The sequence below is a fragment of the Canis lupus genome, chromosome 29 (genome assembly GCF_003254725.2).
Source record: "Canis lupus dingo isolate Sandy chromosome 29, ASM325472v2, whole genome shotgun sequence".
In the NCBI taxonomy this organism is placed as follows: Eukaryota; Metazoa; Chordata; class Mammalia; order Carnivora; family Canidae; genus Canis; species Canis lupus.
The window spans coordinates 1,129,962-1,202,050 of NC_064271.1; the positions used below are offsets into that span (position 1 = coordinate 1,129,962).

A 72,089-nucleotide genomic window follows, 5' to 3' on the forward strand; every position below is an offset into this window, starting at 1 on the left:
TTCTGGAGCAGCCTATGTGTGTCATCCAAGCCGCCAGAGCTGGAGACTCCACCAAACCACTCCCTGCCTCCCGTCCCCTCCCACAGCAAACCATAATCTTGCAGGCAGACAATGAAGATAGGACAGCTATTCAGAAAAACGCGTGGCTTTGGAGGCTCAGGACATGTCCCAACTGCACCTGCAGGTTTTCCTTTCCTGGGGCCGACGGGCACTGGCTGTGCTGCACCTGCCGCGGGCCAGCTCCCTGCCTCTCAGTCACATACCTCGTGCTGGGCGTGCAGGCCCTGGCCTGTTCCACATCCTGCTTTGCCCTGATGATAGCTCCTCCACGCCACTGACTTCTCAACACACTCTGCAAGGGAGGTTGTCTCTCTTCTCTCTGACTCTTGATTTTCTGTAATAACATGGCTATTAAAGGAGAGACCAGCACCACCCTCTTGGTCCCACTCCCAGCCACAGTCCATGGTGGGCCCTCACTTACCTTCATCCATCCTGCTGCTCATCAGCTCCCATCTTTAATAGTTTTCCAAGGATCAAAACAATGTGACATACATGGGTTTCAGTTGTGTATGTATACACCAGTGGGTGATCTTGGAAGAGAGATAAAAACAATCAGGAAAGCAAGAATTTGGTAGGATTGGAAGGCTCTTCTGAGGAAGGAGCTGGTTGTACTTTTCTGTCAGAACTCATACATCAGCTTTGTAAAATAAAATACTATTTGCTACTGTACCTTCCTTGGAAATTTCAATAATTTGTTTTGAGCTCTAAGAGATATCTCAGGAATGGGATTGTATAGAAAGACAAGGAGGGAGACATCAAGAAGCAGCAGTGTAAAACTCATAAGCAGTGTGCATGCATGAGGGAAGGGCAGTGAATTCCTCTGCTAACTCGCTCCCCTGAGATGGCCCCGCTCCCCTGAGATCTATTGACTACCTGACTCATTAGCGAGCATTTGACTGGATGGTTTTTAATAATATTGCTTCTGTGATTTGTTACTCAGTACTAGAACAATGTGAAGATTTTGCTATTAATGATTAAGCACATGCCATAACTTTTCTAGCCAAAACAGTGATTAAAGTATTCAAAATATTTTCCAATGATAGGAGTTTAAAGTCTTGTTTCCTGCTTTATTAGAATTTTTTACTTCGACACTTGTGTTTCCTTCAAACTCCATTTTGTGTAGGGCTAGAAGAACACTCTGTGCATGTGTGACTGGCAGGTGAGGACACCTCCTGAATGCTGGTGGCACAGAGTGGTAGATTATGAAGTGAGTTTCAGGCAAAAGGGGGAAAGGAGCCTAGTTTTTACCCGTTCATTCCAATGTCCTTTCTCCTGACAATCCCTAATGCAGGGAGCTCTGTGTGTGGGGCAGACCACATAATAGGGGCAGTGTAGGCTGAATAGGCAGGAGGAGATGAAAATAAACAAGCAGATGTGTGTTTTAGGAGAAGGAATATTTTTTGAGGGATTAAATCATGGTGTGAGTACACAGCAAGCCACAAATTACTAAGGATGAAGGCCACGCTGTTGAACCTACCAAAGGATGCTGGCGATTGTGTGAAGATATGACATACCAAGGGGATTTCTGGCATATCTTCAGCACCCCCCATGTTGGTCCTGACCTTTCCAGGAGAGTGCCCATGTATGTGGATGAAAGGCAAGTAAGGACACTGTGTCCATATGATGTACGCATTGAGGTAAAATCTCTTTTAGATACTAGATTGACTGGTAGCCTTTCATATCAGCTCCATTCCTTCCTCATTTATAAGCCCATGATCTTCTCAAGTATCTAGACTGCTGTCTTTAGGCTGGCTTCAAGCATTCCAAGGAGGGACAACATGCATGCTATTGTTGGACTGATGATCTATCGAGGCATTCTTCCTCATGTCTTACCAAATTATTTCTGGCTGCAAAAAAGGACTCTTTCTTTCTTTCTTTCTTTCTTTCTTTCTTTCTTTCTTTCTTTCTTTCTTTCTTTCTTTCTTTCTTTCTTTCTTCTTTCTTTCTTTTCTTTCTTTTTCTTTCTTTCTTTCTTTCTTTCTTTCTTTCTTCTTTCTTTCTTCTTTCTTTTTCTTCTTTCTTTCTTCTTTTTTAAAAATTTCTTTGGGCATGAGTAAAATTAGATTGGGATTTGGATTAAATAAACTCCCCATTTTTGTTGTTCTTTTAGGATTCAGTGCAATTAAATCAAACCTCAGTTTTCATTTCTGATTTATTTTGCAATGTATGATGTATTTGTAAAGTTTTTGCTAGTACTGAAGGTCATGCTTCAGTTGCTCTCCAGGACAACCAGAGCCAAGCTTCTTGTACATGCCTATGCATCACCACAGGATCTAAGGAAAGGAGGGATCCTACTCAGCAGGGCTAATGGGGCCCAAGACTCTGAATTCTAGCCAGCCCCCCATGAGCTGTTGCTGCTCCACAGGCAGTGGACAGCAGATGTTCTGTGGCCAAATGGGCCCTTAGTATGTTCAGACCTACCTTCCAGAGAGAAGGGAGCACCCTGGGATGAGTAAATACTTGCACTTGTGCTGAAGCATTGGCCTGATACAGGGTGTTCTATTATGAGGTTGAGGTGCTTACTTTGTGCCCTCCCATCCCTCTGCTCACCTCCACCATCCTATCACATTCCTGCTGTGACCAGGGGAAAGGATGACCCTAAACCAGTAGTCCATTCCTAAGAGCTCTTTGTCATCCTACCCGCCTCCGGTGTATCAAGCTGGGCCATGTGCCATGAGCATGGGGTGTGTAGGGACACCACTGTGAGGAAGGCCGCCTCTTCCTGCTCCCCACAGAGCCTGAAGTCTGGTTTGTTTATTATTCCTGGAGCCTGCGCTTAGCTATTTCCCCCTAATGTCCATCAGAAGTGGCTTTTCCTAGAGAAGGTAAAACACATCTTTGTTTTCCTATACCACACACCTGGCAATCCATAGATAAGGCTGAGGCTCATGCTGTTCTTTTTCTTCTCTTTTCTTTTCATTTACTTTTTTCCCTCTTGCCTCCCACCACTTCTCTTTGCCTATCTTCCTCCCTCTTCTCCTTGTGTGCATCTAGCTTGGCATTACTCATGTAAGAACAGATGTCTGTGCTTCGATGTGGACTCCTACAGTGATGCCTGTTGTAGTCACATGTTGGCACTCTTGTTGACTGCTTGTATTTTTCAAGGTTATGGGTTTCTTCTAAAAAGAATGATTTAAGGAACCCACTCGCATAACCATGTAGTGTTTGTGCGGCTTGACTCAGGTTTTCCTTCCCCATCCACTCAGCCCTGGGCACTAGCCAGACAGCTCACTCCCTGCACCTGTTGCCATTGTAAATGGGAGGAGTGCTGCTTTTGCAGATCGGCCTTAAGGAGATAGTATCCAGGACCAGCCTTTGGTCTGAAAGTTGTAGTCAAAGTCCAGTGACCCCAAGACTGTGTCCAGCTCACCTTTATTTTCTGAGTCCAATGTGGAGGCTATTTTCCCATCACCTTCCATGAAATAACCAGAAATGTTCAAGGGTAGAGATCATCTATTTCAGGCAAATAAAAAAAGCACATGATAATCTGGAGGCTTCCAGATAATGGGAAGACACATAAATTAGTGCAAAAACAAGTGGAGCTGGGTAATGAAGATCTGAGAGATATGGAAAGGAGAAAGTCTCACTGCATGGACAGGTGAGTTCAGGTGTGTGAACATGAGCAATGTGAGGGCATACACACACACCAAACACAACCGTAGCTAAAATCAGGACCAGATACCAAAGCACACTGAAACTTACACAGTAGTGGATTGTGATTTGGTGGCTAATAATAGATGTGAGGAAGGACACCTTAGAAGTAGCCAGTGTGCTTCTAGGATATGATATTTGTAAGGAGAAATATCTTGGCATTCTTGTTGACTGCTTATATTTTTCAAGGTTATGGGTTTCTTCTAAAAAGAATGATTTAAGGAACCCACTTGCATAACCATGTAGTGTTTGTGCGGCTTGACTCAGGTTTTGGGGGACACCTGGGTGGCTCAGCGGTTGAGCGTCTGCCTTCAGCTCAGGGCGTGATCCTGGAGTCCCGGGATCGAGTCCCACATCAGGTTCCCTGCATGGAGTCTGCTTCTCCCTCTGCCTGGGTCTCTGCCTCTCTCTCTCTCTCTCTTTTTCTCTCTCATGAATAAATAAATAAAATCTTTAAAAAAAAGTGGAGAAATCCCTTGGATGTTCAGCCAATAGAGATTCTGATTGTGGCCAAGGGTTAGCATTCCATGAAAGTAAGCCATTTCATTCTTAGCTGAGAACTTTTGCAGGGAAATATTTTTGCTTCATAGACCGAGGACTCCTAGTTACCTCTTCACATCTGCAGAACTGTACCTGCCTTTGCTCCTTTCCAAGCATGCCCATGTAGGATGCCAGCCCATAGTGGAATTCCAGTTCTGCTCATGAACTGCAGCAGGCCAGCAGCCAGTGGTGCTTACTAAGTGCTATGTGAATGCTGTAAGGGGTAATCAAAGGAGCAACCAAAGGAGCAACCAGTATTACAGTTATTCTTGAAAACATGACACTGAATAATAAAACAGGTCCCAGATTCCTGAAATATAGCCAAAGCACACAATCTTTATATAATAAGTCATCTATAGCTAATAATTATAAAAGCTTACATTTATTGAGCATCTATTATGTGGCAGACACCATTCTAAGAGCTTTTAATCTATTCATGTACTTAAACCTTCACAATCCTATGTGGCAGATTGTATAAAGTAAGGCACAGAGTGGTCAAGGCATCTGTCCTGGGCCATATGAGTAGATGGTGAGAGCAGTGCTCACTCCTGCATGGCTGCAGAGCCCACCCCTAATCCTGCTTGTGTGATCTCTCCAGGTATATGCAAAGGCTGCTCACGGTGTGTGGGGGGATGCTGTGTGTGCATGAGCTCTGAAGGAGGGTACCCCATTTCCTGGCATGGTGCTCTGCTCAGTAGCCCTATCAGAAGGTATGTCTGCTCAAGTTCTGGGGGTGCCATACTGAGTGTTGGAATTGGACAAGGCACAAGTCCCAGGACCCCTCCAGCTCAGACAGGAGCATAGGCCTTGCTGAAGAAGGGTGCTGTGCTATACCCATTCCCCCAGGGCTGGGAGGCAAAGGAGTTCTACCACCTCTGGTTCTTTGAGCTCACCAACCAAAGAGACTCAATTTGACTCCCCCATCCCCCACCCCCCTCCATCCTGGGGTCTAGGCTTAAATTGTTCTATATTCTGATTTTGTACTTTAACTCTTCACACCCCTATAGCTCCCAAAGCAGGGCTCTCCCCTTTCAGCATTTGAAGGGAATTGATATTCCTGCATTCTTCCCCTGGAAGCAACAGGTCCTGACAGGGCATGTGGTTGGAGCAGCTGCCTGCATGCCCCAGGTGGACTGTGGCAGGCCAAGAATGAAAGGGGGAGGTGTGGGGCGGCCAGAATGCAGTCACCTGAGAAAGGAGGAATTCAACCTAGAGTAATCCCTCACCCTTTTCCACGGGTGCACCTCTCCCCACCCACCCAGATGTGGTCTTCCCGCCCGGAGCTCTACAAGCCAGCATGTGGGAGGAAGGGATCCAAGCAAATGTGTAGAGCCTCCCTAGCACATGGCTTTTCAGGACACCTGCCTGCGTCCCTAGTCCTGGTGGCCTCCTCTGTCCCCCTCCAGCAGTCTCTCCACACTCCTCACCCTTTCTTCCCCCTGACCTCTTTCCAGATGCAGTGCACTGTGCCATGGTTTGGATGACTCTTTAGGGTACTGTTTTGAAGGGACCAGATTATTCCTTGCTTTTTTCTCTAATTTTTGTTCTGGAGGCTTCTTCATACCTCAGCACTGCCTTTTATGGCTCACTATATCTTTTCCCTGGTTGCACATACAGTCATAGAACAATTTCTTACCCCACCATCCATTCCTCCTCATTTTTTTGGTCATAGGCATTGCTATAGCAACTACTAGACCTTTGAGTTAAGTTCCTAAAAATATAAAATGCTCTCATACTTAACACATCTTCCCCCATCTCTAATAGACCTTTTCTGAACCAGACGGGAGTTTCACCTTGACCAAGTGTTGGGAATTTCCAAAAGACACATGGCTCCATTTCTTTCTCCTGTTTCCAACTGAACATGGCAGTTTTTTTATTTGTACAACTGCCTCTGATTATAGGTCATGAGAGTTGCTGAGAGGTCCTTTAACAAAGGACAGTGAGTCCCAACAGTGGGTATGACACTGTGTTGGTTGGTTCCTGGGGAGGTGTAGAGAAAATCTGGGTGGCATTAGGAAGTTCTGGGGCTTTTGAGCACTGAGTTCTGGGGTGCTAAGGTAATCATTCAGCCCACGGATGGCTGAAGGAGAAAGAAGAAGATGCTCCCTGTGGAGGACAGGAGGGCAGTGCTGAGTGGAAGCCAGCAAACTCCATGTCCATCACAGCCTCTGGAGAAAGGAGAGCCCTCCTGGGGGGACCTGTGGCTGCATGGGGCTGGCGGGGCAAGACCCCACCATCAACATTCCCCTTGGCCAGTCTTGGCCTCTTCCAACTGCACCTCACTTCTGGAGCAGCCTATGTGTGTCATCCAAGCCGCCAGAGCTGGAGACTCCACCAAACCACTCCCTGCCTCCCGTCCCCTCCCACAGCAAACCATAATCTTGCAGGCAGACAATGAAGATAGGACAGCTATTCAGAAAAACGCGTGGCTTTGGAGGCTCAGGACATGTCTCAACTGCACCTGCAGGTTTTCCTTTCCTGGGGCCGACGGGCACTGGCTGTGCTGCACCTGCCGCGGGCCAGCTCCCTGCCTCTCAGTCACATACCTCGTGCTGGGTGTGCAGGCCCTGGCCTGTTCCACATCCTGCTTTGCCCTGATGATAGCTCCTCCACGCCACTGACTTCTCAACACACTCTGCAAGGGAGGTTGTCTCTCTTCTCTCTGACTCTTGATTTTCTGTAATAACATGGCTATTAAAGGAGAGACAAGCACAAACCCCCTTTACTCTCCTTCTTACCCGTTTTCTTTTATAAAGGTCATGCCATAAACACTATTTGCTCCTACTCAGTTCATTTTATTTTTCCATCTCCTCCTCCTCCTCCTCTCTCCTTTCTTTTTTCTCCTCTTTCTCCTCTTCTCCAAGACAACAGCAAGTCTGATTTCCTAGATGGTTTGCTACTTGCCTATAGAGACAATGTCCTTTTTCCCATATCCCTTTTGTTGCCTAGTATATAGTCTGCAGATTAGATGTAGTGCCATGTACACATGCATAAATCCAAACATGAGGATTTTCAGGGTCCATGGAAATAAGGAAGATTCACCCACTTTCTTAGTTAATAACTTGACTATAATTCGTACGGCTGTTGTATTATTTTCTGCATATGCATGAATCAAAATGCAGTACCAAGTAATTTTTAGAAATTCAAGCCCAGCAGTCTGTTTTGCCCTTAGTCAAATTTACACTATCCAATTTAAGAACATAGCAAGTAGACCAAGGTGTGAATTTGGCTGGTTGGAGCTCACATAACTTGGATGTAAGTTCATGTTTACACAGTGGATTTTCTGACTTCTATGCTTTCATACAAACCATGCACCTTATTAATTTCTCTTTAATATTTTAGCATCTTAGAGCCAGCATAACAAACACATCAAGTCTTGAATGTAGTTAATCAGGACTATAGTCATTAACAGTATGGTACCAATTACTTTAGAATTAGTGGTATCCAGACAGGATGATAGAGAAATTCAAGACACTCTAATGTGTCTGTTAAATGGAATAAACTACCATGTGTATTTCTGTGAGTTTGTTATGAGAGAGTCTCTGTGTGTGTGTTAATAGGAGACATGATTTCATTAACTGCAACCATCAAAATTCTAGTTTACACTGAAGTTTTATCCTAGTTTCATGAGATTCATTTCTGTAAATACATCACTAAAAATATTTTTTAAGATTTATTTATTTATTTATGATAGACATAGAGAGAGGCAGAGACACAGGAGGAGGGAGAAGCAGGCTCCATGCCGGGAGCCCGACGTGGGACTCGATCCGGGACTCCAGGATCATGCCCTGGGCCAAAGGCAGGTGCTAAACCACTGAGCCACCCAGGGATCCCCCTAAAAACGTTTTTAGATATGTCCTTCAGCTTTCTTTAACTGGTTAAGTAACTCAAGCAATGGCACACATTTAATCAATGTATGTCATTTCCAGGTTGTTGCTGTTCTTATTGAATCATTATATATGAGCTCCTGCTGAGAACACAAGCATGCTCCAAGACAGGGCACAGATTCCACTGTCTAGTGCATACCTGTATCAATCTATGTATTTGTCTCATACTTCACAGTTTACAAAATGATGCCAGACATTATCGTATTCAATTCTTACAAAAACCCTGTGTGATGGAGACACAGAGAATAGGTATTATTCCCATTTTACATCAAATGTGATTTTTAAAAATATTTTATTTATTTATGAGAGACACACAGAGAGAGGCAGAGACACAGACAGAGGGAGAAACAGGCTCCCCAAGGGAAACCCGATGCAGGTCTCGATCCCAGGACCCCGGGATCACGACCTGAGCCAAAGGCAGATGCTCAACTACTGAGCCACCTAGGTGCCCAGATCAAATATAATTTGAATAGGCTGTAGCCTATAAATGGGTGGCCATACATCTCACTTTACCTGGGATTACATTGTCCCAGTATAGTAGCATCTCCTTTCAGTATTTTCAGTTTGGATGACAGATACAATGTCCCCATCAAAATACACACCACTTTTCACTTATATCAGACTTTTAAAGTTTTGTGTGACCTGTGCAAGGCCATGTGATACCTTGTGACAATTAGAGGCAGTTGGAGCTAGAACAGGGTCTGGGAAGACTACAAATCCAGCTATGCCTTACCTAGCATCCTTGGGCCAGTTATTGGCACCAGGAAGGGCTACATCATAATTTCTGGTGTTCACCACTGGATCATGGCCTCTCATCATTGGCATCTTCTTCTTCAGAGAGACATCTTTCTTTGACATCACCCAAGATGACCTAAGAAACATTCTTTATTTGAGGAGTCCAGCCCTTTCTTCTCCTTCCTGAAGGATTTCTGTCCTTTCCCTCACAAATCAGCAATGGTATCAGCCTCTGCTTTCTCCTTCCATGGTTGGTGGACCCTCATCTCACTTCTAATCTTGTACTGACCACAGAGCCACAGAATCTGACAGCTTGGCCACTATTCATGAACCCCATTCACCATGTGTGGACTCTTGACAAGGCAAGGTCCCAGTCCAATGTCTAGATTCCTATTGGTTCCCAAAGTGGGCACCTTCACATCCAAATGGGAAATTTCAACTAAAGAAAGAAAACTCTAAGGTATTTCCAGATAAGAACAGTGCCTTGGAGAGAGTTGTCAACGGTCTCACTCACTAACATGCCAAGTACAGAGCACCACCAGGGAGCCTTGAAGGGGCAATTTGAAGATTCTTTAGGAAGCAGGGGTGCTCAGTAATTTCAAACCGCAGGAGTACATATGGCTAAAAGAGCACATATTGCTTTACAGGAAGGTCTTCAATGTTAGAACTGGACGAGGTCTAAATCTTGGCTTTATTCTTGACCAGGTTAGGATATTTAGGGAGTTTCTTGATTTTCTTAAACTCCAGTTTCCTCAAGTTTCCTGTAGGAGGAAGATAGTAAGTAATGTTTATGTTTACCTCTTAGGATAGTTGTGAGAAATGAGTAAGATGAATATAAAGTACTTAGCATAATGCCCAGAACAAAAGTGCTCATTGGATTTTTGTATAATGTATTAATGAGATTGTGGGGATAGTTTTATCTCACTTTCTGACTCTATTGTATCTCTGAAGGGATCATTAAGGAGGACTTTACCAAGTGGTTTTAATTACTCTTCTGGACTGCCCTGGGCTTTGGCGCTAATCTCTCCTACCAGGAGGTAGTGACACAAGCTCTAACTGTCTCTTGCAGGGAGAACTTGTAAATTCCTCTGCTTCCTTCCATGCAACTCTCCATCTTCAGGCTCACTTTGCCCAGCTCTGGGCTGACTTTGTTGTTGGGGACAGGAGACAGGAAGGTGCACCGCAGGTTAAGGGGAGGACAGCCTGTATTTCACCCAATTTATTAACCTTTAAGTTGACAAGCTTCTCACCCAGGGCACTCTCTGTGAGTCTGGCTGGGGCCACATAATAGGGGTAGTGTAGAGCTTAACAGGCAGGAGGGAGGTGAAAATAAACAAGAGGATGTGTGTCTTAGGGGGAGGAATATTTTCTTGACGGATTAGGTAGGAGGCAGGAGGTACACAGAAAACCACAAATTACCAACGATGGAACTGTAAGCAGTTAACTACTGCTCAGGCTAATGGCACTCTGATAAAGCCATTCAAATGTGGAAGCATGCTTTGTTTCACACAGGATAGTTCACTATTAGGCTGCCTTCCTTTTTCACTCCCCTTCGAAACTGAGAGTTTCCTTGAGAGACATCACATGAGAAGGGGACTTTGATTTGCTCGGTATGTATAGTGGTTGGCTCCTTCTTCATTGGTAACTGAGACTGAAAACATTTGACGAGATCATCTGCTTCATTCTAACAGAGAATAGTCACTAAATCAAAAAAGATAAATGTATCACTTCTCCCTCTTTTTGAAATATTACCAGCCAATACTCAAGATTTGCCAAATTGTAGTTAACATATACATAGGTCAAGTTTCTATTTTATTATGGACCATTTATAATAATCTCTCTATGTCAAATGCAATTGCCATCCTTTCTTAGCCACACTAGGTGAGATTTACCATCAGTTCTGGGTAACTGTGGAAGAGCTGGGGGTGATTCTGTGAGGAAATAGACACAGATAAAATGCAGTCAGTGAAAATGCACAATCCAAGGAGTGGCTCAGAGCAGCCTTTCCTAGACACTGCTGTCTTCACAGTTTCAAAATATATTTGATTTTAATTCCCTTTTACAATCTCCTTTAATTAAACATGATATAACTTTTTGGGGGGAGGGGTGGAGAAGGACAGGAGAGGGACTGTAACTGTGCATCCAACTAGTAAAGGTGATGACACAGCTGTCACAGGGCATAGAATTCTCAACACAAGTGAGGTGAAAGCAGGGCAACTGACCTAGACTATATTCACTCTCATGGTTTGGCACCAAGTGGGAACTTGGTGAATGTTTTGGATGACTTTATGATGCAAGCAATTGCAGGCTTGGCTTCTTAACAAGTGCAATCTTGTACACAAAGATATTTGCAGGTTAAGAATGCAGGACTACCAGTTTTCAGTGGTAGTTTTTAAATCCCGTAGTTTAAAAAAATGTACTTGTTTCCCAGACAGATGTTCTCCATGCTGTGAGCAATGCAACGTATACCTTTTCCAGAGGGGCCTGGTTGGTTTTCTGCTGGTCCTCCCAGGGCACTGGGAGAGGGGGAAGCCAATGCTTTGAGGAGCCAATTGAGAGGAAGTCTATATTAGCCCTCCAAATTATAACTGCTCATCTGTAGTCCTAACCCAGCCACTCAAAGACAGGCAAAGATGGGGCTGAGCCAAGTTGGCTGTACCTGGGAGTTGGGAGTCAGGGCAAACTACCAGCAGGCAGGCAAGGCCTAGTGCAGGCCACAGAGCTCAAAGTGAGAGGGGAGATGCCTTTCCTCAAAGGTACTCTGTGTACTTGGATGATCCTGCTATTAAGTTGAGAGAATTCTCAATGTTAAAATCATTTATGAGTTGCTATGTTAGTAAAATTAAGAGAATCCGGAAATCCAGATACAGTTGCAGAAGGAAATGATTTGGGCAGATATGATGAGGAACAGCAGAAGGGATATATTCTATAATGTACGGGGAAGCTCTCAAACAGAGCTAATGAGTCTGCACCAACACTATCTTAAGTTTCACTAAAATTATTTAGACTTTTCTAAATAGGCTTTTTAGTTTTAAATCATGTCAAGTAATAAAATAGCGTTATTCATATAGAAGTCGATTTTTACATAGTCTACAATAAAAAGTTTAGTTATAGATGTATAAGATTAGTTCTTTAAATGATAAATTAAAACCATGGTCAATTATGGCCCACAACATCAGCAAAGAGGTTAAAAGAATGTGTACCACAAGGAAGGGGAATCAGCATTGCATGTATGGGGCACAGCAGGCCCCTGGAGGGTAGTCTGGCAACATGCTAGAAACCTCACACTCTGACCCAATATTCACTTTTAAAAACTTACTCTGAATAAGCAAGCAATCAATGATAAACATGAAAAGATTTATTCATAAGGACTTTACTTGGGAATTATTTGTAAAAGAAATGTGGGAACAACTGAAATGTCAATGATGGGAGTGCTTTAATAAGTGTAACGGAAGGCCAGGTGGCCATTGCAAGTCAGGCTTGACAACAAATATTAATTGATCTGAGAAAATGCCATGAGATAGTGGTCCATTAAAAAAGCAGCTTGCAAAAGCGCATTTTCAATATGATCATCTAAAAAATATAGATATACTCTGTGCAAAAATATAGGTATATTTTCAAAAGCCTTAAGAAACCTGAAAGGATCTATACCAGAATATTGATGAATATTTTAATTTTAATTTTTAATTTCCTAAACTTCTGAAATAGTCTTCAGTGAACTTCTATTACTTTGTAATCATAAAAATATAAACTTTAAAAATTAAAAGCACTATGTATTTCACTACTTCTACATACTCAAGACAGAAAGAAAAATTGTATCAAAGTCCATCTATATAAGAATCTAAAATTTTAAGAAAATAATTAGACAGTAAAATACTTTTTATTTCATGGAATAATTTATTCCATTTATTTGTAATAGTCCATTTTTTTTTTACACAAAGTACTCTTTTGCTTAAGCTTGACACATATGTAGTAACAAAAGGGATTTAACGTCCCAAGTAGCCTCTGAATATTTGTATATGGACAGAGGGGATATGTGCATAATACTTCTCTCAGCTGCTTGCATGCATTTAAGACAGGAGTAAACAGTAACTTTAGAAACCCAAGTCGGCCCCATCTTTCTCATGCTGCATCCAATGCCTATAGGCACCTGTTGGATGGAAGGAGGCAGAGAGGAAGCTGTTCTGTTTTCAGGAGTTCATTGTTGGTGGGACATGATGTGATGTTCTTCCTGTAAGGGTTACTTGAGGGGATCCCAAAAGGTGGCAGGATGACATCGAGGTGCACCCAGACAGGGAGATGGGGACAGGGATGAGGCTGAGGTGGAGAGGCAGGAGAAATTGGGGAGGCTAGGGGGCTTTGCTGCCATCTGCAATGGGGTGGGGAACATTGGAGCGACTCCAGAGATAGACAGAAAGTTGTGGCCACATCATCCATTATGTACAGAACCAGCTTTTTCTTTCCCCTTCGCTCACCGAGTGTTTGGATTTATCTTGTGTCTTCTTACTTTTCTATCCATGATGTTCATTGTGTGCTGAGGACTGTGCTAATTGCTGTGACAAACATAAAGATGGGTGCAGGTACCCATGCCCTCAGATGCTCACTCTCTGTGCAGGTTATTGTGGCAAAGCCTCAAATAATAATATGCATTATATTAAAGTAGGCTCCATGTTGTTTTCAGCTCTCTAAATGTCCTTCAATGCCTAGCAGAGAGGCATTTAAATGCTAAATGCCATTATTGTTATTCTTTTTTATTGCTGTCTTCATTATTTACTGCTCCAAAGGAAATTCGGTAGTTTCACTGATATTTATTTATTTATTTATTTATTTATTTATTTATTTATTTATTCATGAGAGACACAGAGAGAGAGAGAGGCAGAGACACAGGCAGAGGGAGAAGCAGGCTCCATGCCGGGAGCCCGACGCGGGACTCGATCCTGGGACTCCAGGTTTGCGCCCTGGGCGCCAAACTGCTGAGCCACTCAGGGATCTCCAGTTTCACTGAGTTTTAAATGTATACACAGCATCCTTCTGATATGAAGAATATGTGCCTCCATCATTCATGATTATATAATCTTCATTTTATAATATATTTTATGATAGTTATTTTTTATGATAGTCTTATGCTTTAACAGATAGTCTATATGATAAAATATCTGGCAATGCTAACTTGTCTTGCCAAACCCAACATTTAATAAGGGACTTCTTGTTGTCTATTTATTTTGCTTGCATCTTGCACCAGTTGAATGATACTTGTTGGTGAGCTCCATCCCCCACCCCAAACACACAATTCAACGTTATCTTTCTGAGCTAAGTAGAAAAAATAAACAATACACATGCACCTCCTTTTTTACTCACTCGAGACAACACAGACATTTAGGTATTCATATGTCATTGAATTCATTTGGATCTTTGAATACTTGGGCTTCAAATTCCATCTGACTCTGTAAAAAAACATGTTCAAATTAGTACAGACTTCCATAAAACGGTAAGAAAAACAAAATGTTCTGTATGTCTCCTTAATGTCTGAAGAGCCAGAAGATAACTGAAAAGGAGTGGGGACCAAGAACTTGTGACACTCATGCATTTTCCACTTGAAGATGGTGACTATGCTATGTTCCAATATGACACTTGGTCTGGGGCCACAAAGATGAACAAGAGCATATGACACAGCTAAGAACCTTCAACCTGGTGGCTGGATGGCCAGAAACTGAGCTTACTTCATTGTAGGGAGGATGTGATAGGGTCAGCAAACCAGGGCTCTGGAGTCCAAGAGGTCACATGATGTCACAGCCAGGCTATAGCTGGAGTAGAGGTGCTGCCTACAGCCCTGGAGCTGAGAAGCTACACTGAGAGCTGGGGTGGTGAAGGGATGTGGAACAGCAAGACAAGAAGCCAAGAGCCCTATGTTTGGGATTTATTAACAAGTAGGGAGTGGTGACCTCAGCAAGAACAGTTTCAGGAGTGTGCTGAAGATGCCATGGTAGTGTAGGTCACAAATATAGATAATTCTCTTACAGCATTTGACTATGAAAAAGAAAGCCATTGTACAGAAAATAGAAGTAGGTGTGGATTAAGGTAAGTTCTCTTCTTTCCTTCTTTCCTTCCTTCCTTCCTTCCTTCCTTCCTTCCTTCCTTCCTTCCTTCCTTCCTTCCTTCTTTCCTTCCTTCCTTCCTTCCTTCTCCTTTTTCTTTCTTTCCTTTCCCATCCATGTGTTGAGACAGACAATAAGCAAATCAGAAAATATATTCTATATAATGATAAGGACTATGAAGTAGAAAGACACAGTGGTGAGGAGTGGAAGGGGCATAGTAGTTAAGATGGTGATGGCATCTGCACAGAGAATGAATGGAGTGAGGGTCTGAGGCACGTGAAGGTCTGGGGACAGGATGCTTAGATGCAGGCTACCAGAAGTGCAAAGGCACCTAGGGAGAACAGTGAGGTAGCTGGAATGGCTCCAGGGCAGGAGCCCTCCATTGAAAATATAGTAGGAGACCACAGTTGGAGAGAGAAAAAGGGGCCATTGAATGGACTTCAGAATGCACTGGGGGTTTGGGGCAAGGGAGGGGCATGACAGAATTTGTGTTTACAAATATACTAGATGTTGTGGGGGAATAGTCAGTAGGGGTCAAGAGTAGAAGAAAGCTAATGATTGAGGCAGGATGACTGAGTGGCAGCTTGATTTAGGTTGGCAAACACAGATGTGTGGAGAAGAGGTTATACTCAAGGATATATTTTTAAGTAGTAGCTGATAGTGCTCTAAGAGGGAAATTAAGAGTGGTTTACATCTTTTGACTGAAACACTGTACAGGGGTGTCATTTGTTGAGGTAGGGAAGATGAGGGAGGAGTGATTTTTAGGAGAAAACCAAGCCTTTACTCAGATTATCTACCGGACATGCTGAGTAGACAACTAGAGATATAGACGAGAGATTGGGAAGGTGGGCATGTTAATATCCACCTGCTTAAAAATCTTCCAATGAATCCTCATGGCCTTCAAGACAAAATTTAAGCTCCAATCTCCACTGGACTTAGCTCCTCTAAGCACTTCCAGCTTCAACATCAGTCTCATACCACACTGAATGCTCTTCTAATAGTCTTTCTTTCTCTTTCCCCTCCCCACCCTCATGCATATGCCATTCCCTCATTTTTATTGCTCTTCTCCATTTTGACTTGACTGACGATTGTGGCCTAACAACTCAGATAAGCCTTCCTTGTCCTACCAGCCATTCACCAGTGATTCCATACAGCTGGATTGGATGCCATGGACTACTGCAACACTCTACTACACATATCTATGAACTTGGGCTCAAGGGCCTGCCTGCAGTACTCCATAATTGATGACTGAACTTGGACAACTTGTCCAAATTCTCTGAGACTCAGCTGCTTCATCTATAAAATGAGGATTAATAATCCTACATCCTTTATAGGATTGTTAGGGGGATTAAATGAAGTAATATGGGGCAGTACTTAAAATACTGCCTGGCATAGATGAAGCACTGAACAAGCCCTTACTATTACAGTAATACTTATCACACTGTTGTGTACTTATTTTCCCATTGGCTTTTCTCAGGAAAATATTAGCCCTTGAATGCAGACATGGAGCCTTTCATCTGTGTTTCTGGAATACATTATGCTTTAAGAATTGCTTTCTATATGAGTGGATGAGTTTGTGAATGGGAAAAAATAGCATTAGGCTATAGTACTACTATGAAATGAATCAGCAGGTTCTTCTTCAGTTGGTTTACTCAGAAGCTATTCTCTGTGGGTGAATGTAATTCATCTGATACTTCACTCACCAAACCAAGAAGTCCTGGGTTGCTTTTCCTATATTATATATGGGTCACTGTTCAATGAAAGTAATGTCATTACCTTTGGATCAGGTAGACATGGTCCAAAAGCTTCCAGTAGAAGAGTCTCTTCTCTCACAGCCTGTTCATAGTCTGTGAAAGACAGCTTCCCATCATGGTCATGGTCCTAGGAGTTGACCAGCCATGTATCAGTCAACATGTACAACACTTATCACAAACAAACCTGTCTTTTCATGGTCAAGTGTTGACAGAAGAAAGACGTTGGAAAAATGAGAAACTAATGAAATTGAAAAGAATTTTTAATCTTATAATTAAAAAACACAATATAAGTGTTTTATTTCACCAAACAAGTAACTGATAGTTACTACAAGTTGAATTCTTAATTCTATCCCATTCTGGCCTATGAATGTCAATATAAAACCCTACATTTCCCATATTTACCATTTTTTTAAGTGTTATTTCAACCAAATCTTTAATTCCTTCATCAGGGTCTTCTTCAGATGGCTGTTTGAGAAGGCTGTTCTTCAACATATGGAACATTTCCTCCTTTGAAATGAATCCATCACCATTCAAATCAAACACTTCAAAGCAATCTTTTAAAAAAATAACCAATTATGAATTTGATACTATGACTAAGGGAACATTTGCTCTGATAAAATTTTCAAGGCCAAAGTCTGTATTGTGGATGTCCGTGTCAACCCTGCAGGACTTAGTGCAATCTAATTTCCATGGCCAATGTTTAATGTCTATTTGTTGAATATAGTCAACAACCCTTAGAAAATGGCTCCTTACGCTCACTCAGCTATGAATAAGAAAGCCAAGGAACAATGATTTGACCATTTCATCTTAAAATTCTTAGAAAACTGACTGAAATATGATCCTTACACAGAGTTCATCAGAATGAATTAAGAATTAACTAAGAATCAGAGCACTTGAATCAGTATTCTCTACTTCCATGGTTAACAATGCAGGTAATGAAATATGTAAAATATTTAATACCTTAATACATAAATGCATATGTCATAGCATATATAGTTAATGCTTATGCAGTCTTGCTTCACATGAATTACTCCTCAGAATCTCTTGATTTTCCTTTGTATTTATTTCTTTCAATCTTTATAACTGACTTGAATTTGCTCCATAGAAGAGGCTAATGGGGATTCAAACCAACCAACCGAAAGACAAACCTATTTCAATGGCCACATTGGAAGACAATGGACATAAGTTCTTTAGATACATTAATCCTAATGTAAAAAGTTCAGGACAACCTGAAATCTTACATTTCATTTTTTCTTCCAAAGTTCCTCGAAGAAATACTGATAATCCATAAATCCACTCTGATACGTTTACATAACCATCGTTGTCCTCATCAAAACCTCGGAATACTAAGAAAGAAGCACAACATAATACTTGTGCTGAATTTTTGTTCTCAGTAATATATTTACACTGGTTCTATTCACTTTTAAAATTTGGACAAAACTCCAGGATAAGATGGTCCACCATTCTCTTTTGACAAAGGAGGAAAACTAAGACATTATAACATTGGAAAGCTCTTTTATTTAAACTCTCACACTTTCTCTTCATATTTTGTAGAAACAAAGTAAGTTCTGAGTAATCAATGATTACTAATATGTGGATATATTGTATATTAAATGTGTTGAGGGATCCCTGGTGGCGCAGCGGTTTGGCGCCTGCCTTTGGCCCAGGGCGTGATCCTGGAGACCCGGGATCGAATCCCACATCGGGCTCCTGGTGCATGGAGCCTGCTTCTCCCTCTGCCTGTGTCTCTGCCTCTCCCTCTCTCTCTCTGTAACTATCATAAATAAATAAAAATTAAAAAAAAAAAGAAAAAAAAATAAATGTGTTGATATGTTGACATAAAATATGTAATTTTATATTTTTCTTACTCAAGAAAATTAATGCTATTACATGATAAAGTTATAACTTAAATTTACTGAAATATTTTTGATGACATAAGGAAATCTATATGTCCTTTTAAAACCATTGTTTTCATTATTATATTTACGAAGTAGAAATAGAAATATTTTAGGTTTTTGGGTATAAAGTAAGGAAAATCTAATTATTCAAGCTGGACTTTGTCCTCTTCCTGAATACACAGAATAGAGTGGGTAGAGTCACCTTCACTATGACGCTTCCCTAACATACAAATTGATTTTTTATATTCAAGTGAAATTGGGAATTAAGAACATTAAGCTTCCTATCAAGAATATGTCTAAACTCCAAGATTTTTTTTCCCAGTTATGGCTGGATCTGGCCTATTTGAATATTGTATGTCTTCTTACCTCTGTCCATAATCATATCGTCTGTCATTCCAAATGTCATGTGCAGGATGTTTCGAAATGCATTGCGATCTAGTCCAATGGTGATACCTTGCCGCTCTGTTACTTCTCCCATCAAATTATAAAAAAGATCTATAAGACATTTCACTTCAAATTTATTAACTGTGAAGAAATAAGATATAACAAAAATGCATTTTAAACCTTTATTTCTAACTTAAATTTTGCATTATTGAGTTTATAGACAACATCAAGGACATCAAATATTAGTTTTCAACAGAAGACTATCCTGTTTTAAGATTCGTGACCCTTAAATTAATAAAATTAACTAAATTAATAAAGGATGGCCACTACAGAGGTTTCTCTTCTAAAATATTCTCTTTCTCTAGAGCATTTCCTCCAAAGAGGAGTTGAATATTAAATTCAGTCACATTTAGGAAGAAAAGAATAATAGCCAAGTTACCTGAATAACGATTATGAGGTCAGATGCTAAACTTTAAAGGCAGTAGAGGTGCAATCCAAAGTAAGCAAGGTAACGCTTAAGAATGGTAACTTTGCTTATAGGCGTTTATGATATTTACAACTACGCTTTTGCCTGGAGATAGATACCAGACTCCTGAACACTAGGCAACAATTTTAACTTCACATCAGCCTTAGTTAAATCAGTAAGCCAGATTTTGGACATCAGAAACCTATTTTCCAATAAAGAAGCATTTAACCATATTCCAGCACCCATTATGGTTCTTATTGCACCTGATGTGAATATTAACATGTAGGTATTTAGTATTTTGGAGGAAGGGAATTTTTATTGAAAATAAATATACGGACATATATTCTGGCCCATACACATAAATGCACAGAGTGTTTATAAACGCTGAGTTAAAAAAAAACAAAAACAAAAACAAAACAAAACAAAAAAACCGCTGAGTTAATTATTTGTGCTCCAATTCCCATTTGAGGTACATAGGTGGAAGTGTTATTGCCTGCCATAAAAGTGAGTTTAAATATGAAGTATAGGTGGACGATGAGAAATGTTTTATTTCAAAAGTACTTTAAAGCACAATGATGAAATCTGTGTGTATATAAAGGATGACAGCAGATAGGAATGGAGAAATCATACCTCGATCTACAAGTCAAGACAGGCTTGAGTGTGATTTCTGGTTTGGGATACCACAATTTAGAAGGAATATTGAAAAATTTGGGGAAATAAATGATTTAGTAAAAAAAAGTGGTTAAATAGTAGAAAACAATATAATGGTTATGATTTTAAAAAGAGCTGTTAGTTGATGTAGAAAATGACATGTCAGTTCTTAAAAAAAATTACACATAGAAGTACTGTGTAACCCAGTGATTCCACTTCTGGGTATATACTTAAAAGGATTGAAAGTAGGGACTCAGTTGTATATCAATGTTCATAGCAATATTATTCACAATAGCCTTAAAGCTGAAAGTAAGCTAAGTGTCCATCAGGAGATGAGTGGATAAGTAAAATGTAGTATATGCATGCAATTCAGCCTTGAAAAGGAAGGGGATTTTGACGCATGTTACAAGACAGATGAGGCCTGAAACATTCTGCTAAGTGAAATAAGTCAGATATAAAAGGACAAATATTGTATGATATCACTTATATAATGTATCAAGCATGGTACAATTCACAGATACCGAAAGTAGAATGGTGGTTGCCAGGGACTGGGGACAGGAGAAGTGAAGAGTTATAGTTTAATGGGCATAATTTCAGCTGGGAAAGATGAAATAGTTCTGGAGATGGATGTTGGTAATGGCTGCACAACAATGTGAATGTATTTAATGCCACAGAGCTGTACACTTAAAATGGTAAATTTTTGTTATATATATATATATATATATATATATATATATATATATATTTAACCACACACACACACACACACACACCTCCAAAAATAAAAGAGCTTGCTAGTAATTGGAGAAGAAAAGCCTGTATTTAAAATGATGCTCATGTATATGAAATTTTAGCAGAGAGGTTGTTTATTAGCCATATTTCCATCTTGGCTAAAATGAAAATTAAAGAATATTATCTTAATTTATTACCCAAAGGATCCAAGATTAGCCACAAGAAAGTTTTACTTGCTGAAATGTTTTTTAAATTCCAGAATAAAATACTAAATGAAATTAAGAGAAATTCAAGAATGGATTTTCATCTTTTTGGATTGGTCTAAGTGTGTTCTGCAGATCATTTCTGTAGAATGGTGGGCAATCACTTAAGGTATTTTTTTTCTCTGATTCTACAGAATTTATCCATTTCATCCTAGTGGGATTACAACTGGCAACTAAAAGGAAATTTGACTTTAGGGGAAAAGTTCTCCATTAAAAAAATTTTAATTAAAAAAAATTTTTAATTATAATGCCCATGACTTGTAACTATTTCTATAGAATTTAACTGGTAATCATCAAGGTTTTTAAGGCCCACTTTAAGAATTTTACGTAAGGACAAAAATCAAAGACTTGACTATTTTTTACTGCCAGGTTTTCACTTATCTTTTAATACATTCACCTTTTGATTGCTCACAGAATGACTGTTTGCAATTCATGGTGTACTTACTGAACCGGTACTAAATCAAACTGTGTATATCAGTTATTGCACTGCTTATTCAAAATGTTCTCTAGATGTTTAAGATTTGATCTTTTCCTTGAAATGGATTTGGAGAAAAACAACAACAGAACAAGACCACATTATAATAACCATAATAATACCTTAATATATAGGATGACTTTCTTCTAAGAAGTTTGAGGCATTTATACACACCATAATTTTATTTACAGTGCCACTTCACCAAGGGGGCGCGTCCCACCACTCATTACATTCGATACTAAATACGCCTAGAAGGCACCAGATCCTATAAGCTCTAGAACTACGTTACACCTGTTCCTCCTTTGCACAGTGGAGGTAGTCCTGGAATTATGGCTTCTCCTAATTTCTCAAGTGGCCATTAGTTTGTAATCAGCAACACAATTTATAAGCTTGCTTGTCAGACAGTATCTTTCTCATTTTAAACCGTATCTGGGTTTCCTTGACCAAGTACAGTTCTGTTTTTCAGTCTGGGTACAATTGTAAAGTCACCTATGAAATTCTAGGACTACGTCTTGGAATGCGTGATTGGAGCAGATATCTTTAATATGTGCTCATTTTGTCACCTACGAAGTCTCCTTTACCTCACAACCCCACCGGCAACTGAGCGGATTCTTTACTGCGTTTTAGCTTTGTGGAACTCTTTGGTCTCGAGACACATTCCCTTGCTCTGAGATGTGCCACTTCAACTCATCTTTCCTGAGGATGTTCAGCTACTGACAACCAATTTTCCCTTATGCACCTCCTGGTAAGTTTTCAAAACTTGGACCCTGCCGGTTTATTGGCACAACAAAGAGCTAAAAGGCAGGGACACGTTGGCGGTGCCAGTTTCCTTGGGGCCGGCGGGGTTCAGTACTATCCGCGGCTACAACCACACCTGCTGTGACAGTGCGTCAATGACGTTTCTATAATGGAAAAGGTGCTTGGAAATAGAAATGGAAAGGTCTACAAGGGGAAGGTAAGATAAGGAGAGGGTTTGAGAAGCGACCCGGAGCCTTGTGGGAGCATACGGGTGCCAGGCGCCTGCAGTACGGTCCTTAGGGCCACGGGCAAGCAGGGCTGCGCCGCCCTACGAGCCAGGAGCCTCTGCTCGTCCAGCACTCGATTCCTTACTTACAGTTCTTGCAATTTTTGGTCAAGGTGTCCGTCAGCTTCTGCAGCTTCTTGCGGTTCATGCCGGCTGGGCGCGGGCGGCGGCGGCGGCGGCGGCGGCGGCGGCGGCGGGGGCCCAGGGGCGCGCGGCCGAGCGGACCCTCGCCGGTCGGGACCCCACGCACGCGGGCGCGGTACCATGGCAACGCTGCGCCGGCCGCCCATTGGCTGGCGCGGGACGCCGCGGACACACGCACACGCACGCACGGCGTGGCCATGGCAACGGCGGTGCGGCCGCGGGTGGCTGCTGCCTGGCTCGCCGCCCCGCCCCGCGCGAGGGGCCTCCCCGGGTTCGCAGCCCCCGTGACGGGCCGCCCTGTGACGCAGGGCCTAGGAGCAGGGGGGACACGCGGATGGAGCGTCGCACCAAGCGAGACTGGAAACCGCCTGGGAGGGCCGGGGCAGCTGGAGGAGCGTCGAGAGTCCGCAGGCGGTGACCCCCCAGGAGGGCTTGGCGGGGTGTGGGGCTGAGGAGCTGCCCCTAAAGCCGAACCACTCCTGGGTGTCCGCTTCTGCTCTGCTGCCTGGACGTAGCCTGGACCGAGACGCCCTTAGGATTTTGGTGGTGGTGTGGGAGCCAAAGTGACTTGGAATAGTTCTTCCCCCTCCCTCCTTCCTTCTTAGAGGTGGAAGTGAGGCGGTCGGTGGAATCCGGGGAAGGCCGTGGGCAATGCTAAGCCAGTCAAACGGCGAAGTCCCCAAGAGCCATGTTGACAACTGCCACTTCTGTGTGGGGTTGCTTTTCGAAAACCTTCATTTTCTGAAAAATATCCTAGTAAATCTGGACCTTTACTTATTTGAAAGATGAGTCTGTGTCCTTTAATGTGGGAGGACTTTGTGCTCTTCTTAACCACAGATGGGACCCTCTTTGAATTAAGACAGCACTAAAATGGGATAGCTCAGCCGGTAGCACGAATCCTACAGTATTCTCCAGTGTGTCTACTTGTTTTATTTCAGATGGGAAAATGCTTTTGAAAACAAATTATTTCAGGGGTGCCTGGGTGGCTCAGTCGGTTAAGGGCTGACTCTTGGCTTTCGCTCAGGTCATGATCTCATGGTCCTGGGATCAAGCACTACAAAGGGTCCAGCTCAGCAGGGAGTCTGCTTGTTCTTCTCCCTCTGCCCATCCCCTCGACTAGTTTTCTGCCTTTCTCTCTCACAAATAAATAAGACGACAAATTATTTCATAGTATATGCAGTGTCATCGTTAGACTGAAAGAAAAATTCTGCCTTCCATGAGTAACAGTCCAGAATGAAATAGTTCCAGTATCGAGGTCTCTGAGTTTGTCTCCTTGTGCCATTTGTTTGTCAAATGAAGGTTTGGGCTGCTGTTGGAAACCTGAGTCAAGGATGCTCCGTGAAGGCAGGGACTGTGTTATCCTAAAGCAAATTCTCTGAGAACAGTTAACCAATAGGAAATGATAACGATTTTGAGTTTGCAACCATTCTCTGGTTACATAATACTCCTATAGGTCCTCTTGTCTAGCAGCTGTGACACTTCCAATCAGATTGTAGAGAAAAAAAAATGGAAAGGACCAAACATTCTAATTACACTCACCTGTGAAACCCTAGTGACCTTTGTTCAATGACAGTATTGTACAGTAAATATTTCATTTATAGAGATTACTACAGTACTCATTTTAAAAGGCAAGGACCCAGAAGAGTGGCTGTCAGTAGTAAATAAGAGAAGCCATGGGCCCCACCTGTCTTTGTGCTGGCAGGTCTGTTAAAAACCATGCATTAGGTGTTCTGATCAGATTCTGTGCTGGCATGTCTTAGAGAGCAGGTCTCCACCAGTGGGAAGCACACGGATGGGCATGTCCAGGTGTTTTCACAGACATCATACCCTGAAAGCTTGTTGGTGAGCATCTATGGCTGGGCTAATCAGCTCTTCACAAGCTTCAGGCTTGGGACCCAGCAGCCATCTTCCCTTAAAGTAGAAAAAAGGATGTAAGGAAAATACCACAGAAGACTGAGATTGAAAGCGTCAAATCTTTTCTGCCAGGCAAAAATCCTTTAATCTGCTAAGAACATTTTGTGGTACTCTTTTCCCGTTTCTCCCCTTCCTCAAGTTCTTTCTTCTTTTAGTGAAAAATTTCCAAATGCGTTGTTATGTGAAACTTACTTCTCTAAGAGAGTGGACAAAGTCACTCATCATACTGGAAAACTTCAGTGCGTTCATTACATTCTTGTGAAGTTTTGAACTTAATATTTTTAGACTTCAGAAACAAGCTATAGGCCTGATAGTGTTAGTTAATCTCATTTCAAAGCAAATTGAAATTCCTATTTGTAGTTTTCAGTTGCTTGTGTTGAGTAGACACAGGATCACTTCCTCCCTCATGGGCTTTTTCAGAGTAAGTAATTAAGCCTGAACAGTTACCTCATATCAAATCAATCAATAGTAGGATAATAAAAAACCCTATTTAATCTGTACTGTATGCAAATTTTACTCTGCATGATACAATCACAGAACTTTCCAAAATTCCACTTTGTAACGGATGTTTTTATAAATATAAAAGTACAGTAAAGTGACTATCAATGCTATAAATGTTTCCTTTAATTTTTCATGCAAAACTGTCTTCCCTTTGACTCACAATTAATTGGAGTTTTGCCATGATAAATAGCTTGAGTCTTGAATTGATTAAAGTCTTTTACTTCATGAGGACCTTTTATGATAAAGGTGTTTGGAAGCAGTTTAGGAAATGACATCATAGAATTGATTTTCAAGTCAATTACAAACCTTTAGTGTAAAGGTTAGTTATCTACATAACAAATTCAATTTTACCAATTTTATTGTGTAGAGAGAATGATGAGAAATTTGGAGGTGATTTTAGCCAACTGTTTGGGTGGTTGAATCTCTACTACTCTCTCTTGCCACTTGTCTTTGCTGCTACCCTGTGTGACAACCTGCCTTCAGTACCTCCAGCCACCCAGCTGTCTGCCCCAGAACTCTACATTCCTGACCCATCTCCAAAGGCAACTCTTGGGAGAGTTTTTTACTTCCCTGTGTAAAGTGAATCCTTCTCTACCCAACCGTCATTCTCTGCCTCAGGACCCCAATTCCTTCTAGCACTTGATACCATGATTACTTTCTTTCTCTGATCTCTTCTCCCCACTAGACTGTAAATTACATAATCTCTCTCTCTCTCTCTCTCTCCCTATATTCATGACTATTTTTGTTTCTGGATTTCTGTATCTATCATCCCTCTGTCTATATCTTTGAAGTTTGGTTAACACGGTCCATGTTCTATTATTTGTGCTAAGGGAGGGGGAGCATGAGAATTTGCCTCAGCAAGGATGAGTTCTCAGTTCCCTTGCAACAACCCCATTGTGGAGAACCCCTGTGAAGGCATAGTAAATAAAAAAATAAAATAAAATTTTGTATTCCCAAAATATACTGACATTTATTGGTGTTAACATATTTCTAGATAACATTTAAAAAATATGATCAAGTGACTGGTGGATAAATGTAAATACTTAAGGTTTACTAAGGATAATATTCTTACATCTTATGTAGTTGTGAATTAAGATGTGATACATGAGAAGTAATCATTGCAACAGCCATTATGTCAGCAGGTTGAATAAGAAAGCTGTTTCTCTGCTTCACAGGGCCAAACAAGAAATCCCATGGGTCCTGCCATGCTCCTTTTTACTGACTGCTGGGTCATGGGTACCCAGGGCTAGGTCATGGCAGTGGTGTTATTTGGTTATGAACGGGGCCAGGTAGTTCCAAGGGAACCAAGAGTGCCAGGTAGCTTTCTGGAGCAACCAGGCCTGGCACTACCTGGCTCTGTGAGCCGATGCTGACCAGAAAATGACCTGGACCAGTCCAAATATTTGAGACCAGGCCCTGGAACCACATTCTCAACCATTGTTCTTGATCACTCAGAGGAAAGGAAGCTCCTAGAATTGCCTATCTCCAAATGATTTTACCCCCATCAACTCTCTTTCTTAGCCTAGATTTCTCTGACCCCTTTGAACCATGCTTAACAAATACTTTTTCAATTGTGAACATTTACCTTACATGATCCATCATCTGTGCACACAGCCATCTCTTCCCATGTCTCCTTTGAAGCCTGCTTCTTCTGTACATATCCCACAGCACAGGTTGCCCATGTTTTCATACCCACTTGTTTGCAGCTGGAAGGAAATCAATCCTGTTGGCCTGCATCATCTCTTTCTTCCTTTCTTTATCAGCTTTCTCAGAAAGTGTGGGCTGTGCTCACTGCCTCAGTGCACACCTCCTGTCTCATCCATCTGTTCTCTCTCAATAAGCTCCTGCATTAGCCCACTGTTTTCCATCCTGAGCTTCTCCAAGCCATCCAGAGAGCTGCCAGAAGGATTTGTACAAATCCAACCATGTCTACCTTCTGCTCCATATTGAAATGCCTTCTCACTGCCTGTAAGACAATGTCTATGCCCATATAGTACAGTTTCTATAGTTCAAGGTCTCACCTCTGCCTGCTGTGTAAGCCTCTTCTCCAACCAGCCCCTGTGTATTTGATGTCTGGAGCTTAAACAGCCATCTTAGACTATGTGGATCACTGGGAACTTGGGGCTACTCAGAGTGGAGGGGCAAAGTAGAAGGGGCTGTGTCTCTTACACAATAGGCACTCCTGGACAGAAATGTAGCATGAGGTTCTCTCAGGGCCCCTGGGTGGCTCAGTCGGCCAAGCAGCTGACTAGGGCTCAGGCTGTGGTCCCAGGGTCCTGGGATCAGGCTACCTGCTCAGCAGGGAGTTTACTTATCCCTCTACCTCCACCTCCCCCACCCCCTTCTGCTTGTGTTCTCTCTTTCTCTATCTCAAATAAATAAATAAAATCTTAAAATAAAATAAGCTTCTATCTCATTTATCCTATTGATATTTCAGGGTTTTCAACTACTTTCATTCATGCCTAATCCTACAAACATAAGTTTTAAAATAAGAAAGTTGGACTTCATTTTCTTTAAGGATCCTTCTGGCTTTGTGATTCTTGAAAACAAAAATAAAATTTGATTTTCATCTATTCTCACAGCCTCTTCACTAGGCTGAACCTTATAAAAATTTTAGCAATTGATCTTTTTTGACCTACAAAAAACTGTGATCTCTCATCAGTCTAAAGTGTCATGATATCTTTTTATGTTAGCTTAATATTTCAAATTAACTAAGCAAAGCCAAGAGTCCATCTGCAAATTCAAAGTGGCTACATTATCCTTTAGCCATTCAAATTCCCTGTGATTCTCATTCCAGGTTTGTGCTTTGCTGTTGGGAGGAATTTGGGATATTTTTCTTTTAACTTGTCTCCCATATTGGTGGGTAATATACCAAATGGCTGACCTGGAACAGGCTGTACCTTGAACAGGCACTGATATATTTTCACTGTTAGGGGATGACAAAACCGTGGTGATGTATTTTCTGTATTTTATTTTATTTTATCTATTTTTTTAAAAGATTTTATTTATTTGAGAGAGACAGAGATAGTGACAGAGATAGTGACAGAGATAGTGAGAGAGCATGAGCAGGGAAGAGAGTGAGCAAGGCGGAGAGGGAGAAGCTGAGCAGGAAGCCTGACTCCAGGTTCCATTAGGACCCTAGGATTATGACCTGAGACAAAGGCAGATGCTTAATCGACTGAGCCACCCAGGAACCCATATAATTAATATTCCAATGGGTAATTAAGCCACTCATGACACACTTTGTTTAACATTTTGAGAATTACAGCCATGTTTAAAGAGAACCCTTCCTGCACTGATCTAATCTTTAACATGGGGTTACATTTAGGAACATCAAAAGGACATTGTCTTTGTAGTACTAGAAACACAAGCAAATCAAGAAAGACAATTTCACACTCAAAAATTCTAGAAATAATTTGGCCAGCATTATTATCCTTGTATTTGTGGATATTGCTTCATTCTATTTCAGGGAGAAAGACTTTTCTTTTATTAAAGATACAAATTTTAGAAAAGTCATTGAGATCTGTTTCAATGTGGCACACTTGTTGCATTTATTCATTCATTTAATCAATATTTTGGGTGCTCATATGTTTCAATCGTACCACATTAGGTACTCATGAATTCTGCCCAGTTCCTGCCTGTTGGGCACTGACCATCCTGCTGTAAAGTCACTGGATAAAGAGAGTTATGTGCTAGTCTGGGAAGACTAAGTTGTGCGGTTCCATAAATAAATTCATTCTCTAGATGTGCTAATCCAGGCAGTGTTTCCTAAAATACAGAGTTGCAGGGGCTCAATTTGTTCACTCATTCAAATATGATGAGATATGACCTATATTATTATAAAAGTATTAGTTGTCAACAGAAGTGAGTAGCACAGACTTAAAAAAAAAAAGGAGGGGGGTTTCTGGGTAGTTCAGTTGGTTAAGCATCTAGCTCTTGATTCAGCTCAGGTCATGATCTCAGGGTTCTGAGATTGAGCCCCGTGTCAGGCCTTGTGCTGGCTGTGAAGTCTGCTTAAGATTCTCTCTCCCGGGCAGCCCAGGTGGCTCAGCGGTTTAGCGCCACCTTCAGCCCAGGGTGTCATCCTAGACACCTGGGATCAAGGCCCACATGGGGTTCCCTGCATGAAGCCTGCTTCTCCCTCTGCCTGTGTCTCTGCCTCTCTCTCTGTGTCTCTCATGAATAAATAAATAAAATCTTTAAAAAAAAAAAAGATTCTCTCTCCCTTTGCTCTCTGCCTGACTCTCAATCTGGCTCTCAACCTGACTGTTGCTCGCTCTTTCAAAAAAAAAAAGGAAAAGAAAAGTGAGTAGCACAGAGAGATAGGAGATCCTAGCAATTCTTTCCAGAGATCACTGGTGGGATATCACAATTCATCTGTCAGGGAGCAGGTTGGGCTACAAGTGCATGGTTTTGATTATTCATACTCCCATTCTTCTCTCTCATCATCTTAAAGGCAAGGAGTAATGGCCAGTATTTGGAGAAGATGACGAGAGAGGGTTGTGTGCTTACATGTTATTCACTTGCTCAGTTGGTCAGCAGCCACATATCGAGCCCTTACCATGAACCAACATCGGTTGGGATGTGGAAATATAACATGAAGGCATTGGTCCCTTAGTGAAAAGACAGATGTTGGATAAATACTTGAAAGTGTAGGTAACTACAAGCTGTGCAACATGTTGTGAAGGGAAAGTGCAAGCAATTCTGGTTGAGAGCTGGTGAGAGGACATAGCTACTTTGTATTAAAGTAACATTCGCTGGCAAGAATGAGTACCAGTGACCAAAATGCAACCACCATCAGCCTAGTGCTCTGGGACTCAGATACATCTGAATCTAAGGTCTGCCCTGTCATTAACTAGTGAGTGATCCTGGCACTTTTCAAACCTTCCCATGCCCATTTGCCACATTGGACAATGACCAAATAAATAGTGCCCATCTTGTATGGTAGCTGGGAAGACAAAGTGGAGGGATGACTCTGGAGCAATTAGCCTGTTGTCTGGCACACAGTAGATTGCACTCAGTGCTCCTCCATTTGCAGCTCACATAATCAGTGGTAGTCTGTGTGTGTGGGGGGGTGTTATGGTCCCCAGATTCACATCTCTATCCCAGGATGAAGAATAGATGGCAAAGGGTGCATTGCAGATGTCATTAAGGTTACTAATCTGCTGACTTTTTAAGTAGGGATGTTATCTTTGATTATCAGATAATATAATGACATGAGCCCTTAAAAGCAGAAAAGGAAATTGAAGGGGGGGGGGCAGGGAGGTTCAACGCAAAAAGCTGCACGAGCCACTGTTGGCTTGAAGATGCAGGGGGTTACATGTCAGGGAAATGAGAAGCCAAGTCCTACACCATGAGGAAATGAATGCTGCCAACAAGCTGAATGAGCCTAGAAGTAGATTTCTCCACAGAGCCTCCAGATGGCTGACAACTTTCATTCTGATCTGTGAGACCCAGAATTGAGAACCCAGTTGAGCCTGCCAGAACTTTGTGTTTTTGTTTTAAGCTACAAAATTATAATGTATAATTATAATGTAAACTTATAATTTAAGCTACTAATTTATAACACAGCAATAGAAAATAAATGCACCAACATTCTCAAGTATTTTAAAAAGTTCAACATGCATTGTAATAATAATAAACATCCAAATTCCAAGGAACTATTAAAAAGCTTAATGGAGATATAATTTACACAAAATAAAGATCAGCAATTTTAAGTATATAATTCGATGAATTTTAAAACGGATATATTCATAGGACCGCCTAAAATTACCATGCTATAGCAACCCATGGGTCCTTTCTGCCCCTTTGTGGTGAACTACCTCCCTTCCACCCTGGCAGACACTGATTTGCATATTGTCTCTTTGTTTGCCCTGGAGTGCCATATAAATGGCATCATACAGTTTTGTATCTGGCTCCGTTCACTTAGCATAAATGCTTTTGAAATTCATCCATGCTGTTGCATATATCGTTTGTGTTTTTTATTGCTGAGTATTGTTCCATTATATGGATGTACCACATCCCTTCACCAGTCAGTGGACACGTACACCTTGTTTTTGGCTATTGCCGATAAAGCTACTATGGACATCAAACACAAGTCTGTGAGCTCATATGTACCTATTTCTCTTGGGTAAATGCCTGAGAAAGGGATTGCTGCTGGGTCATCTGATAAATATAGGTTTACCTATATAATGAGCTATGAAACTGTTTTCCATAGCGGCCATACCACTTTGCATTCAACCCAGCAATGTGTACGAGTTCCATTTGTTCCCAATCCTCACCAGCATTTAATATTTCCAGGTTCCTTAATTTTAGTAATTCTATTGGGTGTATGGTATTACCTTAATGTTGTCTTAATTTGCATTTCCCTATTAGCTAGTGGATTGTAGTTTTATTTAATATTGGGTTGTAAGGGTTCTTTTTTTTAATTTGAGTGTTCTTTATACATTATGGATGGAATACCATTCATTTTCTTTTATTGTCTTACTGTTGGCTTTTGAGAAGTAAAATTTTAAAATTCTGATGAAATTCAATTCATCAATTTTAATTTTATAGTTTATGCTTTCTGTGTCCTATCTAAAAAGTTTTTGCCTACCATAAAGCCACAAAAATTTTTTTCCTGTATTTTTTACATTGGTTTATAGTTTGTTTATTACACTTAGAGCTCTGGTCACGTTAGTTAATTTTTGCATATGTGTGAGCTATGGGTTAATGATCATTATTTTTCATATGAATATCCAATTTATATAAAATAATTTTTCTATTGAATTACCTTGGCATTTTTTTTTTCAAATGGTTGTATGTGTGGGCTTACTTTTGAACTGTCTATTCTGTTCCATTGATCACTATCTCTATCCTTATGCCAATATCATACTGTGTTGATTTCTATAGTTTTATAATGAGCCTTAAAATAAGGTAGGGAAAATTTTTTAATGTTGTTATTTTAAAAAATTGTTTTGATCAATTAACATCATTTCATTTCATATTAATTTTAGAATCAGCTTGTCAATTTCCCAAAAAACCCTCAAACAACCCTGCTGAGATTTTGACTGATATTATATCATATCTGTAGAGAGATTTGGGTAAAATTGACATCTTAATAATATTGACTTTTCTGATCCATGAATATGGTATACCTCTCCATTTATTGAGGTTTTCATTCATTTCTCTCAGCATTATTTTGCGGTTTTAAGTGTATACATCTGAGCATTTATGTTATATGTGTTCATAAGTGTTTTTGATGTTAATATAAATTCAATGTTTAATGTTTATAGTGTTTAATATATTTATAATACTAAACTTACATATTAGTTCTATGAGATCTTTTTTGTAGATTTTAAGATTTTCTACATTGATGATGTTGCCTACCAATAAAGATAGTTTCACTTCTTTTTTTCTAATCTCAATGACTGTTTTTTCTCTGTGTTTTTATGGTGAAATATTAGGCATATTCTCTCCAAAGCAAAAAACACAGCAAGGATTTCTACTTTTACCACTTCTAATGTCATGTTGAAGTGGTAGAAGTAGAAATCTTTGCTTTGTTCCTTGTGTTAGAGGGAATGTGCACAATAGTTCACCATTAAATATGATGTTAGCTGTAGATTTTTACAAATGCCCTATATCAGATTAGGGCATTTGTCTTCCAGTCCAAATTTCCTAAGGGTTTTTATCATCAGTGGGTTGTTGAATTTTTTATTGCTCAGCCACCACTGCTGGAAGTGGCACAAATGTCTATTAGGTGAGAGCTGCATATCACAGAAGACATCAAAAATCTTGAATGCTTGTCTTTTAGTAAAATAAATGATTCATAACTCATTCAGAAAGTTGACGGTTTTTATAAACATTGTCATACTCTGATCAGTAAATTAGTACAGCAGAAAGGGTTTGTAACTACTCCCTTTCTCATTGTGAATTATTGTCAGCATTTCATAATATTTTAAAGCTCTATTTTTAAATAGAATTAACTACTGATTTTGTTTACTTTGAATTTGACTTCCTGACTGAAGTACTTTGCCTATGAATTATGCGATAGTTTCATTTTATGTCTGCTGCCATCTCTATAACCTTACTTGGTTGTTTTTGTTTTGTGTTAGTTTTTCATTCTGGTCAAAGATTCACAGTTTTTCAATAGAGTATATTTTTTATTTACTACTTTATTTTGCATTAGAATTCTTTGGCATTTTGTTTCTTAGAGGCTCACTAAATTTCCTTCTGGAAGCAGAATTGGCCAAATATATAATCTTAGACATTTTAGGTTTATATCATGACAGTTTGAAAAACATCTTTAGCATACCTACTAGTCACATGGGTAAACTACTTAGCTCCTTTGCTTCAAGGTGGAACAATATAGCTGGGTCCTAGTCAATGGAACATAGAATTGAGAGAAGCTGCATTCAGGCCTGACCTTACAATATCTCTCTTGATCTGATTGGTTCCTGTTCTGCGCAGCTGGAAGCAAAAAGCACTGTACGGTGGGGGGCACATGTTGTTAGCAGTCTGGGTCTCCTTGGATGACAGACAGAGTGTCCTGTCAGGAAGACCTTCAGTGGACATGGAATGAATAAAAAATCCCCATTGCTCCACAATATTGGGATTTGAGGGCTTTATGCTACAGATCACCAATCCTGACTAATAAAAAATCTATATAGCAAAATGGTATAGCAAATCTTCCAACTCTGTAAAAGGAGTCACTCTCTCTTAATGCTTTAAATAAACACTTTTATAAGCATCCTCTAGTAGTTTTGCTGAAGATTTCTATATCATTGACCTGTTTTTTCCCACATATTACTTCAATGTATTTTAGAGCAGAAGGAGGAATAAGGGCTTCCCTAAGATATTTGGCTTTTTTTTTTCTTTCACTGTTAAATAAGAGACCAAGCAAGACTTACAAAAATTTCTCACTAAGTTCATTAAAAATTTGTAAAGTACTGGGGCACCTGAGTGGCTCAGCTAGTTCAGCATCTACCTTTGGCTCATGATCTCTAGGTTCAGGGATTCAGTTCTATGCTGGGTCCCCAGCACACTAGGGAGTCTGCTTCTCCCTCTCCCTTTGCCTCTTCTCCTGCTTGTGGTCCCTCTCTCTCTTCTTCTTCTCAAATGAATACATAGAAAAATAAAAAAAAATTGTAAAGTACTATGTTAACTATTCACAGCTATAAATATCTTTTTAAAATTATAAACATTTTTCCACATTCTACATATTTATTTCTAATTATCTTACTCATGATGCTATCATTAGTTTATATATATATATTTTTTAATTTTTATTTATTTATGATAGTCACAGAGAGAGAGAGAGAGGCAGAGACACAGGCAGAGGGAGAAGCAGGCTCCATGCACCGGGAGCCCGATGTGGGATTCGATCCCGGGTCTCCAGGATCGCGCGCTGGGCCAAAGGCAGGTGACAAACCGCTGCGCCACCCAGGGATCCCATTAGTTTATATTTTAAGTCACAGTGCACACTAAATTCAAGTTTTCTCTCCAATGATTTACTTGTAATCTCATAATCCAAATAGCTTTCTAATTAACAGTTTTTTTTTGTTTTGTTTTTTTGTTTTGTTTTGTTTTGTTTTTTTGCAGGGTGCGGGGAGCTTCTTGCAAATCTGACTGGACCACTGCAGACTGTACTTCACAATATTGTTGACTAGGAAAGGTTAGGAGCAGCTCTGTCTCTCTCTTGTTGTGGGTGAGCCTTCCTCATTATTCTATACTCATCAACAGAAGATTTCCATGAAGGAATGATTTTAACCTAACTTGTCCTTTTTTAAAAGGCTAGTTTAGTAAAACCAAATAATTTAATCGACAAATTTGCTTAACTAGGTATATGTGAACTGCAATACCCATGACATTGTGAAAGCCAAAAAGTAAATGAAGGGGCCACCATCACCTCCCCTACATTCTCAGAATATCTGTTTTAGGATAACTCAATGACTATTCCACTATCAAGAGAACACATTATTTGAGAGCCTTCCTTAAGATATACTTAACAACAACAACAAAACCAATTCTAATTTAATAACTCATCCTGGGGAATTTTTCTTGGCAATTTGTGAACTCTGTTGCTGCATTTCTTTGTTCATGTTACTGTAGGTACCACACCCCTGTGCATGTATCCTTGTTTCCTACTTCAAACAGAGAATTGAGAGCATCCTATGAGAAGCTTCTAAGTTGTTACCTCTTTTCCTCCTACCCTGAGAAATTCCATCTATCCTTCTTTCCTGTTTTAGGGAAGAAGTGTTTTCTCCCTCACAAGAAGAGTAATCTTAATAATGTTCCCCAAAATCACATTAAATTCCCTTTAGCTTTTTAGTTTATATTCAAGCATACTTTTTTCTTTTTAAGATTTTATTTATTTATTCATAGAGATGCAGAGAGAGAGAGAGAGAGAGAGAGAGAGAGAGAGGCAGAGACACAGGCAGAGGGAGAAGCAGGCTCCATGCAGAGAGCCTGAGGTGGGACTCGATCCCGGGACTCTAGGATCATGCCCTGGGCTGCAGGCGGCGCTAAACCGCTGCGCCACCGGGGCTGCCCTCAAGCATACTTTTTAATGATGTTCTTGAAACTTTGTAAATTAGTTTTCTATTTTTTCTTCATTTCTATTGTCTTTGAGCATCTGTCTACCTTGAACTGTATTGTATTCTGTTAGGTGATATCATGTCCTGTGTTAAGGAGATAGCATGTTAAACAATAAAACGTTCCAAAGAGAGCTTTAGTTATAATGACATCATTTGACATGTCAAAGTTTGGTTTGAATTTGTAGATGATTAGTTTCCTACAATTTTATGGCTGTTCATCATCTATTCCTTAGGCCTCGGTGGTAAGTTGGCCTTAAGATCAACTAGACCTTCACTTTCTTTTTTTCACTCCACACTGAGTTCTATGATGCAGAGGAATATCATTGCTGTTCTTCTGCTTTCTATTAGCTATAAATACAGTTTACCCACACTTCAAGAGTTAGACCCAAGAGATTCTTTAACAAAATATCAGTTTTACACATTTGACCTTACTTTCTTTAGGAAGGGTTTAGGAGGAATCAAGTATATTTTTCTTCTTTATGCATCCCTGGTGAAATAAACTCCTGATTGATGTCAAATTTTTTTTTGGTAAATCTAAGAGTCTCTTATTCAAGCTTTGATTGTATACATACATGACCGTTCAAGAGTCTTAGTAGGCAAGAGGTCAAGGTACAAAGGCTGAGGTTGTTTTGCTGTTTTCCCCAAAGCATCCAGCATGTGGAAAACTATATCAACTGACTGTGTCAGTGAAACTTCAAAATTATGATGAGCTTCTTTTGGACTCCCCTGGAACAGAACCATTCAATTCAGACATGGGGATCAAAATAGCAAAGTGTGATTAACACCACTTTTAGAGGACATGGTTAACAAGACAACCACTTTGGATAATTTAGGAGAGAAAGCCAAATCATTGACTAAGCATTGTTTTGTAATCATTACAGTATTAACAGACAAGTTTTCTGCAGGTAGCAATAATGAATTTGAGAAGCTGCTGTTGTGGCTGGGAGTGTGGGTGTTTGTAGGCTTAAGTGAGTGTTATGGGACTGGCAGGTACTTGGGGAATTAGAGGAGACCAGTAGATCTCAGTGAGAGGACAGTGATTCAATTTAAGGTGTAAGAAAGTCTCTGAGATTGGCCTGTGCTGCTGTAAATTCATTGGAAATCCTATAATTTCAAATTCAATCTAAAACTTAAACATTGAAAAAAAAAAACTTAAACATTGTCAGTTTTTAATGGTCAGAGAACCTTGCATTTAAACAAAAAGTGGGCCAGTGTTTTAAAGCCCTTTTAAATAATAATTATTATTTTATTTTATTTTTTTTTATTTTTTATTTTTTATTTATGATAGGCACACAGTGAGAGAGAGAGAGGCAGAGACACAGGCAGAGGGAGAAGCAGGCTCCATGCACCGGGAGCCTGACGTGGGATTCGATCCCGGGTCTCCAGGATAGCGTCCTGGGCCAAAGGCAGACGCCAAACTGCTGCGCCACCCAGGGATCCCTAATTATTATTTTAAAAAATTATTTATATTTTATTTTATTTATTTATTCATGAGAGACACAGACAGAAGCAGAGACATAGGCAGAGGAAGAAGCAGGCTCCCTGTGGGGAGCCTCATGCGGAACTTGATCCCAGGACCCCAGGATCACGACCAGAGCCACAGGCAGATGCTCAACCACTGAGCCACCCAGGTGCCCTATTTTAGGTAGTTAACATACAGTATTGATTTCTCTGGAGTAGAATTCAGTGATTCATCACTTACATAGAATATCCATTGCTTATCAGAAGTAAAGCCTTTTTTTTGTAATTAAATTCTGAAGTTTCTCTTGTTCTGGATTTCAAGTTTTTAAATGCTTCTGTTTCAAAGTCTTTTGTTTGAATTGTTGATGTCTATTATACTTATACCAAAATTTACTTTATCATTGTGTGGGTATATACCAGTATAACCAGGAAATGGATAACCAAGTCATTCTTATTTGGGTAAAAAAAAATGGTTCATTTTAATGTTTCCCTTTAACTAACAAAGCTCTAGATAGTGAACAAATGAAACACAAAGAATAACTGATATATAAATGCTCTCTATGATGTCAGGAACAACAGTACACAGTTAAAAGTACTCCCATTCTGTCCTTTGGGCTTTGCATAAGATCTTCTGTAAGGCTTTCCTTTAAAAATGCCACCTCTAATAGAATTATGTTTCATATAAACAAAGTTATTTAGGATTGTTCTCATAACAGTTCCTGAAAAATAATAATTTAATGAGAACCTCAAAGGTCAATCTAACTTTCTCTGAAGGGAGGCTCCACTGTAGCTGGCTCTGGGAAGGCTTTCAACATTACTCTTTTATAACAGACATTGTAGACAATGGTTTGAGTATGGCTGGTATTTCCTCTTCCTGTGTCACCTCTGGTATATTAGACCATCTTTTGAACAAAACTGCTTGCATGTATTCCATGTTCCTTTTTCTGTTTTTTTTTTTTTTTTTTTCCTCTGAGGTTCACAGACCTCTAAGTATGCCTGGCCTGTGTGTGTGCATCAGATAAATGAAGTGTCTGTGTTTGCATTTGGAGTAGCATTAAAAAAAAATACTCTGTAAAGTAATGCAAATTTTACCTTTAAGGTAGTTATGAAATGCCCTGCATTTATGTTTCTCCTTACAACCAAGTAGTAAGAGGTATGCCTGTCATATCAGAAGAAAATTTGCTGATTCAGAGAAGTGCAGATTTCCAAAGGACCAAACTTGTCCCAGGCTGTATGCAGTTTCTACAATCCTCTAGTCTCTAGCCTGCTTTCATATTCATTATTTAATTTCATCCTCAACAGTACACTCTGAAAGCTCTTCCTGATTTTATAGGAGAAGAAGCCAATATCAGAGTGGTTAATTGATTAGTGCGCAGACCAGTCAATTAGAGGCCAAGTTGGATTTGAACCAGGAATGGTGTCTCCACATCCACTGCACACTCCTTGGCATCATAGCTTTCTCTGTCATTCTGCTTTCCTGCCTAATGTGAGATTGGATGCTTATTTTCTATCCGCTGACTTTTGGCTGGCTTTCAGTGTGTATGGCTGTGGATCCCACCAGCTAATCTATTAAGTCTCTCAGTTAAGCTTGAGGAGCCTCAAAAAAGTCGCACGTGCATGTGATTTATTTCTTCCTTTGAACTGTTCATTTCAACTTTAGTTATTTTAGTACAAGTTTCTTAAGAACAATTCCTAGGAAAACTGTCCACTTCTGATCAAGTGGTGGCCAAGCCTATTGCTGGTACTTAGTTCCTTCCTTACCTCCTCATGTTGTGGCCCCGGCTGGGCATAAGCCTGCACAGACAGACCCTGGCCTTAGCCTTTCATGTGGTAAGAATGACCTCGTAAGCAGATGAGATTTGTACCACCTTGAGGTCTGTTACTTAAGATACCCAAGCAGGTTCATATTTTGCTTCCCACGAGTTGGGATGGAGAGGAAGTCTGCCACCCAACCTGAACTACGCAGGGAATGTAGTAGAGCATTCAGGTGGAATGTAGTAGAGCATTCAAGTCCCTGAAGGGTTTTGTGGAACAGAGCCATCTGCCAGCCTGGAAAGTTCACCTTGTATCTGAGAGAAATAGTCACTTACCTGTTTTAAGCCACTAGATTGTTATTGGCTTTCTTTGTTACAGCTAGCAAGCTTGGCCAAGCTAACATAGTTCACCATGCTAGATAGTGTTTTAGGGCCAAAGCAGTGAAAACTGCCCTCATGGGGATCCCATTCTATTGCAGGAGACAGACGGCAAACAGCCCAAGGAGTTAGCTATGTGTTGCTGCATTAGACAGGGATAAGTGGCACAGGGTTCATGGGAGCCAAGAAGGAAAACAAAGGTGTTGGGGAAAATGACTGCAATTCTGGACAGGGGATCAGGAGAAGTCTCACTGGGAAAGACAGTTGAGGAGACCACTGAAGAACACCAGAGAGCTAACAATGCAGAAGACATGATGGGGGAAAGCACTCCAGAGGGAGGGAGCAGCCAGGGCAAAGACCCTGAGTTAGAACAAAACCTGACATGCCTGCAAATCTGCAAGGAGGCCATTGTGCCTGAAGAAGAGAGTTTTATCAGCTGTTTGTTTCTTTCTTTTTTTTTTTTTTTTCAGCTGTTTGTTTCTATGGAACAAGTCACCCTATAGTGAAAACCACAATTGATTATTAGATCTCAATTCTGTGGGTTGGCAACCTGGGCTCAAGTAAGCTGAACTGTCTTTCTACTGGTCTCATGGGAAGTGATGGCTCAACAGGAGTGGGATGGTCTGAAATGGTATTGGTGCTCTGGGACTGGTGCTAGCTGTTGGCTGGGTCTTTGTTGCCAGGTGGTCTCACACCTCTGAGGAAGCTAGCTCATACTTCACACAGACATCAGTAGCAGAAGGAGCTAGCATGGGTGTTGTTAGCACCCTGAGAGCATGCCTTCAAAGTCCCCCAGACTCTGTTTGCTACTTTGTATTTGTTCAAACAAGTCACAGGCCAACACAGACTCAAGGGGGGAGATGGAAGTTGTCCCTCTTATTGGGAGGTGCGGCCAAGTCACACCGCAAGGATCGTTTCAGTAAGGTGGGAGGAATCACTGTGGATTCACATCTTTACAGACTGTCCACTGTAAGAGTAAATGAGGATGACAAGGTAGAAGTACTGGGGCATAATCATGTAGATCTTGCAGATTCTAGTGACTTTGTTAAGATATACTTCTTCAGGTTTTGGCCAGCTATATTAGAACATCTTCAAAAATTATTGGAAATAGATTGCCTGGGTAAATATTATGTAACTAACTAGTAGCAAGGCAGAAAACTACTGCTAATTACTACTAAATATAAAACCTATATTTATGGCGTGCCGGCATGGGGTTGAGTTCGTTTATCACTTAATTTAGAGCAGCACTGCAGGGTGAGGACACCCGTACCCAGAGAGGTTAAGTGATTTTCCCAAGATGGCACAAGTGCCAGAACTGGGGCTTCTACCAATGCCTTTCACACTGAGCCTTTCCCTGTGACCTTCTGCGGCCACTGAGATCCTGGCCATGGCCCAGAGCTATCAGGAGATGTGAAGTCAGATATTTCATCCTGGGAATACTCCCTGCTTCCTCACTTTTGGTCGGGGAGAAAGGAACTACTTAAAATAACCAGAGAGAGATTTTAGAGGAAGAGCCAGAGAAGCTGCTCCCCAGTGTTTTTACTAATATGGACTTTCTTGGTCTTGAGGAAGTACTTTGTTTCAAAAATAGCTGGTGCTTTTCCAAGGGGAGACTTGGAGCCGTTAGCCATTCACCTCATGCCTAAGATGCGTTGCTCTGAAGGCGGGGAGGGTGGGCCACTATCCCAGAGCCTGGAGGAGGCAGGAGGTCCACTGGCCTCTGGAACTGCCAGGACAGGGTTTCCTCATTCCTGCTGGTGCCCAGATATTTATGCCTGGGGGGATAGAGGACAAACAGCCCAGCAGGAAGGGAGGGTTTTCCCCTCTTCTTTTCCTTAAATTGGAAATGTTAGTGTTGAGCAGGCATCTGAAAACACAGCCAGGGTGACTGCACAAGTTGGTTAAGGATAAAGATTTGTCCTAAGAACAGATTTTAAGCTTGATTTGTTGGAATTCACTAGCATTTATAATCAAAGACTCTTGTTTTAACAGGTAAAAAGTTGGAGGTAGAGGAGGGACACCAGAAAAACTCCAGTGAAAAATCTATACCTTGTTTTTTAGAATGAGTTAAAATTATTAAATACTTACTATATACTAAACATTGTTCTTAGCATTTTATGTATATTAAAGCATCTAACCTCATGGAACCTAATGGGTAGGCAATATTATTTTTTTCTGTTCTACATGGAGGAAACTGAGGCTCAGAGTGAAAAGTTGCTTATTTTGGAAGGCAAAGGGTGGAGTCCCACTTCAGAGGGGCTTCAGTTTCCTTTCCAAATGGACTGATTGTTTATGTGTTTCCTGTATGTGCATGTGTGTGTATGCTTGCCTATGCATATGTGTGTATGTGTGTGCACATGTGTGTGATGTTTTTGGCAGGCATGCATCCACCTGCATAACTCCTGTCAAAATTTAACTACTTTTCCCATCCTCGGGGGCCATTTGTCCTTTGACGCTAATGCTCCATTTATCACTTGCCATTTCTTATCAGCCCACAGTCCCTGGAAAGCTATTTCCCTTGGAAGATGGATGTGGATGCTGCTTTTTGGGTAAAGAGAATGTTCTGTTTCCATAGTCCTCTTTGCTGAGTTTTTTTCAGCAGACCTGGGTATGCTGTGATTTGAGCACCAGGCCCTGCTCTGAGTCTGCTTTGTAGAATGCCTTGACTTCTTGGCTCAGGGGCAGATTGTTTATATTATTATGCACATTATAAAGCAGACTTCTTTCTGCAAAGAAAAGTTAAAGGTGAAGAGTAGAATCTGTGTGTCTGAGAAATAAAGAGATATTTGTGCACTTGAGGACATGTGAGCATACTTACTTATTTCGTGTGCTTCATCACATTTTATATTATGGTTTAGACTTATCTTACTTGGTCGCCAAGAATCATCTTTTAAAAACAGATCCAAAAATCATCTGTGTTTATAGCAAAACCTCAGCAAGTCAGACTGCTCTATTCACATAGCTTGGCTACAATTTAAGTTTGTAATCACATAAAGAGTTATTTGCTTAAAATTAATACACAAGCAGAGTTTAGGATTTACATAGAGTATATTCATGACAACATTTCTGTGTCCTTCAGAATATATATACATATAATATGCAAGATCAACATGTCCCTTACAATGTAGACTTGATTATTCATTAACATCATCCAATCTTTTTTTTGTTTATTTTCTTTCTTTCTTTCTTTCTTTCTTTCTTTCTTTCTTTCTTTCTTTCTTTCTTTCTTCTTTCTTTCTTTCTTTCTTTCTTTCTTTCTTTCTTTCTTTCTTCCTTTTCTTTCTTTCTTTCTTTCTTTCTTTCTTTCTTTCTTTCTTTCCTTTCTTTTTCTTCTTCTTCTTCTTCCTTTCTTCTTCTTTTTTGAGGGAGAGACAGAGATAGGGAGTGCATGAGTGGAGTGGGGAGGGGGAGAGAGAAGAATCTTAATCAGGGTGCATGGCTCAGCTTGAAGCCCAACACGGAGTTCGATCTCACCACCCTGATATCATGACCTGAGCCCAAATCAAGAATCAGAGGCTTAACTGACTGAGCCACCCAGGTGCTCCTATTGTCCAACCTTTTAACAGCTCAAATTACTAGATGTGCAATTACTTCAAAGAACTGACACTAAGGTTATTTAAAATGCATTATAATCCAAAGTGTTTGCTATTTCAGATCTTATTCCTACCTGTTCCATGTCCCCATAGGTACCAGTTTCACTTCGAAATGCTTATCAGATTCTGTATAAATTATTTGTTCTTTATCTATCTTTCTCAATAAACCCCGAGATTACTTTCAGTTACTCAAAAAACCTAGCATAGTGCTTCCTGAAGCTTGAGACTCAGAAGGAGCCTGTGTCTTCTTGGCTCCTGGCACTTGTTCAGAATTTGCTATTCCTTCTGCCTGGGGGTAACTTCATCCTTCTATTTTCTAGAATAGATTTTATATAATTAATGTTAATTCTTCTTTCAAGTTTTGGTAGCATTCTCCATGGAAACAATCTGTGCCTAGAGATTATGTTTTTGGATTGCTTTTAGTTACAAATTAAATTTCCTGCATAGTTAAAAGGCTATTCAAATTACACACTTCATAATGGGTAAGTTTGGTACTTTGTGCTTTTCAAGGAATTGGTCCATTACATCTAAGTTGTCAAATTTATGCGTGCAGACTTGTCCATTTTACTCCTTCATTACCATTTCGATATCTGCAGGATCCATAGTAATAGCCTCTGTTTCATTCCTGGTATTGGAAATCTATGTCCTCTCCTCTCTTCTTTGAGGGGTGTGTGTGTGTGTGTGATTTGTCAGTTTTGTTGATCCTTTCAAAGAAAAAGCTTTGTATTTCATTGATTTCCTCTACTGTTTCCTCTTTTGTTGTGCTTTTCATTTCACTGTTCTTTTCTGTAACTTTCCTTCTGCTTGCTTTGTGTTTACTTTTCTAGGTTCTCGAGGCGGAAGCTTAGATCACTGACTTGAAGGTACCCCCTCTTCTAATATAAGTATTTAGTGAGGTCTGTTCCCTCTCAGAACTGCTGTGGCCATGTCCCACACCTTTTATAGGTGGTATGTTCATTTTCATTCAGGGCAATGTATGGTTTCTTTCTCCTGAGACTTCTTTGACCCACAGGGCGTTTAAAAGTGCATTGCTTGATTTCCAGGTGTTTGAGGCTATTTTTCTCCGTTTTTGATTTTTAGTTTGACTCCAATGTGGACAGCAAACACATTCCATATGACTTCAGTTTTTTTCAGGTTTGTTGCTTTTGTTTCCTGATCCAAGATACAGTCTCTCTTGATATGTCAACTCAATCCTGTTGGTGGATGGTGTTGCTGAGTTCTTCCATAGCTTTAGTGGCTTTCTGTCTAGTTGTTCGATCAAGCACATACAGAGAGGTGATGAAGTCCTCAACGACAACCACAGTGTTGCTATTTTTGTTTGCAGTGCTATCAGGTTTTGCTTCACATGTGATGCAGCCCTGTTGTTTGGTGCATACATATTTGGGATTGCTAAGTCTTCTTGGTGGCATAGCCTTTTTATCGTTCTGTACTGTTCCTCTCTGTCACCTGTCACAGCTAATTTTCTTTGCTCTGAAGTCTGGTTCATCTGATATTAATATAGCTTTTTTTTAAATTTTTATTTATTTATGATAGTCACAGAGATAGAGAGAGAGAAAGAAAGGCAGAGACATAGGCAGAGGGAGAAGCAGGCTCCATGCACCGGGAGCCCGACGTGGGATTCGATCCCGGGTCTCCAGGATCGCGCCCTGGGCCCAAGGCAGGCGCCAAACCGCTGCGCCACCCAGGGATCCCCTTAATATAGCTTTTGATAGCTGCTTTCTCTTTTTTTAACATGTTGACTATAGTTAATTTTCCTAATATCATTTCAATTTAGTATACTTAGGTACCATGAACCACTCTGAAAACGATAAACTTACAATTATTAATTTTTTTTCTGACCACATTCCAACATAAGGACATCTAATTCATCCTACTTAAAGCAAGGTCTTTGCCATGTCCTGGGTTAGAGAGAGATCCTGTAGCCATGCTGGCCCAGCTCACCACTGCTAGCCATCTGATCCTATCCACTATTCTCTTCCTTTCATGGTGGGGGCCAGTTTGGGGTTTTGGTTTTTGATTGTTTGGTTTAGTTTGTTGTTTTATAAACAGGGATTATGGTGTTTCTGAGAAGCAAAGACTTAATATTTTCTCAATTTTAGGGTGAATTCCCAGTTTTCAGAGTGAGGCAGAGTCATTAAGTAAGTTATTAATTCAACCATGCTATCCTAAATATATAGGTGTAGTTAGTAAATAATTCAGTCTAACTCCCCTGAACAAATATGACACATTAAATAATACATAAACAAAGAGATAACAAATAAGTCAAAAGCTTCAACTCAGCTGCCCTAAGTCTCAGGTCATGTGCTTAATGGATCAGTGCATATTGATTCAATATCAATACATATTAGTGAGTGTTACAGTTAATGTGCCCAGCACTGTGCCCTCTTGGCGCCTCTTTCATTTCTGTCTGGGAATTCAAGGGCTTGTATAAATGTATTTTATTTTTTACTATAATATGACCAGTAAATAGCTTTTATGATTATTGAAAGGGGGGGATAATTCATTAAATAGTAAGAAGTTCCCCTCTTCTTGCCACTGATATTCAGGTAAGAGAAACATACCAGCATAGTTAATACACATATTTCCCCAAAAAAGTCAATGGCCCCATCTTTTGTTTTAGATACTCAAGGTGTTAGGCTCTGCAGAGGAGAATTTTTTAAATTTAGTTAAGAATCAATGCATTCCTTGGGTTACCAGGATAAAGTTTCCATATAAGAATCTCTAGTCCCCTGTGCTGAGGGAAATGCAGGTGTCCCCTCAGACAGAAGACCCCCTCCCTTTTTTCCTTGTGGCTCCTCAGGTCCCCATACAGAAAGGGCAGCCCCTCAGCTACTTAGCCTTTACATCTATGATGCTACCAATAGTTTATCATAAATAGAAAGAGGCATGGAGCTTGGGCTGGATTCAGAAGGATTCCTCTTCTGGGTCTTTCCTGTCTCTTGTTTCTCAGAGCTGCTCAGGACACCAGAATTCATCAAAATAAATGGTTCCCAAATCTCTCTGGAGTCAGAATCACATCTGGAACTTTTAAGAAACGTATTTTCCCAGGTGACTTCCCAAACACATTTGTTAATCAGACTCTTCTAGGGAGACTTATGTTTCAAAAGGTCCCTGGATAATTCTGATGAGCTGAGGGAAGGTTGGGAGCAAGAGGTCTCACCTGAATTCTTTATCTTTCAGATACCTACAAACAAAACCTATAAGCAGAAACCAACTCCAGACTCCCAGGCTTGTGTTTCTTCTCCTGTGAAGCCAGCCCATAAGGGGTTAATGATCTCATCCAGAGATTTCTGCTCTGAAGAGGGGTTGGAAGTGTTTTATTTACAAGCCACAGATTAAAGATGTAAGCATGTCTTAGTTTCAAGGTCCACCACTTCATAAAGCCGTATTCTCTTTTGTGACAGAAGTAGGCAGCTCTGGAAACCATAGGTTTCCTGGGTGGCCTGGTATAAATCTGAAGCCAAGAAGTCCTCTTTAGACAGAGAGTTGGTCAGCTGCAGAGCTCAGGGTCACTCAAATAAGACCCCGGGGAGAGGAAAAGTGTGAAACATCCTGTAAGAACAGCCCTCACAGGGCTGTCGACATGAATTTTGAATTATGGCTTCCATAGCTAGCTCATTCTCAAGAGACACGAAGGCTGTTAGGTTGGTTTTTATCTCTGTCTACTACTTGGTAGAACGATCCAGGAGAAAGTTTGCTTTAAAAAGAACAAGCTGAGTTTCCCAGTCAGGGATGGAGTGAAAGCTTCTTTCTCTTTTTCTTGCTGGGCTCCGTGGAAGAGTCTCCAGAGCACAGATCCTTATCCAAGCAAGAAGAGGGTGTGTGCCATGGCCGCCCTAGCCGTTCTCAAGCGAGGCCTGTGGGCTGGGGCCAGGAGCAGGAATTCCCCACACAGACACAGAGTCTGCTGCCCGAGACAGGAGCCGCGGCTCCACAGAAAGCCACTCTGTTCCCTGCCACCAGGTAATGCTCACACAACACACACACACAGCAGTGGAAAAAGGAGTATTTGAAAGGAGTGTTTTTTTTCCCTAGAATACACAGTGCTCTTATTTCCTTAGGGGTGCAGTAAAAATTAGCAATGAATAAGTTGCCAAATGTAGCTAAGAGTCAGTAAGGATATTTATCTCCACAGGCTGGGGTTGCTGGACGGGTTGCTGGGACAAACTTTGAATCCTTCTATAAATCATAATGAAAGATTAAAATAAGAAAGCATTTGCTAAACATGCCTGCAAGGAGGCTTTTATACTGCTGTTTTTTTTTTTTTCCTTGCCAACTGCTGCTTTAGATATCACTGGGCTGTGAATCCAACAGAAAATGTGTATTTGTTTGAGGCGGGAAGCAATAAATAAATAAATAAATAAATAAATAAATAAATAAATATTTTTAAAAAGATGTACATGTGTGGAACCTTGGTTTACATAGGTTTTTGAGGTCAAAGAAAATTCAGTTGGTAAATCTAAGTGTATACATTATATTCAGTTTTAAAAAAAAGTTTAAAAAACCCAAGAGTATATCCGCAAGACAGGTGAATTCTTAACAAAGAGCATATTGAAATGTATCGTTTGTTTTCTATTTCATTCAGATATAAACATCAGTTTTATTTAAAATCTGTAAAAAAAAAAAAAAAGTCTTCAAGCCTTCAATCATTTAAAAAAAAACACTGACCTATCCTGTGAGCACTGTTGGGCAAGGATGTACTATGAAAAGCTGTAGCTATGAGAGTGCTTGGGAGGCACATCACCCAGCCTCAATTCCCCTTTCGTGAATGAGAATACCTCCTGGTTTAGAGCAGGAGGAAGTCATCCTTCCCTGAAGTTTGGCTAAACTTCTTCCAACATCCAGCACATGGCTACTACCTCTGTTAGGGAGCTTCTGTGTGCAGCCCCAGGCCTGGCCACCACCACTAAATCCAGGAACAGTTGAGCATGCCGGTCCTGTTGCTCTTCTCTCTGATGTCTCAGCCACTCACAGGACTGCAAGTTCACTGAGAGGGCAGTGGTCAGGCCTTAGGCTTCTGTTATAGGCCTACAAATTCATGTGTTAAATATGAACTAGCCCTGAGTACCTCAGATGTGACCTTATGGGGAGTTGAGGTTTTTAAGAAGGTATTTAAGGTAAAAAGAGGTCATTGGGTGGGCGTTAGCACAATATAAATGGTGTCCTTCTGAGAAGAGAAAATTAGGACACAGATGCACATGGAGGGAAGACCCTTGAGGACACAGGGAGAAGGGAACCATCCGCAAACCAAGGAGAGAGGCCTTAGCAAAAAAGAACACTGCCAACACCCTTATCTTGGACTTCTGATCTCCAGAACTATGAGAAAATAATTGTTTAAGGCACTCAATCTGCAGTGCTTTGTTATGGCAGCCCCGACAAACTAATGCTACTTCTTTTGATCCCTGACACACACATAGCTCTGAGCCTTAAACAAAAAAGGACCTCAAAAGTTGTTTGTTGGGCTATCAGTTTGATATCAAATATATAATAACATAAATATATTTAATAATACATATAATACCTTATATATAATACATATAGAATTATATAAATTAATACATCAATACATTGTGTAACTAATGTATAATATATAATATAGTATAATTATAATTAATACATTAGTATTTTTTAAGATATTATTTATTTATTCATGAAAGACACAGAAACAAAGGCAGAGACATAGGCAGAGGGAGAAGCAGGCTCCCCACAGGGAGCCCAATGTGGGATGGAGGACCCTGGAATCACGCCCTGAGCTGAAGGCAGATGTTCAACCACTGAGCCACCCAGGTGCCTCCAATATATATTGTAATTTACACAATTAACTATATTACATATTATGTGTACAGAATAATATATAATTTTACATGTATTATTATATATACAGAATAAATGTGTGATAAAACAGTTGTTATTTTATAAAAACTAGAAAAATTTAGTGAATTCTAAAATCTTGCTAAGTAAGAAGCTTATAAAATATTTAAAATAAAAAGCATAAAAATCTAGCCAGCTCCCACTAGATTAGACTAGACTTCTACTTCCAGAAAAATGTAACATATATATCTTTCCTTTTCCGCCTCCTATATACAAATAAAAAGCATACAGAATGTATATAATGCAATCATAAGAAGACTCTTAAAGGCAGAGAGAAGGCAGACAGATATGTGAGGCTCAAGGAAAAATGATGATGAATTCCTTAGCTTTTCTTCCCCTGCCTTATGCATCCCAGGCATGAAGCTGAAGACCCTGGCACTCCAGAAGTGTTAACTGGTACAAACCAAAGAAGTCTTTCTCTCTCTCTAGTTGCCTGTCTCTAGGCAAAAGACCAGAAAAGGGGCAGCCCAGCAATACAGAAAACTTTTAGGAAATAACTGCTGTACTCTAGTTGAATATCAAAAAAACCTGTAATCCTAGGCCAACCTCACCAGCCTCCTGGGCCTGCTCCCCAGTCTCTCTAAACTGTAATGAGATGCCACAAACACTGCCAGAATGTGTCACAAAAGGGCAAGTAATGAACTGGGGATTGCATCCTGAATTGGGATATTGAGTCCCCCCTACCTTCAGTGTCAGAGGACAGACATCCACCCTCACCCTAGGTTAATGAAGAACTCCTCCTACTCCCCACTTGGGTGGTATAAAGAGTCCTTGGGTAAAATCAAGATTTTCACTTCCCCCTGATGTAGTGTCAGCATAGAACATGTGGGGAGCAATAGCAAAACACCTTTTGCCATGCCGACCAGATAGAGGTATGTGGGACCAAGTGCAATGTCAGAGGAAGGCAGCTCATACACAGGGTTTAAATAAATCCAGACTCTCATAACTGAATACTCAAAGTGTCCAAATTTCAGTTGAAAATCACCCATTATACCAAGGATCAAGAAAATCACCCATTATACCAAGGATCAAGAAAATCACCCATTATACCAAGGATCAAGAAAATCCCATTATGAATAGAAAAAAGACAATCAACAATCACCAACACCAAGATACCAGAGATGTTAGAATTATCTGAGAAGGATTTTAAAGCAGCTGTCATAAACATGCTTCATGAGCAATGACAAACACACTTGAAACAAACAAACAAAAAAACCCCAGAAAGTCTAAGCAAATAAAAGATACCAATTAAAACAAAAAGGATATCTTAGAACAGAAAAATACAGCAACTGAAATTAAATTGGATTAAACAAAAACATGAAGAAGACAGAGGAAGAATCAGTGAACTGGATGATAAAACAATAGACATTAACCAATCAGAATAGTTCAAGAAAAAAGATAGAGGAAGATAAAGGAGGGCAGCCTGGGTGGCTCAGTGGTTTAGCACTGCCTTCAGCCCAGGGTGTGATCCAGGAGACCCTGGATCAAGTCCCACATTGGGCTCCCTGCATGGAGCCTGCTTCTTCCTCTGCCTGTGTCTCTGCCTCTCTCTCTCTGTGTTTCTCATGGATAAATAAATAAAATATTTTAAAAAAAAGAAAAAGGAAACATGAAGAAAATCTCAGGGACCTGTAGGTCTATTAAAATATAATAACATTCATAGCATCAGTCCCTCAAAGAAAGGAGAAAGAGCGTGAGTCAAAAAAATTATATCCAATGAAATAATGGCTGGAAAAAAATCTCCAAATTTGACAAAAGACATAATTCCACAGATTCAAGAAGCTGAACAGATCCCAAACCCAAAGAAATCCATATAGAGAAACATTATAACCACATTAGTAGTGTAAACACACGCAAAAAAAAAAATGTCTTACACAAGCAGAAAAGAATACCTTCTCTTTAGGGGAAACACAATTTGAATGGGAATAAAATTATCTACAAAAATTAGAGTACACATTATTCTTTAAGTAGTTAAAGAAAAGAGCTATCAACCCAGAATCCTATATTTGTAAATATCCTTCAATGATAAAGGTAATTCAATGCATCTGAGCTGAAAAAAAAAAAAAGGAAGAATTTCAACCATAAGAGATACCATAAAAAATGGCTAAATGAAGTTCTCTAAACAGAAAGAAATGCTAAGAGAAGGTAACTTGGTATAACAGGAAGTAAGAACAAATGGAAAGAGTAAAATGTATATATATATGTATATGTATGTGTATATATATATATATATATATATAATACATTTTCCTTCTCCTACTGAGTTTTCCAAATTACACTTGATGTAAAAAAAATTAAAAAAATAAAAAATAAATAAAAAATAAAATAAAATAAAATAAATAATAAATAATAAAAAAACAAAAACAACAAAAAACCCCCAAATTACACTTGATGGCTGAAACAAAAATTATAACACTTTCTGATGTGGCTCTAAACATGTATAGAAGATATATGTAAGATAATTAGATTTTAAGCAAGGTTAAAATGAGGTATAAAAGGAAGTAAAGTTCCTAAACTTTACTCAAGTTAGTAAAATATCTACAGCAGTATAATGTGATTTTTTTGAAAAGCTCTATAAAGGCTTATGTTAAAAAACAGAGAGATAAATAAAAATGGAACTAAAAAAAGAGAAGAAAAAAGTTCAACTAACCTACAGAAAGCCAAGAAAAAAGACACAGAAAACTGGAAAACAAAGAATAAGCAGAAAAATAAAAATAAAGTAAAATGGCACACCTAAGCCTTAACAGCTTAATAATTACACTATCTTTGGTTGTCTAAACACATCATTTAAAAGACAAAGATGTCAAAGTGGATTAAAAATCATGACTCAATTATGTATCAACTACAAAAAAACTCATTTCAAATATGATTACATAGAAAGAAAAAGAATAAGATATATTATGCAAACAATCAAAAGTAAGGAGGAAAAGCTATATTAATATCAGATGAACCAGACTTCAGAGCAAAGAAAATTAGCTGTGACAGGTGACAGAGAGGAACAGTACAGAACGATAAAAAGGCTATGCCACCAAGAAGACTTAGCAATCCCAAATATGTATGCACCAAACAACAGGGCTGCATCACATGTGAAGCAAAACCTGATAGCACCGCAAACAAAAATAGCAACACTGTGGTTGTCGTTGAGGACTTCATCACCTCTCTGTATGTGCTTGATCGAACAACTAGACAGAAAGCCACTAAGGCTATGGAAGAACTCAGCAACACCATCCACCAACAGGATTGAGTTGACATATCAAGAGAGACTGTATCTTGGATCAGGAAACAAAAGCAACAAACCTGAAAAAAACTGAAGTCATATGGAATGTGTTTGCTGTCCACATTGGAGTCAAACTAAAAATCAAAAACGGAGAAAAATAGCCTCAAACACCTGGAAATCAAGCAATGCACTTTTAAACGCCCTGTGGGTCAAAGAAGTCTCAGGAGAAAGAAACCATACATTGCCCTGAATGAAAATGAACATACCACCTATAAAAGGTGTGGGACATGGCCACAGCAGTTCTGAGAGGGAACAGACCTCACTAAATACTTATATTAGAAGAGGGGGTACCTTCAAGTCAGTGATCTAAGCTTCCACCTCGAGAACCTAGAAAAGTAAACACAAAGCAAGCAGAAGGAAAGTTACAGAAAAGAACAGTGAAATGAAAAGCACAACAAAAGAGGAAACAGTAGAGGAAATCAATGAAATACAAAGCTTTTTCTTTGAAAGGATCAACAAAACTGACAAATCACACACACACACACACACACACACACACACACACGCCCCTCAAAGAAGAGAAGAGAGGACATAGATTTCCAATACCAGGAATGAAACAGAGGCTATTACTATGGATCCTGCAGATATCGAAATGGTAATGAAGGAGTAAAATGGACAAGTCTGCACGCATAAATTTGACAACTTAGATGTAATGGACCAATTCCTTGAAAAGCACAAAGTACCAAACTTACCCATTATGAAGTGTGTAATTTGAATAGCCTTTTAACTATGCAGGAAATTTAATTTGTAACTAAAAGCAATCCAAAAACATAATCTCTAGGCACAGATTGTTTCCATGATGAATGTTACCAAACTGTTACAGAAGAATCAACACCAACTATTTCTTGCAGTAAATCAAAGAGGAAAAAAAAATATTTCCAATTTATTATACTAAAATCAAAACAAGAGAAAGCAATACAACAAGAGAAAACTTTAGACCAATATCTTTTATGGATACAGAGTAAAAAATCCTTAACAAAATTGCAGTGAGTAAAATAAGAATTATATGAATTATGGACACAAGTCTGGTTTAACATTAAAAATTCAATCAATGTTATAAACTGTATTTATAGGCTAAAGAAGAAAAATCACATGATCATATAATTGATGCAGAAAGAGCATCTGGTAAAATCTAACACCCATTCATGATCAGAGCTCTCCTAAAAATAGGTATAATAGAGAAACTTCCTTAATTTCATAAAAAGCATCTACAAAAATCTGACAACTGACATTATACTAATGATAAAAGATTACTTTCCCTTAAGATGGAACAGCCAAAAATGTCTGCTCTCACCATTAAATTAATATAGCACCTTAAGTCTTGTTGCTGAAATAATGCAAGAATGGAAAATAAAAGGCAAACAGATTGGAAAGGAAAAGAATCAAACTGTCACCATTTGCAGATTACATGATTATCTGCTTATAAAATCTAAAGGAATCTGCAAAATCTCTTAGAAATAAGTGAATTTAACAAGTTTACAGGATATAAGATCAACAGACAGAAATCAATTGTACTTCTTTATATTAACAATGACCACATGGGATATAGAATTATAAATACAAAAGTACTTACAAGAAAGCATGTGCTGTATACTAAAACCTGTGAAATTTTAATGAGGAAAGTCAAAGATCTAAATAAATGGAGAATGATACTTGGTTCATGAATCAGAAAACTCAACGTAGTAAAGGAGCTGATTCTTCCTAAATTGATATACAAGTTTAACACACTTTCTACCAAAATCCAAGGAAGATTTTCTTGTAGATATAGACAAGATTGCTTTAAAATGTAAAATGTTGAAAGGCAAAATAAAAAAGCTAACCAAAAAAAGCTAACAAAAAGCTAAACAACTTTAATAAATCTCAAAACTCAACAGTAAAAGAAAAAAAACATTGTATTAGAAAATGGGCAAAGGACATGAATAGAAATTTCACTGAACAGAGTTTGTAGATGGTAAATGACGTCTAAACAAGCACATGAAAGTATGTTCTCAACATCATTAGCCATTAGGGAAATGCAAATTAAAATCATAAGGAGATAGAGCAAGCAAAATGGATGAGATAAAAAATGATACTAGTAATGCTGGTAAGGTTGCTGAGAAACTGGGTCACTTATCTATTGTAGGTAGGAATGTAAAATGGCATATCCAGTCCTACAAACAATTGGGCAGTTTCTTAAAAACTAAGCATGCAACTACCATATGATTGAACAATTACTATCTTGGGCATTTATCCCCGATAATTGAAACCTTTTCTTCACACAAAAATCTCATACAAATAGAGCAGTTTTCATAGCCAAAATCTAGAAACAGTTCAGATATCTTTCAATATGTGGATGGTTAACAAACTGTGGTACATCCATACATGGAATTGTACTCAGTAATAAAAAGGAATGAATTACAAGCAACAAGGGGCATGATATCCAGAAAAATATGCTGAGTGAAGAAAAAGCCAATCCCAAAGGTTACATACTGCATCATTCTATTTGTATAACATTCTTGAAATAACAAAATTGCAGTGATGGAAAACAGATTAGTACTTGCCAGGAGTAAAGGATGGGAGCAGGAGGTAGGGACCAATGGGGATGGTAAGGCTTTGTATCTTGATTGTATCAATGTCAATATCTGTTTGTTATATTGTACTATGGTTTTGCAAGATATTGCTGAAAGAACTAGTTAAAGGTGCATTAGATCTCATCCAATTATTCCTTACATCTGTATGTGTATCTACACTTATTACAAAATAAGTATAGATTATTTCAAAATTTTCATTTGATTAAAAGAAAAAAAAAGGTATCCTGACCAGCTGCAAGATCTTCAAATTTTGCTTTATGGAGAACACCCGGAGCTCAGCTACCTGGTGCTACAGGGACCTTTGCTAAGGATGGCTGCCTGTTGGGGTGGGGGTGGGGCAGAGTCTCAGGCACCCTGCTGCTCTGACAGCTTAACAGTTTTAAGTATCTCTAGGTACAAAAGTTCTTGGAGTTAGGAGTTCTTTGCTTTGGGAGACTCGGAGCCTGTGAATGGAAGGGAATGGGAGAGTAGTTCTCTACAAACCAGACTTTACTGTGCTATAGATACCCTAAGTTGATTCCATTCTATCAAATGAAGTTTATGTGATCCTTAGAACAGGGTGACTCTCTTCCCTCCACATCCTCTCCCCACACTAGCACTTATGTGTCTTCTGGGTCATTTAGGGTACTCTTCCATGAAAGTTAATAGAACTCTTTTTTTTTTTTTCTTTTAGAACTCTTGATTCAAACGTCATACAATACACATTTCAGAGGTTAGGTACATAAACACTATGGATATATAACAAAATCCAGGTTCTTTTCTTCTCTCTGCTCTTAGTATTCATGTGACAACATTCATCCCCAGTTGTCAGATCCAGGCACGACACCCAGAAGGAGAGAAGGGGGGATGAGTCTTTTCCTGTTTCTTTGTTTTAAGAGATAAACTCTGATTCCAGAAGCTATTCCCTCCATACCCTTTAAATTCTCATCATCCTATTGGCCAAAATTGGGTCACATGCCCATTCCTGACTAGGCCAACTCCCCTGAGGCAGGTGGGCAGTTCTGGTAAGGAAGGTGGGTGCCTGAAATGTCACCTGTGAGGGAGGACAAAGGAGGTGTTTGATGCTGAAAAGTCACTATTCTCTACTAGGGATGGAATATTCCTACTTTGCACCAGGCATATGCTAACAGACCCTACAACTTCATGGAGTAAGTAGTATAAATTCCCAGTTTATAGAAGAAAGTAAGTTCCACAGTGGTTAACTCACACAGCTTCATGGAGCTAGTAAGTGGCAGGACTGGGGTCTGAAGAGAGTTTAACAACAGAACTGTCTTCATTCTAAATGAAAGCCTCATTTTGACAGTGCTATTCTGTGGACTTGCACTGTCTACATAATTTGTTATATTAATTAATTTTTTAAATGAAAAGTAATGCTTTCATCCAGTATTATTACTTGCTCTGCATGTGGCAGATGGTATTCAAGTGCCTGGTAGAGTCCTGGGATTTCTATGGCCCTTTAAATCTGGGGTTCATCCTTTTGATTGTGAATAGTCTAAGTAGAATTGACACTGATGTCGAGGGAATCTGGAAATGAACATTAAACATTGGTCAAAGTTATCCATTTTGACAAATGCTATACTGACTTTCAATTTCTCTTATGGGTACGAGACTAGTATGATTTCCAGTTTCAGCTACTGATTATCCATTGTCTTTGAGGTTTATGGATAGGGTGCTGACCATCCATACACAAATGTTCCTTTGGCAAATAGCTAATTGTTTATAACTGTGGTTACAGATTTCTCAAAGAAGTATGCCACACTATAAGACCTCTTTCTGTAAGAGAGAAAGAAAACTGGAAAGCATAGAAGTATGGAAAAATCCATTTCCTTATATTGGTATTTTTGACTGAAGCAGAGCATTGCATTTTATTTCAATCAGTATCCCAAACATTACCTGTTTCAGAGATTCCCAAGGAATTAGTTGTTGATTTGTTTGTACATGGTATATAGCAGGCATTCAATAAGTGTTTGTTGGCCAGCTATTGGTTATGGCATTTTTCTTAACAGTACTTAGCTATAATAAGGATTCAGAACTGCAGATATTGTAGATTAATGATAATTTAAAAGCAGCAAAACCTAGAGTGAACTCAGTTTTTCTTCTTATTATGCTCTTCAAAGCAGTTTTGGCTTGACTTCAGCATCTATTACGGAAAAGGGTTTGAAGTAAGTCATATTTTATCTGCAATCCTTCCTCATCCTAGGTTTGCAGACAGCACCCTCCAATCCCTATGGATGTCTCTGCCTGCCTAGACTAAATAGTGATGACTGTATATTTAAAACGTGCATCAGAGTTTAAACAACAAGAGAAGCAGGAGAGATACTTTTAAATTCTCATCAACATTTAAATACTTTCAAGTTTTTGAAAAATAAATATAATGTGTTGAGGATCCACCTTAGCTAAGTTCCATAAGTGTGCCTACATGCCTGAAAGTGTGTGTGTGTGTGTGTGTGTGCATTTGTGTGCCTGTATGTGGGGAAGTGGTGGAAGGGGATAGCCCTGGAGACTGTGTATAATTGGATTCAGTCACCATTCTGAGTAAACTTCGTTAAAATATTATAGCACTACCCATAGGGTGAGTACTTACATAAATTTCACAGGAGTTCCTTTCTGAAATGTCTTGTACAAGGAAAAGTTGTTTAAGGCTAAGCCAGATTGCTCAGCAATATTGTGCATTTAGTAACTTAGTCAACTTATTTTTTATTTCATAGCTTCTGGGAACTTAGGCATTAGGACTAATTCATAAGGAGGCTCACTATGTTTTACAGTGGGCAAATATTTTCAATAAATTATAGAATCTGTGAAATGTATGTGTTCTTAATGGACATTGACTAGTGTTTTCACTACCCTTGCGTGGTTCTTTATCAAACCTGGTTTTACGTTTCAAAACTATGGGTTAGACAATAATATTGATATTACCATCTTTTAAAATCTCCTCCTTCTCTGGCTCAAGTAACAAGAGGTTGCCTCTCATCTTTTGCTCTATTAGTTCTTATTAACACCCTAATTATTTAAATAAGAATTAGCAGTGTGATCAGGGAGGGACTTGTTAGGGGATAATTCTTATGGCATACCAAAGAAAAGAAAAAATAAATACTTCCAAACGGTGGCCTAAAACTAATTTTGTAAAACAAACTTTTCAAATAGTGGAGAAAGTATATATCCAAAGACATTTGAATTTTTTTTTTTTAGATTTTATTTATTTATTCATGAGAGACACACAGAGAGAGGCAGAGACACAGGCAGAGGGAGAAGCAGGCTCCCTGCAGGGATCCCGGGACCCCAGGATCAAGCCCTCAGCCAAAGGCACGTGCTTAACCACTGAGCCATCCACCGTCCCTGAATGTTTTTAAGATTGAGAAATCTCCATCTAGAAAATGACAGTGATTACATTTTACAGAGAATATGATCAGCATAATTATGTATATGACTTATGCAAGATCGAGCATGGAGTTGGTGTTGCAGCCCTTGAGGACTACCATCTATGAATGTGCCTACCTTTTTAGACTTCTTTATAAGTTTAGCTCTTAGGATGCTGGCTTCCTTATGTTGCTAAGTGCTGTGTAAACTAGTAGTTCCTTTGTCCCAAGAACTGTCATTTCTCCTGCAAGAGCATTTAATGAAAAGGTCCATATTGAATCCGTGGTGCAGTCTTAAACATCTGAGTAACATGTACTTCAGATCTTGCCAAAGCCCAGGTGACAGACAAGGCCATTCTCTGTAGCTCTGAAGTGTCCATCCTGGGCCCAGCCTGGCCAGTGGCTTTCACCTCTGTATTTGTTTTGCCTGCCTTTCTGTTGTGACACCAACAGATGTGTGATTTACGTCTGAATCACCCATGAAGACTAACCCATGCTATCCAGCCAGCTGTAAGTCTACCCCTTTTCTTTTTGCTCAAGAAAACACTAGAACACTCAGGAGTGATTTTACTATGGGGTGGATCGGATACTTTCCAATGTACAAACCTTGGTAATTTACTACTAGTTAACAAATAGCATTTGGCATTCCTCACAGCAGAGATGACAGGCAGTGACCCTTTCAGCCGCTCTGCCCTCACTGTGGCTACACAGAGTCAGAGCCCTTGAGAAAGCAGGGTTCACGGGATGGGGTGTGGAGTTCACAGGAGTGCTCATCCACCCAGATGTCTCTACAGGTCCTTCTTGCTCACTCCCAACTAAGCCAAGCCAGGATGCCTTCTAGCCTCAGTGTTCTCATCTGTAAAATGAGAGAGGCAACCATTCCTACTTCATCACTCTTGTAATTATTAAATGAAATTACTGGCACAAAGCATTTAGCATAGTGCCTGGAACAGAATAAATAATTGATATAAATTAGTTCCATTATTACCTAGATGTTATTTGCTTACTCTCCCCCCAAAAAATGCCTTTGGTAAGTGATTATTTTATTCCAATAACTTTAAGTTCTAAATGTTTTCAAGCTTTTTACCAGCAGGAACCTCTTTATTGCCAAACAAAATCATTACAAAATGAGAAGTATGAAACTTAAAGACCATAGCTAATAAAAACAACAGTGTATGTCATTATTCAATAGTGTTTTGAAAGATGCTACCATTTTAAGAGTCAGTGTTTTTAAAAGTCTTTCTGTAGACAGAGAAACTAATTTTCTCTAGAGGTTTTTACAGTACCCATGATACTGTGTTTCTTTCTGCTATAACTTTCATAGCATCAATATATAACACTTGTCAACTTATTGAAGATGTTTTTAAAATTAACACAAATTCTTAAAAATTACTTCTGTTGCACACATGTCAAAAGTTTAGCAAAATAATATATATTCGTGTTTTTCTCTGTGAATTTGTACTAAAATACAGAAAAGGAGACATCTGCATGTCTGTTTTCCTTTAAACTCTAAAGATGTCACATAAGCATAAACTTCAAACTAACTCAATAGGAATTATTTTTTGAATTTTTGGATTATTCAGTACTCTAACTGCACTTATATAGCAGTCTGATCTGTTTTCATACCCATTATAGTATCTGCTAGTAGAAACATTAAAGCTGACTCATTTCTTTCTTTAGAAATATGCAGCAAATTACTTTGAATAATCCTACAGACTCATTTTAACCAGACTTGAATTCTGCACACATTTTTGATATTAAGCCATTAATTCTTTCTACATAAAAAAGTAAAAAAAAAAAATTATTCCCAACATATTCAAAGCACCCCAGGCAGGGACCTAGGACTATTTTGTAAAATTACATTGTATAAATAACTTTGACTTAAATATTTATTCCTCCATTTGTATATGTTTTGATTTTCTTTCTTGCTACTGACCTGGCTGGGAAGTCACCATCCATTGTGTCATTTCACGTATTGTCATCATTATTCTCAGAAACTAATAAATCTGTTTATGCAGTACAGTTAATCTTGTATTAAGCCATCAATAAATAGATGATATCCATTTTTACAATGTCTCTTTAAATATCTGGGGTTTTTTTTGTTTTTGTTTTTGTTTTTATTTTAAATATCTGTTTTTTTTTTTTTTTAAATATCTGGTTTTTAACCAGAATTTTTTTACTAGTATTTAAAGGAATTTTTTTGAATCCCATGTTTACAATGAATTTTATAAATATGATATAGACAAAATGTAAATATTATATTAAAAAATGAAAAATGTCTTAAATTCATCTTGATTTACTTTAGAATGTGTATGCTAACTGGTTATTATAGAGACACCAGTAAATGAGAACATGACCCAGAAGGGATTTTACACCTCTGAACAGCAGTGTGGGGACACAGGCTCTTAATGTCTGGATGTTCTTCACAGTGGGCAAGTGGTGGGGTGGAGATGAAGTGGGTGGAATAGTGAGACAGACCAGGGTCAGAGAAAAAATATAGTTTGGAAATTGTAACTTGACATGAGTAGGTTAATTTGTTATATGTCAACTGAGAAAGTCAATTGCTTCTATTAGAATAAGTAAAGGCTGGGGAATAAGATTCAGATTCAAATCCTGGCTCTATCATTTATAAATATGATATGACATTTATATTATTATAATGTAATTTTAGTTGTTGGATTGCTTCCACCAGCCCATCCCAAATTTACAGGGTTTGGATTATCAAATAAACATTGACTATTAAAAAATACATAGGGATCCCTGGGTGGCGCAGCGGTTTAGCGCCTGCCTTTGGCCCAGGGCGCGATCCTGGAGACCCGGGATCGAATCCCACGTCGGGCTCCCGGTGCATGGAGCCTGCTTCTCCCTCTGCCCGTGTCTCTGCCTCTCCCTCTCTCTGTGTGACTACCATAAATAAATAAATAAAATAAGATAAAAAAAAATAAATAAAAAATAAAAAATACATAAAGTTGGAGTGGTTTATTATTAGTAAACAGAACTTTCTATCTTATTAGTAATATAAAAACTCTAAACATAACTGCTTTTTGTGGATACTTCGTCTTAAAACTAGCATTAAAGTTGTTTACATTGTGGGTAATTTTATTTTCTTTCCATTTTAGGATGAGTTTATCAAAGAAACAGAGAGTAGTAAAATGGTTGCAGGCAGTGGGAAAGGAAGGGAAACCAGCAGAGACGGGTAAAGGAGAATAAACTTTAAGCTCTAAGATGAGTAAGGTTGAAGGATCTAGTGTAAAACATGGTGACTATTGCTGATAACACTGTATTGTATAATTGAAAATTACTAAGAGAGTAGAACTTAAATGTTCTCGGCAAGAAAGAAAGAAAGAAAGAAAGAAAGAAAGAAAGAAAGAAAGAAGAAAGGAAAGAAAGAAAAGAAAGAAGAAAGAGAAAGAAAGAAAGAAAGAAAGAAAGAAAGAAAAAGAAAGAAAGAAAGAAAAGGAAAAAAAGAAAGAAAAGGAAAAAAAGAAGAGAAAAAGAAAGATAAAAATGTGAGTTGACGGATATATTAACTAGGTCAGGGAAATTCTTTCACGATGTGTATATCAAACCACTACAATGTATATTTTAAAAATCTCACATTTTTATTTGTCAGTTGTATCCCCAAACTGTAAGTGAAAAAAGCATCAAGTTTAAACATGAAGAGAGAGATGAGCAGTACTGAGAATCCTTAGAAGAATCTATATTTGAGACAAAATCAGTAGTTTACAGAATGGTGTATAAAGATCAGCTATGAGGCATTCCTTTTAATTGTTCTAAAAAATTATCTTCTTCCTCTTCTTCTTTTTTTTTTTTTTTTTTTTTTTTACTGCATTTTCTATTTCTGTTAAAGTCTTATGCTTTGTGGATAGAGCCAAAGTAACAAGCACCAGGGTGCGTGGGCAGGCTGGCCAGAGAAAGGCTTTTTCACACAGTCACTCCATCCTGATGTTCATAGAAAACATCTGCTCCCCTGCCATTGCTTCCACTCTCTTCTTCCAAGGTCTATGCTAAATATATTTAATTCTCTGTCTTTTCTCCTTCAGCCCAACACATTCCCACCATTGGCTTCCATCTGTTCGCCTTCTCTACTGATTTTTGTCTCCTGGACTCAGTGACAAGAGTGTAGAAAGTAGCAGAAAGAGCATAAATAAGTTATTTTTGTCATCTTTTATTTAAAAAAAATACCCTCACAACATAATCTACTCTGTTGTTACCTTAAAAGTTTGTTTACCATGTAGTCAGTTAATTGAATTTATATAATTTTAATCAATTAATAGATTAGTTTTTTAAAACTTAGTTCCTTTCAATGGCATATGTGGTTGTGGGAGCTTGCTCAAGGCAGTGGTCATAGTTTATCTTTAAAATACTACGCAATGCTCTTTTGGTAACAGCTAAGTAAGTAATTGCCCCTGGGCATGGAAGCATTTATATGCTTTGTGCTCTCAGATATACATTTTCTACTCTGCAGCAGAAGAAATACTGGAAAATTCACATTTAGTTTTTGGGGGACTATGACATGGAAATTATGTATAACTGTTCCTCTATTCGACCACAAAGGGTGTGGATTGCTATTTCATAATGGTCTGTTTGTTGGGTCCAAAATATGGTCTCCGGTAAGAGAAACATAAAATAAAAGCCATTGTGCATAACCATAAAGTTGATGTGTTTATTTTTGTGTAATACAATCAATTTGACAAGAGTTTTGAACTGTTTTGTGAAATGTGGCCATATTTACTTCTACTCCAAGTCTTAATGCTAGGAGCTTTGCGTTTCTTACTGGGCTCCAGTTCTATACATAACAAGACCTTGGTGAGTCATAACACATTTCTTTGCAGTACTCTCCTATGTTATTCAGATCTTTACTGATTTGTTTGTATCTATGGGCTCTGTTCTCGCATCTAATGTAGGAGTCTGTGGCCAGAAGGTAGGGAAAGCCTTGGGACTCTGTCCACAGGGGTGGGAATGCATGTTTTACTGCAATCTCCACCCCAACCCCCCGCAAAAACAAACAAACAAACAAACAAACAAACAAACAAAAAAACAAAAACAAAAACACAAACCAAACCAAACCAAAACAAAACAGTTTCTCCTGCACTGGGAGAAAATTTTCCTTGCATTTCCTCAATCCTGTGACAAGTCCAGGGGGCTTTGTGAATGTGCTGTTGCTTGCTTACTCCAAATCAGTAAGGCTGACATGGCCACACCCTATAAACCTCAGTGCTACCACCTTGGTGTTTGGCACTCATCCCTGATGTTCCCCTTGGGAAGTTCCAGGGCCCTGTGGCCAAAGTTCTCTACTCACCCTATGCTGAGGGCACTTCCCAGGCCATGCTCTGCCCCACGGGTCTCATCGCCTTGTGGATGCACCTCCTAAAGCCAAAGTCTTTGTTAATGAGTGTGGTTGCTCACATGAAGGATGTGGGGAGGAATGCTCTGACTGTATGAAGCAACCATTTTTGGATATTTGGTCAATATATTCATCTCTTTTCTCAAAAATGAAAGTACACACAGGGAATAACCAAGATAGCTTTCTTGCTGGGTTTAGATCCAATGAGGTGACAAGTGACTGTCAGTACAGAGTTTTGATTTTCAAGGGTGAGTTGATGAGAGATAGGAGCTGTAGAATCTGGACAGTTTGAGAGGGGACATCCCCAAGGTGCTGGTGGTCCCAAGGGCTGGGCTCTAGCTGCCTGGCTATGGAAAGAAACTGCCCCCTCCCTGAAGCCTGGGCAGGCAGGGCAGGGATTCCTGTGAGATGGCTCTGAAGATAAATGGAATAACTGTGATATTTCTCTAGGTCTTATGCTTTATCTCCACGCCAAACCAACTCCCAGAGCCTCACCCAGTTGCCATGTGAAGTTCATGAGATATAGTAGAAACCCAACCCATGTTTGCATTTGTGGACTGAATTGAACTTATGGCCTTTCCAAGCCATGCTGTTGTCCTCCAAAGGCTAAACAGCAAAAAGAACCTGCAGAATGAATAGAGTGCAGCACTGCTCCATGGAAACTGTGGGATCTGAGGGATTTGCCAGTGTGAGGGAGAGAAACATTTATCTATATAGGAAATGTACAGTCAAAGATTTGCTTACTGAGTTCTGTTACAGTGGGGAAGCAAATTTATTTCATGCTCATGATTTCTCATTTTACTGTTTGTAGTTATTTCTTTCACAGTGTTATGATGTAATCATAGTCATATTTTCCTAGCATATCAGTGCCTAGAGTGAAATCGCACATAGTATTCCATGCTGACTTATGCACTGAGTTCCAGATTTCTCATTTGACAAACCTCTGCTTATAAAAATATTGTGTTTTTTTTGGCAAAAGGGCCAAATAGGCTCTGAAATACCAAGTTTTCTGCTTAATCAGAGGCAATTGGTCTGTAGGAAGATGTAAGGGAAATTAATGAAGTCTTTACTTATTTACCAGATATAGACAGCAGACTTAGGGCTATGTCTTGGCAGCTCTGTTTGTATCTTTAGCTTACAAAAACCCTGCATTGCTTCTTATGCCATGGCTCTTTTCTAAGTCACTGTTGCGGTTTACCATCCATTCTGGTTCATCATTGTTCTGCAAGTTTCAAAGCAACATCTACTTTATAATTCTGCACTTGAAAACTTAAAAGTCAAAGGAAATGTGCAAAAGAGAAAGCAGCTGATTCAAATTGTCCTAAGTAAGATGGCGTACTCCCTTGGTGAGAGTATCTAGTATTATAATCATGACACACACAAAGACCCTGGAATACAAATAAGAACTGCATATTTTGAATCTAAGAGTAACAGTTTGATCTGAATTTAAGCTCTTGGCTAATGGTATAACAATTCCATATTCAAGGTCAGTATTGCCTGTTTCAAGAGATAAGTGTGTATGCCCTTTTCTCATTTGCATATACTACAAAATGAGTATTCTTGAAGAAGCTTTAAAGGTAAAGAAGGCAAAATTTTTCTCCTTGTCACAGAAAGATACTACTGGGTTGTGATTTTTGGAGCCAGGGCTCAGTGGATTTTTTTTTTAAGATTTTATTTATTTATTCATGAGAGACACACACACACACACACAGAGGCAGAGACACAGGCAGAGGAAGAAGCAGGCTCCATGCAGGGAGCTTGATGTGGGACTAGATCCCAGACCCAGAATCATGCCCCAAGCTTAAGGCAGACGCTCAACCACTTGAGCCACCCAGACATCCCTCAGTGGAATTAATAGAGATAAAATGAATGAATCTGAAAGATTATTCCAGGCTTTTTACTACCTGAGCAATAAATATTTTTTACTTAAAATTATGAGCACTAATGCATTAACCTCATGGAAGTTCAACCACTCATAGGGTTTATGGTGTCATAAGTAAAGAAATGCATCATATCTCTTCCTCAGTGTCATGTCATATCCAGGGCCTTTTCTTTATCCTTTCAAAGGTAATTTCAGAACTACCAAGGCAAAGACATTTGTACTTTCCTGCATTGTGTGTGGTTTGTCCTCCAGCTCTGTGGTCCTGTGGTAGATTATAACTCACTTTCACATTGTAATTTTCCCTTAATTCAAATTTTATGTACTTTTGGTAGTTTTACTCTGTTGTTTCTCTGATATTTCTAACATTTCTCAGGTGACTACTCTTAGAAAAAAATGCATGCATATAAACTTATTTAGTATCACTGCCTTATATACCTTCTTCAAACATAGTTCTTATCCATTGGAATATCTTCACTTTCTCCTCTGGAGAGAAAACCTGAAAATCTTTAGTTCTAAGTGAAATAGTCTAGGAAACTTAAGGCTGAACATTTAAGTAAGAGTTTTTGGGAAAAATACTTTGATGAAGAGTCTCTGAAAGCTTTTTATACCTCATTGAGAAATCCACTTCTTTAAGTCATTAAGGCAAACTTTGTTCAAAGGCCCTCATAACTTTTCCAGACCAGAAAATTGCTTTAATAGCTATGGAGGGAAGCTCACAGAAAGGGCTCTGATTCAGAGAGCATCAGTGAAGGGTCTGCTCAGCATGGACCTAGGGCTCTGGCTATATGGCAGACTCCAGCAGGGACTCCTGATCTACCCATGTGGCCACCTCATCTATGCACCTATTATCCATCTGCATGTGAACGATTCTGTTTGCTTGAGGATATTATTATTCCACATGGCTCTGGCAAGTACTGAGAAGGATGTGACAACCATTACTGCACAGCAGGTGAGAAGATCCTAACAAGCTGGCTGCTTATGTCTAGTTACAGTAAACATTGCCTCTTGGATCCTAGAGGACTGGATCTTGGCTGAAACCACAGCATAATGAGGCTGGTGATGATGCCTAGAAGTGGAGGCGCACCTCAGCACCCTCAGAAGAAATGGAACTCCCAGTGGACTTGTAGGCCTGTCCCTGTTTTGCACCCGCAGAGTCGCTGAACACAAGCCGAAAGAAAGTGCAATCAGATGTTTGTTTTTGTCCTGAATAGTTCTTCTTCTCACTGTGGATTTAATTCAAGGGAAGTACATATACAAGTTTCTTGAGGTGGTAGTTTATTATATAATATGCCATATACATAATATCTTTTTTGTTAAAGCACTTGTATCTCTTATCTAGACTTTCATTGGAAATCCTATGCTGTGTAATAATTACTTTTTAAGAATCTATAGCTAATGTATCTATGAGTATATAGCTATATATGAATATATATGCATATATAGTTAACATTATGCATATGATTCCAAAGGGGAAGAACTTTCTAATTACATTTGTAAATTGAAGGCAGTAAAAGAAAGTCATTTAGCTAAGTTATTAAAGAGTGTCTGGCTCACAATATAGAGACCACTTAGGAAGTATTTATTGCGTGAATAAATATAATCACTGCTGGAGATGAAACTAAATATAAGCATTTCTGTTCTCAATTGAAATTATTCTATGGTGTTTATTTGATAATGTAGGAAAGCTTTTATGCTAGAATAAACATCTGAGAGTATATTTGCAGAGAGAAAAGAATTCTACTTATTAAAGTGATTCTCAAGGATCTGGAATTTCACCGTATCTCCAGGATAAAACATGCGGAAACTATCTATTTCTCAAGAAATATGGCCAACACTCTCTAAGTCACACATTTGCTGAAAAGTTTCTTTTTGATGCTAAAACAAAGCAAAAAATAATAATAATTCTAACAAAGGAAGGCTGAAAAGCAAGCAAACAGAAAAAAAAACCCTGATCTATTAAACTATTTCTGTGCATTCATTTTAGGGCATTTCCACTGAGATTTGACTGCATATAACAACAAACTAGAAGAGATTTAACTGCCTCCCTGGTGTAGTTTTTACAAATGTGCTATTTTTATTGGAATCTAAAGATTTTGCATAAAAAAGAATCTAAGATGTGAACTAAAAGTTTTGACATTGAAACATGTCTGGCAAAGTGCTTAGTGCCTTCAGGCATGAATTAAGTATTTCCCAGGTGAATGAAGGAAGGAATAGCCACTACTCTGCTTTCATTCCATTCATAAAATACAGGACAGGCTGCTGCCAGACAAGCACCTTACTGTGGGGCATGCCATTCCTCCACAGCACTCTTCCAAACCCAGCAGTCATCTTTGACACCTTCTGTGTCCTCAGCCCTTTTTTTCACCATATTACCTTTTAAATTCCTCAGGCATCTTGCTCTCCTCCGATCACTTAGCCTGGGTCAGGAGCACCTATTATGCTTGCACAAGACATTTTGCTTTTCCTTCATAGCATAGATCTTATTTTGTAATAATATAGTGACTTTGATCTTATTTGAATAAATGCCATTTTCCTATAGTCTAAATTCCACGAAGGCAGGTCTGATTTGCTCACTATTGTACCTTGAGCAACTTAGAACAGTGCTAAGGCACATAGACTGTGTTAAATGTGTATTTTAAAATGAATAAATGGGGCAGCCCGGGTGGCTCAGTGGTTTAGCGCTGCCTTCAGCCCAAGGTGTGATCCTGGAGTCCCGGGATCAAGTCCCACATTGGGCTCCCTGCATGGAGTCTGCTTCTCCCTCTGTCTGTGTCTCTGCCTCTCTCTCTCTCTCTCTCTCTCTCTCTGTGTATGTGTGTGTGTGTCTGTCATGAATAAATAAATAAAATCTTTAAAAAAATAAAATAAAATGAATAAATGAATGAGATCATTGTGACATAATGGTTAAATTACAGTGGCCCCTGGCTCTTACCTCGTTAGGCCCCTTACAGAGCAGCATCAGTTGTAAGGGCTGCCTGGCGGGGCTCCTGAACACTCCAGCTGGTACAGAGAGCCCTGTTTCCGTTCCTTCTGCTGTGTGTTGGGTGCCTGACATGTTCCTTCATCAATGCTTCAGGGGGGCACCTACGCTTTGCACTGTTTGCAAGCTGCATAGTGAAAAGGCAAGCCTGGTGTCAAGTACCTTGCTTCCTGATGCCCATGAAGCTGCAGGTACTCACCAAGAGCTTCCTCTCCCCACTATGTGCAGGGTCTGAGCCTACTTCTGCCCAGAAACCAGCCTTCTCACAAACAATTTCTTCACTGGTTAGAAAGTGAAGAAGGTCCAAGGTCTTTTTCATTCCGTTTAATTCACCACTATTAGCACAAAATAATAATGGTAAAATGCCCTCCTTCTACTGTGACGAAAAAAGTCCCACACTTATGTCACTGTATGCAAGCAGACCCCCAAAGAGCCAGCCCCTCACTCACACCCATTCTGCACACCATCCCATGAATGACAGTCTCATCTCATGCTGAATCTCTATGTGTGATGTTAACATCATCAAGATAGCAGAAATCCCACCGTGGTCTTCATTGTCAACTCAGCTCTCTCTACATCTCCCCACCAAGTACACTCATTCAACTGAATGTTATAGCTGAAATCAAACCTTGGCTGAGGAGGCTCTATACTGTGCTCCATTTACTACAATGATAAGCACCATTAATGTAGTCCCTCTGTCTATATTGTGATGTATTTCAGGCCTGGTCCTGAATGCTTCTTGTACAAGCAATGCAGTAAAGAGGAAAGGCACTAAAGTTAGAATTGTTCCTGCTGGAATCCCAACTCCATCACTTTTTAGTACCTAGCACACATCCTCCATTTCTTTCTTAGTGACAGATTTAATAACTATCATGCTCAGTTATTGTGAGGATTCAGTCCTATTGCACAGGTGAAACATGTAACACATAGTATGCTCTTAATGCTCCATGGTCAGTGATCAGTCTTCTATTTCTGAATTAATATTTTGGGAGATTTTAGGCAGATTCCCCCTACACCCAATCCTGCTTGAGCTTTGTGCCTTCCTTTTATGTTTTATTTATATGATCACCTTAAATATTATTCCTCATTTCCAAGCCAAATTAGGAAATTTAACTTATTGTATGGGAGAGAAGTTACATTCTGGAAGCCCTAAATTATATACCTCCATATGTCATGCCATTGAATATTCATGGAATAGGTATAGACAATATCAGATAAGTACTATGTAAAATGTTCAAAATACAGTCTTCTTTTAAGATTCAAGACCTCCTCTCAAAGCTGGTATAAGTATGCTACCTGAGTGTGGAAGCTAGCCCTACCATTATCTCATTCCATGAAACAGCTCACATTAGGGCAGACCTTAGGAAAATGCCCAGAGACTCTGGAAAAAGTGGTATTTTTGAAGAGTTATCTCCATCTTGGCCAATATCAACCATTTCATAGCATAGGGATTGTTGAGATGAGAAGATAGAATGGTATCCTTTCAGGCAGGAGAGGACACACAGACTTATTTACAATATTGGTTTTTTCTACAGGACAAATAAGCATTTCTTAGTGGCTTATAGAGTGACTTGCACTTACTTCACATTTAAAAATTGTGTGAAAATGAATACTCAGAGTCTATCTCTTGGAAACTTGTTCTTGTAACCCAGAATCATGGGGAAATTTCTTGATTTACTTCATAAAAGGTAATCTGATGTCTCACTTTTTGAGGATCTAAGCATTTGGGAGTATGATACTTACCTTGCATGAGAGAAAATGTTAATAACTAGTAACACGTTGAATTTCTAAATTATTCAGTTGGAGTGATTTTTGCTAAAATTTCATTACTGCTAATTTTCAGAAACCCCACAAGTAGTCTAAAACTGGGCATTCTATTTCTGCCAATGGAGAAAAGAAAATTACAGAACAGTGTCCCTCTGCAGCACAGGTGCAATCATGCTAAACAAAATGTTAGAAAATTGGATCCAACAATATACAAACAGGATAGTACATTATGACCAAGCAGAGTTTATCCCAGAAATGCAAAGTTGCATTTCATATTTAAATATTAAAATGCTAATTTAAATATTAATTGGGTTAATTTATCATATTATCAGAATAAATGAGGACGATTATATAATAATACCTATAGATATAGAGCAATCATTTAAAAAATGTACACTTATTCATGATAAAAACTTGCAGTACGGTAGGAATAAAGAGTAACTTCCTTATCTGTAAAGAATATGGATTAAAAAGACCATACTATAGCTAACACCAAACTTCATCATGAAATACTGGAACCTTCCTCCAAAACAAGTGTGAGGATATTCACTCTCATTACTTCTATTCAAGGTATTACTGGAGGTTTGAGCCAGTGCAGTATGGTAATAGACATACATAAAAGGCATAATGATTGGAAGTTATTTGTAGATGATGTGATAGTTTACATAGATATGCTAAGACATCTCCAAAGCAATTGCTAGAACCTATACCGAATTCAGTAAGGTCATGCTTGATATTTAGACATCAATTATATTTCCATATGCTAATAGCAAAGAACTGGAGAACAAAACAGAAGTGTTTGATCACATGCACAAAATAAAATGCTTAAGAATAAGTTTAGGAAAAATATGGAAGACTATTGCACTGGAAACTACAAAATACTGCTGAGAGAGACTTCAGAAGCTCTAAATAAATGAAGAATAACAACCATGTTCATGGATTGAAGGACATATTGTTATTAACATACTGATTTTCCTAATTTATTGATTCAACACAATCCCAATCAAAATCACAGTGGTTTTCTCACAGAGAGCTTAGAGTCCACTGGAATCACCAGCTGTTAATAACATTTAGAATCCTGAGTAAAATATATAGCTATATGTAAATCTACAATCATTTCAATGACGATTTCAATTACAAAAAGAATTGAGCAGCTCTTAAGCACAAGGAACAACAAGAGAGAAAAAGCTTTGAGGGATTTCATGACTCTGAACTCAAACTTTATGTGAACCAAGGAATATCCAAAATGGAAGGGGAAGGGCAAGGTAATACCAATACTAGTAATAATAAGAAAGAAGGAGGATAAAGGGAAGATAGACAGGAGATGTGGAAGGGGAAATATTAGGTCCTAAATGGAAATATATATATAAAATCATACAGTATTTTTTTTCTATCTGACTTATTTCACTTAGTGTGTAATACCTTTAAGACCCATCCGTATTATTGCAAATGGCAGGATTTTTCTTTTTTATGATTGAATACTATTCCATTGCATTAGATTCTATATCCTCCTTATCCATTCATCATCCATCTGTGGATGGACACTTAGATTGTTGCCATGTCTTGGCTATTGTAAATATGCTGCAGTGAACATGGGGGTACAGGTATTTCTTGGACATAGTATTTTCATTTCCTTTGGCTATATCCCTGAAGTGGAATTGCTGGATAATACGGTAGTTTTATTTTTAATATTTTTCATTTCTGACAAAGGTGTCAAGGCTATTCAGTGGTAAGAAAGAAAGTTTTGTCATTGGAATTTGCAAAAAATCTGTTCTACTCAATATATCAATATATTGGAAAAATTATTTTCAGCCTTTATCATTCATAAACATTCCTGAATTAATTTGTGACACATAGAATTAGTCATAAAAACCAAGAGTCTGCAACTTGCAAAATATAACAATGGAGACTATCTTTACAACATTGAAGTAGACAAATATTGCTTAGGGAGAACAGAAAAAGTTCTAAAGATAAATAAAAAAGGTAAGTCAGACTTCATAAAAATTGAGAACATGCCAACATAAGCTGCAGACTGGAAGAAGACTGAAATACATGTTTCTGAAGGGAGACTTCTATGTATCTCTGTACGTAAGTGTGTATGTATT

At 39.2% G+C, this 72,089-nt stretch overlaps 1 protein-coding gene and 1 long non-coding RNA gene across 16 annotated transcripts; one reads left to right on the forward strand and one right to left on the reverse strand.

Moving 5' to 3' along the window:
- Positions 1–263: 263 nt before the first annotated feature.
- Positions 264–22,831, reverse strand: CLXN (calaxin). 12 transcript variants are annotated; one of them, XR_004810415.2, is made up of 11 exons: positions 22,706–22,830; positions 18,987–19,145; positions 17,964–18,068; positions 17,125–17,276; positions 16,745–16,849; positions 14,232–14,317; positions 8,872–9,009; positions 6,798–6,928; positions 3,431–3,513; positions 482–590; positions 264–394 (listed from the first exon to the last, which is right to left on the reverse strand). XR_004810415.2 is itself a non-coding variant. In XM_049103762.1 (7 exons), exons 1-6 carry the CDS (start codon positions 22,761–22,763, stop codon positions 14,258–14,260), a joined length of 639 nt encoding a protein of 212 aa, XP_048959719.1. In that variant the 5' UTR covers positions 22,764–22,830; the 3' UTR covers positions 8,414–9,009; positions 14,232–14,257. The 12 variants fall into 12 exon arrangements, 5 of the variants coding, with proteins under 5 accessions (XP_048959719.1, XP_025333477.1, XP_025333480.1 ...); XR_004810414.2 differs by having other exon boundaries at positions 6,798–6,942; XR_004810417.2 differs by lacking the exon at positions 6,798–6,928.
- On the forward strand, positions 21,912–47,313 carry LOC112678426 (uncharacterized). 4 transcript variants are annotated; one of them, XR_007406999.1, is made up of 4 exons: positions 22,411–22,546; positions 34,754–34,859; positions 46,115–46,277; positions 46,714–47,313. It is a non-coding gene; the product is annotated as an uncharacterized LOC112678426 (long non-coding RNA). The 4 variants fall into 4 exon arrangements; XR_003147573.3 differs by lacking the exon at positions 22,411–22,546 and adding an exon at positions 21,912–22,336 and having other exon boundaries at positions 46,115–47,313; XR_003147575.3 differs by having other exon boundaries at positions 46,115–47,313.
- The last annotated feature ends 24,776 nt before the right edge of the window (positions 47,314–72,089 follow it).

What these genes read in the sequence shown, in the direction of transcription:
- CLXN (XM_049103762.1), bottom strand. Translation starts at nt 22,763, where the DNA reads ATGAACCGCAAGAAGCTGCAGAAGCTGACGGACACCTTGACCAAAAAT. An exon ending in GACCAAAAATTGCAAGAACT is followed by an intron (nt 19,146 to 22,705) that starts GTAAGTAAGGAA and finishes ATTTCTTCACAG; the next exon opens with TTAATAAATTTGAAGTGAAA. An exon ending in CGATATGATTATGGACAGAG is followed by an intron (nt 18,069 to 18,986) that starts GTAAGAAGACAT and finishes CTTCTTTCTTAG; the next exon opens with TATTCCGAGGTTTTGATGAG.